Here is a 60,948-nt window from a genome sequence, read left to right on the forward strand (position 1 = left end):
CCTAACTTGTTCCCTGTTGGTGAGGATGTATGTTATTTAAGTCAAGTAAAGCCCTTATAGCAATTCATTTCCTATTTTGAAAATGTGTTATTCATGTAATCTGTTAAATAATTGTCTGATTTGTCCTATTTCCTTATCCTGCAGACAGAGCAGCGGTGCTTTAGTTTAGTTTAGTTTTTAGTGTTAATGACAGTAGTTTAGCTTAGTTTAGTTTAGTGTTAATGACAGTAGTTTAGTTTAGTTTAGTGTTAATGACAGTAGTTTAGTTTAGTTTTTAGAGTTAATGACAGTAGTTTAGCTTAGTTTAGTTTAGTGTTAATGACAGTAGTTTAGTTTAGTTTTTAGTGTTAATGACAGTAGTTTAGTTTAGTTTTTAGAGTTAATGACAGTAGTTTAGTTTAGTTTAGAGTTAATGACAGTAGTTTAGTTTAGTTTTTAGTGTTAATGACAGTAGTTTAGTTTAGTTTTTAGAGTTAATGACAGTAGTTTAGTTTAGTTTTTAGAGTTAATGACAGTAGTTTAGTTTAGTTTTTAGAGTTAATGACAGTAGTTTAGTTTAGTTTTTAGAGTTAATGACAGTAGTTTAGTTTAGTTTAGTGTTAATGACAGTAGTTTAGTTTAGTTTTTAGAGTTAATGACAGTAGTTTAGTTTAGTTTTTAGAGTTAATGACAGTAGTTTAGTTTAGTTTTTAGAGTTAATGACAGTAGTTTAGTTTAGTTTTTAGAGTTAATGACAGTAGTTTAGTTTAGTTTAGTGTTAATGACAGTAGTTTAGTTTAGTTTAGAGTTAATGACAGTAGTTTAGTTTGGTTTAGTGTTAATGACAGTAGTTTAGTTTAGAGTTAATGACAGTAGTTTAGTTTAGTTTAGAGTTAATGACAGTAGTTTAGTTTAGTTTAGTTTAGAGTTACTGACAGTAGTTTAGTTTAGTTTAGTGTTACTGACAGTAGTTTAGTTTAGTTTAGAGTTAATGACAGTAGTTTAGTTTAGTTTAGAGTTAATGACAGTAGTTTAGTTTAGTTTAGTTTAGAGTTAATGACAGTAGTTTAGTTTAGTTTAGAGTTAATGACAGTAGTTTAGTTTAGAGTTAATGACAGTAGTTTAGTTTAGTTTGGTTTAGAGTTAATGACAGTAGTTTAGTTTAGTTTAGTGTTAATGACAGTAGTTTAGGTTAGTTTAGTGTTAATGACAGTAGTTTAGTTTGTTTTAGTGTTAATGACAGTAGTTTAGTTTAGTTTAGAGTTAATGACAGTAGTTTAGTTTAGTTTAGAGTTAATGACAGTAGTTTAGTTTAGTTTAGTTTGGTTTAGAGTTAATGACAGTAGTTTAGTTTAGTTTAGAGTTAATGACAGTAGTTTAGTTTAGTTTAGAGTTAATGACAGTAGTTTAGTTTAGTTTGGTTTAGAGTTAATGACAGTAGTTTAGTTTAGTTTAGAGTTAATGACAGTAGTTTAGTTTAGTTTAGTGTTAATGACAGTAGTTTAGGTTAGTTTAGTGTTAATGACAGTAGTTTAGTTTAGTTTAGTGTTAATGACAGTAGTTTAGTTTGGTTTAGTGTTAATGACAGTAGTTTAGTTTGGTTTAGTGTTAATGACAGTAGTTTAGTTTGGTTTAGTTTAGAGTTAATGACAGTAGTTTAGTTTAGTTTAGTTTAAATGACAGTAGTTTAGTTTAGTTTAGTGTTAATGACAGTAGTTTAGTTTGGTTTAGTGTTAATGACAGTAGTTTAGTTTAGTGTTAATGACAGTAGTTTAGTTTAGTTTAGTGTTAATGACAGTAGTTTAGTTTAGTTTAGAGTTAATGACAGTAGTTTAGTTTAGTTTAGAGTTAATGACAGTAGTTTAGTTTAGTTTAGTGTTAATGACAGTAGTTTAGTTTAGTTTAGAGTTAATGACAGTAGTTTAGTTTAGTTGAGTGTTAATGACAGTAGTTTAGTTTAGTTTAGAGTTAATGACAGTAGTTTAGTTTAGTTTAGTTTAGTTGAGTGTTAATGACAGTAGTTTAGTTTAGTTTAGTTTAAATGACAGTAGTTTAGTTTAGTTTAGAGTTAATGACAGTAGTTTAGTTTAGTTTAGTTTAGAGTTAATGACAGTAGTTTAGTTTAGTTTAGTTTAGAGTTAATGACAGTAGTTTAGTTTAGTTTAGAGTTAATGACAGTAGTTTAGTTTAGTTTAGTGTTACTGACAGTAGTTTGTCTCAGACAGGGAGTTCCCTCAGCTCCTCCTGTTACCTGACGCTGCTGCAGTTTGCATCAGACTCTGACGTCACTGACCCGGATGTGACGCGGTGGTGGTGCAGCAGGAAATGTCTTCCCCAGGAAACCAGAGCAGAGAAAACCTCCCTTCCTTCCCTCTTCAGCTGAAAACACTTTATAGGCCCACACTGTTTTTAAATCAGGATGAGAGCGTTTAAATCAGAATAATAAATCATCTTTGTGACGTTACGTTCACTATTTTGTGAACATTTGTCGTTTCACGGTTATAAAACAACACTGACTTCATGTTTGTGTTGTTGTAAAACAGCTGTTTAACAGCAAAGGTGGAATTAAGTCCTCAATTATTGTTTTAAAGTAGAAACTCCATATCCACTCCAGTATTCTGATACAAAATGAATTATATATTAACAACTTTATAAATGTATAAGACGTGTAGTGAATTCCTCACTGAGAGTCTGTGAAATCTTATCTGATCATAACTGCAAATAATCAGTAAATGTTTGCTTTTGTTCTGCTCATAGAAAATGAACTCTGCTTCTTCACATAGAGAGATCATATTTCATGACTCACTTCTTCTTTTTAATCTTTCTTTGTTTAGTTAAGTAGTTACAGTCCTGGTCTGAAGGGTTTAACTCTCTGTATATTCAACTTTAAACTCAGGATTATATGAATATGTTTACAATCTGAAAGTCATTTCAAAATAAAAGTGGCATCAGGGACTGTATGTTAAGTTACTTGTACCATTTTCTTCCCATTTACGTTTTATCACACAGGGGTACTGTTACTATTCTACTGTCGCTTCTTTTACTTTGTCTATAATCTGACATTTTCTCTTGTATTTTGCTCGAACACACCTGGAAATAAGTGAAAAAAGAGACACGATTCATTTTGAAATGTAATGGTAATGACAACGTGGCTCATACTGGGCCAGAAAAGCATCATTTCATAACACAAGAACATGTGAGTGGCAAAAGTAAAGTTTATTTTCAGAGTATTTCAGCAGGCTTTACAGACCACAGCAGCTCTGTCCAGGTCCAGGTCTGTGTAGAGAATGAAGAATGAAAGAGACCAGGTCCAACGTGACCTCCTCCTCCCCCCGGGGCCGAGCTGGGGGGGCAAACAGAGCCAGAGGTGAGTGATGCTGCGGTGAAACCAGGGCCGGCTCTAGGATGTTGGTGGCCCCCTAAACAAGGTTTTTGTTTGTGGCCCTGCACTCTAAGCACAAACACCAAATCACTGGTTAAAACTGAATACAGACGTGTTTATCCCTCTGAGGTTTGAGGACATTTTCTCAACTTTTACATCTTTTCTTAAAATGATCTTTTTAAGATACTTGCAGATGTAACAATACTCAAGTGTTTTATGTCTAAATATTAGAACCTCCGCTGTAAGCACACTGAGGCCAGTTTGTCCTAGAACACTGTAGAAAGAAATAATTTAGGCCAAATGCTGGAAATTTGAGGTCTGCTTTTTGAAAAATGTCCAATCCCTTGTGAAAACAATCCTTCAGTCATGAGAATGAACTGTTTTGGTGCTTGAAATAGGATATGAATACAGTAATAGATAAGTGTAGAAAACAAGTCTAAAATGACATTTTGTAAGATTGCTTTTTGAGCACAAATGTTGTCATTCTGCCGTTCTATTTTCACCAAATGTCTCAAATGTGAGATAAAAGAAGCTGAATATTGACTTCACATTACATATAAAGCTCATAGCTGCATGTGCAGACCTCAGGATGTTTAAATGACTTGATGAACCCCGGTACCTTTCTGATCATGTGGCCCCCCACCTAACGGCTGTGGCCCTAAACAACCGCGTAGAGGGTTTATACCAGGGGTGAAACTATGGGGGGGGGGGGTTCATCCAGTATCTGTGATGTGTGGGTGACAAACACGTCGCCTGGCTGAGGGAGTCTGGGTGTGAAACAAATGCAGATGATATCCTGACACCAAAAGGAAAGACTGTAGTTTGCAAGTGTGAAGCCGTTTGTTTGCATGTGTGTGTGCAGCAGTGGAGGGGGGAGCTGTGGGGGGGGGGCTGTAGTGTAGACAAGAGGTGTGTTGAGCTGCCTGTGTGTTGCAAATGTGCTTCATTTGCATTAACTGTTCTCCCCCGGCTCAGGTGGCATTTACATGCAGAGCTGCTGACGCTGCAATTTAGATTGAGTTACCTTCACACTGCCTGTATGCACATGAATGCCTGAGCCGCTGTTTTCTCAACTGGAGGCCTTCGGAGCTGTTTCTACCTGCACCCACACACACACACACACACACACACACACACACACACACACACACACACACACACACACACACACACACACACACACCAAACAAGTCGTGTTTCTTAATACTGCCGTATACGAGGTGGTTGATGCTGCTTCCCACCACAAACCAAACCACAGACCTGAAACAGATTCTATCATGTGGTCATGTCGTGTTTTTGAAGTGCGTCCATTTTTATCTCCTCATGTTATATTGTCTAAAGCATGTGGACATTTTTCATTTGCTCCAGTTCTGGTTCATTTTAATGCGACAGTGCAGTTGTACAGAACCTCACTGCCTTTACTCTTTAACCCCTTTAGACCTGAGTCAAATACAAGTGATTTATATTGGTCCATCTGTAGATGTGACATTTCTTAAACGGATTAAGCAAATATGATCATGTTTTAGCAACATTAAGGTTGAATTATCTTTGTTATCCCTAAAGATGCTGCAATCAGAAGGCTAATAAATCAGAAACAGTAGCGTTCAACTACAGTAAAATAATAGTAGCTCAAACAGATCTGATCATCAGTTACATTCATCTCTATATGATTTTGTTAAGGTTTAGAGGTACAATTGCGCAAGAATTTCATTTGTAAATCTCATAAGTAAAACAAAATAAAAGGATTATTGGTGAAATATTGGGAGACGTTCATTATATATTACTGTGTAACAGAAATATCTATCTATCTATCTATCTATCTATCTATCTATCTATCTATCTATCTATCTATCTATCTGTCTGTCTGTCTGTCTGTCTATCTATCTATCTATCTATCTATCTATTTATCTATCTATCTATCTATCTATCCATCCATCCATCCATCTATCATCTATCTATCAATCTATCTATCTATCTAGTATGTATGTAGGTGTATCTATCTATCTATCTATCTATCTATCTATCTATCTATCTATCTATCTATCTATCTATCTATCTATCTATCTATCTATCTATCTATCTATCTATCTATCTATCTATCTAGTATGTATGTAGGTGTATCTATCTATCTATCTATCTATCTATCTATCTATCTATCTATCTATCTATCTATCTATCTCTATCTATCTATCTATCTATCTATCAATTATCTATCTATCTATCTATCTATCTCTATCTATCTCTATCTATCTATCTATCTATCTAGTATGTATGTAGGTGTATGTATGTATGTATGTATGTATGTATGTATGTATGTATGTATGTATGTATGTATGTATGTATGTATGTATGTATGTATCTATCTATCTATCTATCTATCTATCTATCTATCTATCTATCTATCTATCTATCCATCTATCCATCCATCTATCTCTCTATCTCTCTCCAGTATGAGTCTGTCCTATAATGAACATGTTTTCTCTGAGTCAGTTCAGTAGTTAAACGTTCACATCTCTCCCTCTGGTTGCTATAACCACGGCTCGTACAGGATGAGTCACCGCTGCCGCGCTGCCAGCGAGCGACTGCCAGTCTGCAGCCTGTTGAATCACATTCTCCCTTTCACACACTCATACTTCCCCCTCTCTCTCTCCCTCCCTCCCTCCCTCCCTCCCTCTCTCCTGCCCTGTTCTAGCTGCTGTCTGAAAGAAGAGCCCAGCTGTTGGACTTCGCTCTGTTCAAGTCATCACATCATTTAGACGCCGTTTTTCACTTGTTCACCAACATCTGTGTCATGGATGGGCACGACTTAACTAGGGATGTCACCATTATAGATTTTCTTTGTACGATTATTGTCAGAGAAATAATCACGGTATTACTTATTATTATCACGATTATTATGCATTAATTCTGTAGGAGCCGCATTTAAGTTTCCTTAATTTATTTACATTTTTTGTTTGATTTTGTGTTTGTTCATTAACCTGGATTTTTTGTGTGAGCTCCTCCCTCCTCAGGTGGTGAGGGCAGGACCTACCGAGGTTTCAAATGGGCTGGGGGATGGCACAATCATTGGCAAAACTGTCATTGACCGCAGCCAGGCGCAGCATTGTTGATTCATAATTAATTACTTTTTTGTTTATAATAAAACAGTCAACTTCTATAAGCTACTCACTCTCCTGACCTTTTGTTTTTGCGTGCGCTCCTGCGCGTCAAGCACTTTGTCCTTTTTTAGTAGCGGCCACAGAAAAATAGGAAAAATAAAGGAAGGAAGGAAAAAAGTTCTTTTTTTTGCCGCTACAAATTCATTTACATCAATGAATGTGTAAAATATAATTACAATACTAATTATTTATACTAAATATTTGAAGTCTCTGCTATTACTGTAATATATAACCATTAACCAATTATTAATCCTCCAGGGGAAGTGTAATATTCAAGTCATTACAGTAATTCTCATCTATACCAAATGATAAACCAAAAGTTTAAACAATTACTGGCTAACATTTAAATTCCTACCAATCGTATGTTACGTTAGGTAAATGGACCAGTATTTCTTACATTTATCTTCACTTTGACGCCACATCTGCCTCTGTGTTTCCAACATAGTAATTTTTTTTGGAAATCTTTACGATTAATCAATTGTGGCGCTTAATCAGGGCCGTTGTATAGGGGAGAAAGGTGATGACTGATGATGACTGGGGCCCAGCGCCCAGTGGGGCCCATAAAAAACCCCAGTAGTCTAATCTTTGTATGACTGATTTATTCTGCGTAAGACCCTGAATAATACTCATAGTACACTGTAAAAACTCTACATCTTTCCAAGAATATTTGTCTTATTTCTTGTCCAAATGTCTCATTTCTAGTCAAAACTAATCTCTTTCCACTTAAAATAAGACTCATTACCTAAAAATTAACTTGTTTTTAGATCATTTTCACTTAAATTCACAATAAGTAGAAAAATCTGCCAGTGAAAGTAAGTTTTTTGTGCTTGTAATAAGGAAGAAAAACTTGCTCCACTATCAGATTTTTTCTACTTATTTCAAGTGAAAATCTGCTTGAAAGAATTAAAAAGTGTCTAAAAACAAGCTGCTTTTAATGTGATGAGTCTTATTTTAAGTAGAATGAGATTTGTTTTGACTAGAAATGACATTTTGACTAGAAATAAGACAAATGTTCTTGCTAAGATACTTGAGTTTTTGCAGTGTAATGCTGCATTAGCATCAAAACAAAGAAGGCTAAATAAAAAACGATAATACATACGTAGTCTAAGAAAAAAAAGGAAAAGTTAGGGGGAGGGGCCCACTTTAGTATTCTTTAAGGGGGCCCAGAATTCCTAGCAACGGCCCTGGTTCCACCTCTGCTCCACCCGTCTGTCGGCTGGAAAACCATGGCTTCACTTCCTCTCCGTCACCTCTGTCGATCTAATTACACATAATAAACAAAACAACCACAACCACAACACAACAAAATGTCCAACACTTCAATCCAGGTTCAACCAATCACTGCTGAGAACCAGAGAAACTCATATTCACTGTCTGGGTTTATCATGTAGGGAAAGTTAATTACTTAAATAAATGGACTATGGACTGATGTTATTTATGAACTGAAATCTGAAACTCACCAAAGTTACTAATAATAAGTTAATTCACATTTTAAATTGCGTAGTCTTTGGTTAAAGGGACAACAAGGAGTTTTGTTAAAGTGAAGTGTTTCCACACTACATTTATGAGCCTCCGCACCGTGAAATTCTTTGACCGGTGCAAGACAGACTCATGTTTTCATTCATCAAGAATTAAAGTCAGAGGTTGGAAGACGATCACATACCGTCGTAGTTCCCACCATAAACGGAGATTCGGCGGAGACAAAACCATATATTTATCTAAAATGGAGCCATTAACAAGTGGTAACGTAGATTCATCCACATTAATATGAGACTTTTTTATTGTCGCGCAGTTTTTCGTTCTGCCGCTGGTGAAACTCCTCATTGTCCCTTTAAGTTTGTTCTATGCCAAAATATAAGTCATGTGTCGTATATTAAACAGACAGACTATTTTTTGATTTTTATTATTTATACGTTATTACACGGCTCTATTAAATGCTGTATTCTGATTGATCAGTCGCTGCCTTCAGAGTATTAGGGCTGAACGATATGGACAAAATTTCATATCTCGATATCGATACGATGCGATTTGACTACGGGTTCGGTGACATACATACTCTGAAATCAAACTTCACTCTCTACATGTATATCCGTCTATAGACCGAATCTCCTTGTTGTTTACATTCTACTTCCGGGTAGAAAACCTGCACGTAATTTGAATGAGATCAGTAACGAACGAGAGTTTAGCTATATATCATATTTTTCACGCCCTATCACCGTTTAGACAAATCTGAAATGATTGAAGAAACATTACTATTTCTGTGTGTGTGTTTTGTGTTGCTATGTGTTGTATTTATTCAGTTTGGGGGAATCACGGTGTCTAGAAAGCATCAGTGGCTCAGCTGACAGGGACAGCTAACGGCAGCTAAGCTAACGGCAGCCAAGCTAACAGCAGGACGTCAGCTGTTAAAACCCTCCCGTTGTGGGACACGACATGAAACTACTCCAGTTAGCTCAGTCATGTTGGAACTCAGATATCCGCTGGAGAAAATATTTTTTCATGGAGCGTTTATTGAGTCACTGAGTTATTAAAGTTAAACAGGTAGCTAACCGTTAGCCCGGCTAATCTATGATAACCATGACTAATTACAAAAATGTGCACACAGAAATAGTAATGTTTGTCCAATCATTGGTTTTATAAACTTTACAAACATCAGATTAGTCTAAACGGTGATATAGTGACATGAAAAATGAGATAAATATAGAAAAACTCTCGTCCATCACTATTGTTCTCATGCTGGTTTTCTACCCGGAAGTAGTTGTAAACAACAAGGAGATTCGTCCTATTGCTGCTGCTTATTGGTTCTTTGCACACCTGTACAGAGACAGGTGGTGCAAGGAAAACAAGATAAAGATCGGCTCGTGGCCACAGACGTCGACCACGGCTCAGTAAGCACCGTGATCTTTATCAGATTAAAAAACAACAACAAACAGACCTGTATAGACCGAATCGCCTTGTTGTTTACATTCTACTTCCGGGTAGAAAACCAGCACGTAATTTGAATGAGAGCAATAGTAACGAACGAGAGTTTAGCTATATATATCATATTTTTCACGCCCTATCACTGTTTAGACAAATCTGAAATGATGGAAGAAACATTACTATTTCTGTGTGTGTGTTTTGTGTTGCTATGTGTGGTATTTATTCAGTTTTGGGGGAATCACGGTGTGTAGAAAGCATCAGTGGCTGCAGCTGACAGGGACAGCTAACGGTAGCTAAGCTAACGGCGGTAGCTAAGCTAACACCAGGACGTCAGCTGTTAAAACCCTCCCGTTGTGGGACACGACATGAAACTACTCCAGTTTGCACAATCATGTTGTAACTAAAATATCCGCTGGAGAAAATATTTTTTCATGGAGCGTTTATTGAGTCACTGAGTTATTAAAGTTAAGTTAAACAGGTAGCCTAACCGTTAGCCCGGCTAATCTCTGATAACCATGACTAATTACAAGAATGTGCACACAGAAATAGTAATGTTTGTCCAATCATTGGTTTTATAGACTTTACAAACATCAGATTAGTCTAAACGGTGATATAGTAACATGAAAAATTAGATATATATAGAGAAACTCTCGTCCGTCACTATTGTTCTCATGCTGGTTTACTACCCGGAAGTAGTTGTAAACAACAAGGAGATTCGTCCTATTGCTGCTGCTTATTGGTGGAGATTTCTTTGCACACCTGTACAGAGACAGGTGGTGCAAGGAAAACAAGATAAAGATAAGATCGGCTCGTGGCCACAGACGTCGACCACGGCTCAGTAAGCACCGTGATCTTTATCAGATTAAAAAACAACAACAAACAGACCTGTATTCTCTCTTTGTTTTTAAGTGTAGCTATTTTTATCCACACCTCGAGGTTTAAAGGGACAACAAGGAGATTCGGAAAGCGAAGTGTTTTCATACTACATTTCCCATGAGCCTCCGCACCGTGCACTGTGAAATTCTTGGACCGGCGCAAGACGGACGAAAGCGAAAACATTTGCCAAGAATGTTTTCATCGATCAAGAATGAAAGTCAGAGGTTTGAAGACGATCTGATACCGTCGTAGTTCCCACCATAAACAGCGATCCGGTGGCGTTATTCCCATGAAACGCCGGGCAGCGTCCGGGAAACCGCAACTAGGAAATGCTGGGCAAGTCGACCACTAAATAATAATATCAAAATAACTATAAAGACAAAACCATATATTAATCAAAATGGACCATTAACAAGTGGTAACGTAGATTCATCCACATTAATATGAGACTTTTTTATAACCAACAGCAAACTCCTCGGGGTCTCTTTAGATGTCACTTTAAATTTCAGAAAAAATGTAATTGTTTCCAGTCCAGATTCTCTGCAGATCAGGTTGTGTCCATGATGATAAATAATCTTGATCCCTCATCAATTTGATTGTTTGTTAAATGAGACATAGCTGACTCTGTTTGACAGGTTTCTTTCTAACGATGAGTCAGATTTTCTAGCGCAATAAAAAATGAAGTTTAAACAGTTTAAGAAATGTCGTGAGATCCATAAACCACAGAAACAGTTCTATTGATGAACCACAGATAAATCGTAAAACCTAAAAACACTCTCTGATGAAGGAAAGAAAGCTCAACATGTTACCAGAGAAGACTTATATGACACCTGAGGGTCCTCAAGGAGAAACCACAGGGTGATTTGGGGGTGGGTGTCTGGACTTCAGCTGGTTAAACCTGCTGCCACTACAACATCATAAATCAAGGGGCTGATAATGATAAGCAGCAGTAGAAACTTGGGTGGATACCAGCACCCATTAAAAAAATAAAAACCCGTTGTGCTGTAACCGAGTCGTTCTTGTGCTAATTTTAACCGGCTCGGGCCGCATTTCTAAGCCTCTAGTTATGAATGGGTGTTGCGCAACACCACAGCAGCAGCGTGTGTGTGTGTGTGCGTGTTTGGAAAAGTTGTAATTGTACTTTATGCTCAGTCTGGTGTCAGCTGTAGGCGTTGTCACGTACAGGTGTCGCCCCTCCCGGCCTGTCAGACAGGTTACAGTAACTGGAGATTTAAACATGATGGCACAACCTACTATAGAGTCTACTACTGTATATAAGTCAGTTTGAATGGATGTGACGCCATAGTAATGACATTTACGTCTGATTTCTTTATATTACAGTAAAGGGATAGTTCACCCAAAATTCAAATTTCACTCATTATCTCCTCCCCCTCATGTGGACTAAGGGCTGGGAGAAGTTTCAGAGTCCTCCGTGGCTTCTCTGAGTTACAGGGGGGTCAGTGCAGCAGTATTTGTCCATATAACGGTTGTCAATGGATACCAACTTTCTTCGTCCAAAAAGACACACCAAAAAACATCCAAATACCTCCATGCTGCTCGTCTGTAATGTCCCTCTTGTATTGAAGCCCCGACATGAGAAATTGTTCCGAAAAAAATTAAATAAGTCTATATTTTAAGCTTGTTTGTAGCGGAAGCTCCCAGTGTCTCAGTTCACTGCTTTGCCTGTGTCCGTGCAAATCTCACGTGATTTACACGGACCGGCGGAACCATTTCTCATGTCGGGGCTTCAATACCAGAGGGACATTACATACGAGCAGCATGGAGGTATTTGGATGTTTTTTGGTGTGTCTTTTTGGACGAAGAAAGTTGGTATCCATTGACAACCGTTATATGGACAAATACTGCTGCACTGACCCCCCTGTAACTCAGAGAAGCCACGGAGGACTCTGAAACTTCTCACAGCCCTTAGTCCACATGAGGGGGAGTAGATAATGAATGAAATTTGAATTTTGGGTGAACTATCCGTTTGAATGTGCAAATTTTACATTTAAACCACCTGTTCTGTTCCTTCTATTGCAGAAACTTTCATTTCCCAGAAGGAAACTCTTAATTTCACCGTCGCCCTCCTTTTCTGAGACGACTTGACCAAGTTGCCGCTCTCTTTCTGCCTTTATCTTGCCCCCCTCCCCCCCACCCCACACCCCCTCTCACTATATCACCACCACCCCTCCTCCCCCCCGCCACAACTCTCTGGCCCTTCATTCGCTCGGCCTCCCCCACTTGTCTTCTTTGCTTGGAGCTGAGTGAGAGCGGCAGCTGCCAAGTCCAAGTGGCTGTTACCTGAACTCTAGGGAAAGCCAAGCAAGTCGTGAGTGTGTGTGTGTGTGTGTGTGTGTGTGTGTGTGTGTGTGTGTGTGTGTGTGTGTGTGTGTGTGTGTGTGTGTGTGTGTGTGTGCGTGTGTGTGTGTATCAAGGAATGCCAGCTGCCTCTATACTGGGCAACAAGCCATAGTGATGGAGGAAGAGGCTGAATCTGCCCCCCTGACCCCCCCAGCAGCAGCATCCTAATAACAAACAACAGGCCTATTACTTGGTTTATTCCACCTATTTGTTATAATTGTTAACTCTTATCAATAAGGTGCATTGGGCAGCTTGAATATGTGACTATGAGTGGGAGGAGTGTGTGAATCTAAACCAAGTTTGTGGAGAAGATTTCGAGCAGTGAGTCATTCTCTCTCCACAGTGGGTGTGAATATTCCTCCGCCTCGAAGATGGCTGCAGGAGAATCAAATAAAAGGTTGTTGTATATGAGGTTGTAAAGTGGAGAAGCAGCTGACCCTGATCATGGACTCCACCCTGAATAATCACTTTTAATTGTGTTAAAACCTTGTATAGAGGCGTCTGTTGGGAATGTAAACGGCCGACAGATAAGGTGTCTTGAAAACAGCGTGAGTTCATCTTTTCAGGGTCTGGCATCTGTTTGAATGTAAATCTCGTTTGGATTTAGATAATCTTGTCAGGCTGAGCTTTGTACTGCAACAGCCTTGAGTGGAGTGGAGGTAGATCTATGATGAAGCTTCAGTCTAGATATAATAGATTAAAATGAACCGTGTGACTGTAAAACAACATATTCAGGTTTAGTCACATCCCACGATTCATTGTGTTCAAACTGCTGACTTCATTTGCTCTTCAGTCCATTACCTCAACGCTAATTCACTTTAATTATTAAACAACAAAAGGCATCACATCCTTACACCTGAGAGGCTTAGATCCAGAGTGTATTTTAAAAATAAAAAAACAACTGACAGTGAACTGAACAGCGATGAATTGTTCATGCAAACAGTTTCTAATTCATTCTCCGTCAATCATTGCCTCAATAGCTGCTGCTCTAACTGTAATAAATGATTAAAATCCATTTAGCCTACCTGTGTGTGTGCAGAAAAGCAGCTGTCCGTGATGTCTGTGGCGTGATGCCCCTGCAACACACAAAAATCAATGAATTATGAATAAATAAAAGATGAGACACTCTTTGTAGCCTATGTCACGATATTGTGTGCGTTTCTGTTGAAAGTAGCCTACACCTCGTTGTAACATTAGCACATAGATTCTGTATCAATGCGGCATATTAGATAAATAATATAGCCTATTTTTTTTTAATTTGGAGAGCATGGTAATAGTTTTTATTATTTTTTTATTAATTCATTATATTTTTAATGTGTTGTAGCTACCTGACTGAAGCTTATGTGCTCGTTTTGCCTCACATGTTGAAATAATCAATATAGGCTACACTGCTCAAAAAAATAAAGGGAACACATCTCAACACATCTTAGATCTCAATTAATGAAATATTGCAGTTTAAAATCGTTATTCAATATATAGTAGAGTGTGTTGAGAACAAAATAACATAAAAATGATCAATGTAAATCAAAATTATCATCCCAGGTTGATTTCACACAGGTGTGATATACTTGGAGTTACAATGTGTTGTTTAAGTGTTCCCTTTATTTTTTGGAGCAGTGTATGTAAATAATATCACCCTCCAGATAAATCAGTGTGTTCCTGTCAACTATTCATCAATACACTCTAAATACCAAACAGTTAAATGGCCGTAAAACTGTCCACATCCGTCACCTATGTTTCTGACTTATCATTATTATTATTAAATAATAGCAGCATCTCCACAGTTTCTCTAGCCTGGTGTGTTTTTTGTTTTTTGTCAGAGCTGGAGCTGAATTCACTTCACGCTCCCTGGTGAGACATCATCTAGGCTACATGTAGCCTATGTCACGATATTGTGTGCGTTTCTGTTGAAAGTACACCTCGTTGTAACATAAACACATAGATTCTGTATCAATGCTGCATATTAAATAAATCATTAAAAAAAATTGTATTTGGTCAGCATGGATTGTTTTTTAATTAATTATATTTTGAATGTGTTGTAGCTATCTGACTGAAGCTTATGTGCTCGTTTTGCCTCACATGTAAAATGTACATTTTACAATGAATGGCTGAAATAATCAATACTGTATTTGTAAATAATAGGCTATCATCCAGATAAATCAGTGTGTTCCTGTCAACTATTTATCAATAATTTGCACTAAAATCAACGCTGCCAATTTGTTGTTGTAGGCCTATATACTTTTGTACATCACATTTTATTTTATTTGCTATTGCTATTTTATTATGTATAGTTTATATTCTTATTCTTTATACTCTTATACTATATGTTGTTATCGTCACTGTGTGTCTGTGTGTTTGTGTAATGCTGCTGCTGCACTAAAATTTCCCAGCTTGGGATCAATAAAGTATATCTATCTATCTATCTATCTATCTATCTATCTATCTATCTATCTATCTATCTATAATACACTCTCAAACAGTTAAATGGCCGTAAAACTGTTCACATCCGTCACCTATGTTTCTGACTTAGCCTATAATTATTATTATTAACAGCAGCATCTCCACAGTTTCTCCAGCCTGGTGGTGTGTTTCTCGTGTTTCTCGTGTTTTTTGGAGCTGAATTCACTTCACGCTCCCTGGTGAGACACCATCATACATGTTTCAGGCGGTTCATCCGGCGGCGTGCTGACGTTTTTCGCAGGAATGTGTGTGATTTGCGGGGTTTGGTGCGGGGAGGGCGCCGGGCAGCCAGGCCGCCTCCCCTTCGGTATAAAACCTCCCAGTCCGGCCCTGCTCTTCCTCTTTCTGTTACCTGGCGAGGGGCAGCAGCTTTGGTGAAAACCCAGAAACACCGGTAAGTTCAGCTTTGATTCATATGCGAGAGCTTAACGAGCCGGGTTCAGGCCTTTTAATCGTTTTCCCCAATCGTATTAACGTGAAGTTTAAGGATTTTTCTTTGTTTTTTTACTTCGAGTTGGGTGTAAAAATTTTCCACAGGAAACTTTGCCTTTTCGGTTATGTAACTTCATGCTAACCTGTGGCTGTGGATTTTTTTTTTTTTTTTTTTTGGAAGGCGTTTGCCATTTAAAGTTAGATTAGCTATCACCTGCCGGTTGCTAATTTGATTAACGTGAATGTCTTCGGTGTGTTTTGTTTAGTTTTAACGAGGTTATGTGAAGTATTTGAACAAAAAAAGACGGTTTTGAGGGGAGGAGAAAATGTAGGGGGGGAAAGGAACAAAGAGGGGGCTGCTGCTGCTGAGAGAAGCACATCCGAGGATGCTGGAATGGCATTTCTCCCTTCTCTATCCCCCCTCCTCCATTAAACAACTGCACGTATTCCCTAGTGACAGGTGTTGGGAGTCTATCGGGACTAGATAGCTGGGGAATAATTGGCAAATCTTTGTAACTTTATACGACGTGGCCCATGGAGGAGGAGGAACACGTGTCTAGGCTGGCCTGTAGCCGAGCTGAGGCCTAGCAGCAGCGGCGGCGGCAGCCAAGCGTTTACCGCCATGGTTCAATCTGTCACGATGGACGCTTCTTTTCCACCACTTTTGGGTTAATTCAAAGTCACAAACTCACAATAACCCCCCTGTTTTCACACGGATGGACTATCGCCTGGTTGATTTAAGCCCCAGCCCCCCGGCCCTGAGCTATCATGGTTCCGTTAGCTTAGCGTTAGCCCCCGGCTAGCTAGCCGCTGACCGTTACAAGCTGATTACGTACGTTAACCGTTGGTGTTTTGAAATTAAAAAAAAAAAATGGAGGACTAACGGACGTATTCATCTTGCTTTTTTTTCGTGGCAGAAACTACAACAATGGGAAAGGAAAAGACCCACATTAACATCGTGGTCATTGGCCATGTCGACTCTGGCAAGTCCACCTCCACCGGTCACTTGATCTACAAGTGCGGTGGCATCGACAAGAGAACCATCGAGAAGTTCGAGAAGGAGGCCGCCGAGGTGAGTAACCGAACATATTTTAATTTTTTTTTGGTGTCTTTTTGTACAACCGTTATAGTCGGATCCAAGATGGCGGCGGCGGCGTCAGCGTGCCTTCTCTCTGAGCTGAGCCCTGTAGCGGCCGTGAGCGCGCACGCTGGGTGGGGCCTAACGCCAGCAGCTCTGACTGAGTGACTGTGCACTTTATTCAGCCCAGGCCTCAGGCTGTCGAAGGCTTCTGAATACTGAACATGTTCTGAATTACTGAAGTTAAAAATTCAATGTTTTAGCTTGGCTATATTGTGTCTTAATGAATATAGGAGTCTAGATTCAGTTTCTAAGCTAAAATAACCTGGTTTCCCATTGGTGTTAACAGTATTAAGTGTCAGCTGTAGTTCATTATATAGTGTATGTTAATAGAAGTTAAAGTGTGGCCCCATATGCCCAGTTTCAACAAGCAAACATACCATTTTAGAGCTCTAGTGTGTCATTTAGCTTAGCTATATTGTGTATTATTGAATATAGGAGTCTGGGTTCAGTTTCTAAGCTAAAATAACCTGGTTTCCCATTGGTGTTAACATTATTGAGTGTCAGCTGTAGTTCATAGTGTATGTAAATAGAAGTTAAAGTGTGGCCCCATATGCCCAGTTTCAACAAGCAAACATACCATTTTCTATCCACATAGATTAGGCATGTCCAAACTACTCCACAAACGGCTGTGTAGCTGCTGGTTTTTGTTCCAACCAACCAAGAGCACAGTTTGACCATCAAGCCTCTGAAGACTGAGAACAGTTGATAAAATGAGTAAAATCTGTTGTGGTGCTGCTTGATTGGTTGACACTAAAACCTGCAGCCATACTGGCCCCTAATGTAATTGTTTGGACATGCCTGACACACATTTGATCTACAGACTGGTTAGTGTGTGTGTATATAGTTCAAAGATGAATGATAACGTGTCTTGTCTGTGTCAGATTCATGACAACAAAAGCTAATTGACCATTTTGTTGTTCCTCAGATGGGCAAGGGCTCCTTCAAGTACGCCTGGGTGCTGGACAAACTGAAGGCCGAGCGTGAGCGTGGTATCACCATCGACATCGCTCTGTGGAAGTTCGAGACCGGCAGGTACTGCGTGACCATCATTGATGCCCCCGGACACAGGGACTTCATCAAGAACATGATCACCGGTACCTCTCAGGTAATTATCAGTTATCGTTAAATGGCAGTGCAGGACCAAAACTGCTGAAAATGATCTTGGTTTGGTGAGTAAAGACTGTGTATTAAATATTTGCCCTTTTTGCTTTAAGGCTGACTGCGCCGTGCTGATCGTTGCTGCCGGTGTCGGTGAGTTCGAGGCCGGTATCTCCAAGAACGGCCAGACCCGTGAGCACGCTCTGCTGGCCTTCACCCTGGGCGTGAAGCAGCTCATCGTTGGCGTCAACAAGATGGACTCCACCGAGCCCCCTTACAGCCAGGCCCGTTTTGAGGAAATCACCAAGGAAGTGAGCACCTACATCAAGAAGATCGGCTACAACCCCGCCGCCGTCGCCTTCGTCCCCATCTCCGGATGGCACGGAGACAACATGCTGGAGACCAGTAGCAAGGTGAGGAAGAGAAAACGAGCCAAAGTGGTGAAATTGATTTAAAAAACGTATTTCTCGGCAACAACTAACTTGTTTGTGTTCCCTCTTGTGCAGATGAGCTGGTTCAAGGGCTGGAAGGTCGAGCGCAAGGAGGGTAACGGCAGCGGAACCACCCTGCTGGAGGCTCTGGATGCCATCCTGCCCCCATCCCGTCCCACCGAGAAGGCCCTCCGTCTGCCCCTCCAGGACGTCTACAAAATCGGCGGTAAGAATAGAGCAACATTTACTCACTAAAGATGTTATGATTTATGAATGAGAACGACTCGGCTATTGAAAATACTAAAATATGGTCGACTTTTTTTCTCTCAGGTATTGGAACTGTACCCGTCGGTCGTGTTGAGACCGGCGTCCTGAAGCCCGGCATGGTCGTCACCTTCGCTCCCCCCAACCTGACCACTGAGGTCAAGTCGGTGGAGATGCACCACGAGTCTCTGCCCGAGGCCGTGCCCGGCGACAACGTCGGCTTCAACGTCAAGAACGTGTCCGTCAAGGAAATCCGTCGTGGATACGTCGCTGGTGACAGCAAGAACGACCCACCCAAGGCTGCCGACAGCTTCAACGCCCAGGTCGGTGTCGGAGAATCTGATGAACAAACTTATTTTAATAGGTTTTGGTTATAAAGTTGCAGGTTTTCTAACTTTTTTTAATAATGTGTCCACCACAGGTCATCATCCTGAACCACCCCGGCCAGATCAACGAGGGTTACGCCCCAGTTCTGGACTGCCACACCGCTCACATCGCCTGCAAGTTCAAGGAGCTGATCGAGAAGATCGACCGTCGTTCCGGCAAGAAGCTGGAGGACCACCCCAAGTTCGTCAAGTCTGGAGATGCTGCCATCGTCAAACTCATTCCACAGAAGCCCATGGTTGTCGAGCCCTTCTCCAGCTACGCTCCCCTTGGTACGTTTTATATCCCATCATGTACACAACAATAACAATGTAGAAATGCCAAGTCATGCTCGCACAATTTAAAGCATTAAAACACGATACTCACTCAGTACATCGCTTCTATCTTCCAGGTCGTTTCGCCGTGCGTGACATGAGGCAGACAGTGGCTGTCGGTGTCATCAAGGCCGTCTCTACCAAGGATATCTCCGGAAAGACAACCAAGGCTGCGGAGAAGGCCCAGAAGAAGAAATGAATGGTCGTGCAGGACATCCAGCAACAAGATGTGTGCCGGCAGCAGCGGGCCACTCCTAACCCCCACCCTGGATCATCATCTTCTCTGAGGCAGAGCTCTCTACTCAAGGACTGGCTTATGCTGATTAAAACCCATCGCAAAAGTTTTCGCAGGAAAAAAGAACTCTGTGGCATTGTCACTTACCTGAATCACATGACGGTGCCTCTTCTCAGTTAAGTTTAAGTTCAAAATGGTTTAGAACTGTATCTTGATGTTAAATGCCACAAAATTTAATTGGAAAGAAAGCTGCTGGTAACTAATAAAAATAAATGTTTGAAAAAATTGAAATTGGCCTGTCTTGTCTTCATCCTGTAGTGGTGCAGTTGGGTGTAGTTTTCCCCATCTCAGAGAGCCTCTGCCCCGTGCTGCAGCTGTTTTTGACCATGCTATCTGTGTCCGGTGATGCACTTGTCAGCCAATCGCCTTGATAGGAGTTATGCAGCCCCAGCCAATGGCACCCCTTAATTTTTAGTCTGACAGCAACAAGAGCATGCACAGCCCTCCCTCTCCTCTGCCTCAGTATAAAAACTCAGGACGGCTCACATTCTGTCCTTTTTTCCCTCCGCTCGAAATCAGGGGACGTCTTTATTTGCTGTGCACAGGTTGGTAAAATCTATTTCTTCGACTCGAGGATAAAAATGCTTATTCATTCAGGAGCTGAGGCAGTTTTTTTTTTCGTTTTTTTTTTAAAGGATAGGGCACTTGGAATCGGCTGATTTTGACATGAGCTAGAAAATGACTGAATGTAGACTCCTAGACCAGATGCTGCTGGGTTATTTTCACCTTTTTTAAATGGTATAATATTTAAGGTAAAAACATGCAAGCTCACCTTTTTGGATTTCTGAGCCAAACTTTGATGTGGAATGTCGTGATATTTTCATCTTTGGTCTCAGGAGGCTGGATTGGTCAAAAAAACCTGCTAATTAGGAACAGTAATTGTGAACTTGACTGTAGGTAAATGAGTTGCCAGATTTTTCCTCTTTCTGCCAGTCATGGTAGTCCGTCCTTTTCTACTCTCGTGAACGCGCAGCAGCCTTTTCCACCCCAGCGCTGTGGCTGGCTGCAATGCAAAGCAAGGTGGTCGGGGCCGGGCGCGCGCACTTGCATCAGTTGGTATTAACAACATGGCGGCTCTGCGCTCGCGGCGCAACATGGAGGAACAACCGGCATCGAGCACATGGTGCATGACTCACCAGGCTGAGGCTTTTTTCCGGGCGGCGTGAACGAGCACAGACAGAAAATGCGTTTCATCAGAGAGAGAGAGAAGGAGAGTTTGTGTTTTCATTTTTTTGTTTTTTGTGTAGCTTCGACTCTCCAGTTCCCGTTAAATCAAATCACAAACGCCACAGAAACGATTATTATATTTGCATATTATATTATGTTCCACGCAGCTACAGTGACATGTAATGCTGCGTTCAGGCAATGTCAGCAGAATGGGAAACACAATCACCATTTTGCTTGGCAGTGTTCATTGTGTTAAAACAGCCTACACTATAGCTGTTGTTCTTACCTTTTGTTGTGTCAGTTTCTACCTCAAAACAGTGCTTTTTTGTTGTAAATATTAGGTTTAGTTTTAACCAGGCTACCGACCGACAGGGGGCTATTTAAGTGAACGCTTTCCCCCGTGATGTCGGTGTGAACGATGCGACATGAACGTGGCACTGAGCCAGTTACTAAACGGTTGATGCACCAAACGACATATTAGCTTAATGATTAATATTATGTGTTGTGTGTCAGCTGGTTTTCGTTTTAAAGGGCATCTTATGTTGAAGCTCAGGCTGTGTATTGATGTATTTAACCCTGAAATGTTCCATTTAAATCCAACCTAACTTCCTTCCTTCACCAACCAGCCGCAGTGTTTATTATTAACTTGATTATCTTGACAACAAACAACTCCCTTTTTCTTTTTTTTAATATGAACGTCATCATGGCAGCCCCTCAGAACCAATAAGATGAATGTAAAAACCTGTTATACCGAGTCTTCTTGAAGCCAATATTATATCTGATTATTACCAATGTTGTTTTAATACAGCCAGTAAATCAAAATGGGAAAGGAAAAGATCCACATCAACATCGTGGTCATTGGCCATGTCGACTCCGGCAAGTCCACCACCACCGGTCACCTGATCTACAAATGCGGAGGAATCGACAAGAGAACCATCGAGAAGTTCGAGAAAGAGGCCGCCGAGGTTTGTGATTAACTACAGACAGACAGTCGGTCATTGTGTTGGGACATGAAGGTGAAAGCTCAGACAGTGACCAGGCTGAAGCGATAGGAAACGGGTGTGGTGGCTGCTGCTGCTGCTGCTGCTGCTGCTGCACTGTGATATTATCTGGTTAAAGCTGCCATCTGCTGTTCAAACATGTGCACTGTCTTCAGCACTACAGCACAAAATATACTTGTTTAAACCCCTTTAAACTGTAAAACATGTGTTAATTGTATCTTAAACTCAAATTTAATCAGGGTTCTTAAAAAGTCTTAAAAGGCATTGAATTCATTAATCTAAAAACAAGGCCTTAATTGGCATTAAAATGTCTTAAATCAATTTGTCCAAAGTCTTAAAAATGTTAACACATGGTAAGTGGTATTTTATGGTTGTAATTAGTCTAAAATCTCAAAATAATTGGTAACATTTCGACATAGAGAAGTTAGTGGCGGCCGTCACCAGCTCCAGAGTCTTTTTTTTTTTTTTTCAGACTTTTTATGCATTTATTTTGAAAGGACAGCTGGAAAGAGACACAATCCAATGTTCATGTAGCAGTCACTTTACCTTGGATCACATAGGAAAGTGGGTAAAATTGTCCCTATAACCCTATGTAATTGATGTGGGGTTTTTCTTTCTTTTTTCTGCATTTGTGTTTATTGTGAAGTCGGTCTTAAATTTAATTTCAAGTGGCTTTAAAAAAAGTCTTAAATTTAACTTGGCTTAAGCTGTAGGAACCCTGTTAATGTCATCATATGCTCATAAAAATAGTCAAAGTCAAATGTATTTGTATAGCACATTTAAAAACAACCATAGCTGACCAAAGTGCTGTACATGCCTGATCAGACAATGCAATTTAAACAGAATTAAAACAGTTCAGACATACTCAAATACATATTCATGCTCCAATTCCATACACAAACTTAATTGAAATGCAATGCCCAATTTCAAGGAGAAGAGGTGCATCTTTAGCAGTGACCTGGGAGCTGCCACTGCAAAGACTCAGTCACCTTTGCTTGAAGGTTTAAGAGGTCACACAGTGTAAATGAGGTGGCGCTGGTCCATTTAAATTCTTAAAAACAAACAATTAAATCTTAAAATAAATCCTAAATCGGACAGGAAGCCAGAACTGGTGGGATGTGATCAGGTTTCCTCTTTCCAGTCATAAAACGAGCACTAGTAGTTGAAGCCGATTGGATGGAGAGATGACGCAGCACCAATCAGCATCCAAAACATCCATATTACATGTGGCCACAACCATTATACCACTGGATATATGATTTCATAAATATATAACAGTATATGAGCTGAAGCAACTAGTCAGTTGATTAGGCAACTATTTTGATGATTGATTAATAAAACTAGTCTAACAGGAAATCAAATCCTATCAGGTTCAGTCTCTCAAACTTCCTGCTTTTCTTTATCACATATCATTATAAACTAAATATTCTTCTAGTATTTGGCCTTATACGGTCAAACTAAACATGACATTTGAAGATTTCATGTTTGCTTCTGTAAAGCTGTGATTGGATCTTCGTGACTGAACAATCAATTGATTAATCAGATATGAAAGTACAGATAATTGTTAACTGTTGTCCCAGATGACATGAAATAGTAGACAAATTATATGCGTACGCTCAACTGAAGCCAATAAGAAGCTTTTAAATGATTTTATACCTCAAGCATTTGAAGAAACTACAAATTAAAACCACCAAGAACAAATGATGTTTTATATATTTTATAATAGTAAAGTGTATTTGTATCGACCCAGATGAGCATACAGCAAACTTAATGTCATGTGATGTCATGTCCACTGCCTCTGTGCTATTTACAGTGAGCATCCAGAGCATTTAGAAACTATACTTAGACGGCAGAGAGGAGAGGGGTTGACACCTGTCACCTGATAGTTCTATACGTTTCAAAGCAACGACACTGATGTGTTTCATTAAACCAGTCCTGTTACATATCAAATAATCAATGATAATAACTTGAAACTTGACTTGATTGATGCATCTCCTGTTTGTTTATTTAACCACACCAGATGGGCAAGGGCTCCTTCAAGTACGCCTGGGTGCTGGACAAGCTGAAGGCCGAGCGTGAGCGTGGTATCACCATCGACATCGCTCTGTGGAAGTTCGAGACCCAGAGGTACTACGTGACCATCATTGATGCCCCCGGACACAGGGACTTCATCAAGAACATGATCACCGGTACCTCTCAGGTAAAGACACATGCTTGAATCTTATTATTATTAGTACAGATTATTGTTAAAGGGATAGTAGCATTTTTTTTTTTAAAGTGGGGTTGTATGATCTCCAAATAGCCCCTAAGTACTTTAATTGCAGTAGAAGACTCTCTGCACTCCTCCCGTTAGCAACGCCAGCCCATAATAGCCCTGCCCAGAGATTTACAACATACAGTGTTGTGAACAGACCCAAAGAACTAACCAACTGCTGATCGGCGGGCGCTAACCCTGGGCGGAGGGATACGTGAGTTGGTTAGGTCCAAATAAAAACTGTGTTTTTCCTGAACTTTGAAGGGCTGGAAAAAATTATATTATAGTGAACAATGGAACTGTGTATTATTTTTCAGGTAAAACCTCTTTTAGGCCGTGAAAATAGGCCGTTTCTTTGGGTCTGTTCACAACAATGTATGTTGTAAATCTCTGGGCAGGGCTATTATGGGCTGGCGTTGCTAACGGGAGGAGTGCAGAGAGTCTTCTACTGCAATTGACCTCTGGCTAAGCCCCGCCCCCTCCACTCACTGGGACAAACAGTCAACATTCGGTGACAGTTGCTATGGCAACAGCTGTCACAGTAGAGACATTTCACAGGAGACAGAAAGATTAAATATCATGTTGAAGTCACCAGAACTTCACTTAGCTTTACTGTTATGGCTGTCGGTTGCCGCGAAACGCCGATAGCGACGGGCTAACTTCTGTTAGCCTGTCTATGGAGTTTTACATTATACGTTAGCATTAAGCTAGCGGACTTTATGCTTAGTTGTGATGCTGGCTAACATCTAAACATCTCTGACAATATGTTGCCTCAAATACGTTGTTGACTTAACTTAGAACAGATGTAGACATCCTTGTTAAGTTTATCCAGGTTTAGTTGGTGTTGTGGTCTACTGCATAACTTTATCCAGAGCAGACACTTCTCTCGGTTGAGATGTGGCTTGGGAAAAGGTAAAAAAAAATCCCCCCCGTGGCCTCTCAGGATACCTAGTGTAGGAGTTTGACCATTTTAAACTTAAAATGTCAAGAAAAAACATATAAAAACGAATGAAAACTGACTAACTGCAATGCATTTCAATGGATGTGGAAGCAGAGAATGTCCGAGTGTATGGGCTAGCTATGCGCACTGTGATTGGCTCATCGTGTTTGGGGGCGTGGCTTAGGTCAATTAAAGTACTTAGGGGCTATTTGTGGATCATACAACCCCACTTTAAAAAAAATGCTACTATCCCATTAAATCTGTGTGTGTGTGTGTGTGTTTAACTGAGTCGTTCCTGTCCAGGCTGACTGCGCCGTGCTGATCGTTGCTGCCGGTGTTGGAGAGTTCGAGGCCGGTATCTCCAAGAACGGGCAGACCCGTGAGCACGCCCTGCTGGCCTACACTCTGGGCGTGAAGCAGCTCATCGTTGGCGTCAACAAGATGGACTCCACCGAGCCCCCGTACAGCCAGAAGCGCTTCGAGGAAATCACCAAGGAAGTGAGCGCCTACATCAAGAAGATCGGCTACAACCCCGCCACCGTCGCCTTCGTCCCCATCTCCGGTTGGCACGGAGACAACATGCTGGAGGCCAGCGACAAGGTGAGACACCGATGACGGGACGACAGAAGTAAAACATCTGGTGCAGCGTAGGGGCGTTGCCAAGGACCTCACGATACGATACGCATCGCGATACTTGAGTCACGATACGATACAATATGATATTGCGATATCCAAATTTTGCGATATATTGCGATATTCTACGTAGTTCACTGAAAAATGTAAAAGGCATTAATATGCATCTTAAAATCCGAGTTGTATGTACATCAGATGATAGTGATAATTCATGGGACAAACTGAGTCAAAACAATGTAATTCAAGTTATCCATGCCATTTTATTGTAACTATCCACCACTTTCCGGAGAATGACGCTGGGTGTTACTGTATTGTTGATAGCATAGACTGGTTGATAGACATCGGCTGTGATGACTTTAATTATAACCATCGTGTCATTTTAATGAGAACAATACAGACGAGGTTTTAGCTTTATGTCACATTTTCACGTCACTATATCACCGTTGCGACTACTCTGATGTTTATGAAGTCTATAAAACGAATTGTTGAACAAACATTTTAGATTAGCTGGGCTAACCGTTAGCTGTTAGCCGTTAGCAATGTCAATAAACAATAACTCAATAAACGGCCCATGAAAAAAATATTTTCTCCAGCGGATATCTGAGTTCCAACATGACTGAGCTAACTGGAGTAGTTTCATGTCGTGTCCCACAACGGGAGGGTTTTAACAGCTGACGTCCTGATGTTAGCTTAGCTGCTGTTAGCTGTCAGCAGCAGCGAAGCTAACAACTACGATAACCATGACTAATTACAAAAACGTGCACACAGAAATAGTAATGTTTGTTCAATAATTCAATAATTCATTTTAGACTTAACAAACATCAGATTTAGTCAAAACGGTTTTGGCAGCCCGGAGCCCCCACATTTGGTACCTACACCGGTGGCTAACGCTACCAGTTAGCCGCTAACGCTACCAGTTAGCCGCTCGCTAGAACTGGTGGCTAACGCTACCAGTTAGCCGCTAATGCTACCAGTTAGCCGCTCGCTAGAACTGGTGGCTAACGCTACCAGTTAGCCGCTCGCTAGAATGCTACTAAAACCGACTTCCGTTGTGGTGTGACGCAATGGATCATGGGAAAATAAAGTGGTGGATACAAGCGCAGGTTACAACAACATATTTGCATGAACAACACACTGTCTGAGGCAGCAGTACAGTGACACCTCGCGGAGCAGAGGTGCGGAAGTTGTACTGGATTAACGTCTGAAACATGATTTATTATTTGAAAAAAATCGATATATCAAAATACCGCGATATATTGCCGTATCGATATGTTTGCCCACCCCTAGTACAGCGACTCCCTCTCACTCGCCTCCTGTGTTCTGTGTTGCTGTGCAGATGGGCTGGTTCAAGGGCTGGAAGATTGAGCGTAAAGAAGGCGGCGCCACTGGCGTCACGCTGCTGGAGGCTCTGGACTCCATCCTGCCCCCCAGCCGCCCCACCGACAAGCCGCTCCGCCTGCCGCTGCAGGACGTCTACAAGATTGGTGGTAAGTAGTGAGACATTCCAGTTCCTATCTTAAAGGATAATTTCCATTTTTTACATTCTGGACCTTATTTCTATCATAAAATCCGATCATCTCCTCCCCCAGATAACTTTGGTGTCATTACAAGTGGTTGTGATGAAATGAGCTCCAGCCGAGAGGCGCGTATATCCGTATAATGGAGTCTACAGGGCAGCAGAATGCAGCCTCTAAATAACACATTATCTGCAGAGAAACTCCTTCATTTCACCAATATTTAGTTGTGATAGGCTAGTGCTATTCCCCTCTGAGTCCGGGGTTAGCTGTTATCAACATCCGGGGTCTGTAGGTTGACCTACTGACCTCTCACCTGGATGATGTCATCTCTGAGCGCCGCACCGCGCGGCTTGTTGCTACGGCTAATGCTACGGTTGGTTTCTGTGTGTTTCTGACTTGTCAGAACAAAATGAGCAGCTGGATGAAGTTCAGCTTCCACAGGCTTCCTCTCCTCAACCTGGACTCACTAAAGCTCCGGCTAGTTGAGATAAAAATGGACCCGAATGCAAAAGCAGAATAATTATTATCAGAATGAGCCGCGCGGCGCTCAGAGATGACATCATCCAGGTCAGAGGGTCAGTATGTCAACCTACAGAAATAAGGTCCAGGTTGTAAAAAATCCTAAATTATCCTTTAACCCTCAATCTCAAAACTGCGCATTACCATGAAGTGCTACTGCTGTCCCGATCGTCAGGATCTTAAGTTGAGGGACAAGTTTAAAGGGACTACGAGGAGCTTCGGAAAGCGAAGTGTTTTCACACTACATTTCCCATGAGCCTTCGCACGCAAAACTTGGAAATGCTGGGCGAGTCGACCACTAAATAATAATAACAAAATAACCATCAAGACAAAACGATATATTTATCGAAAATGGAGCCATTAACAAGTGGTAACGTACATTCATCCACATTAAGAACATTAATTATTAGACTCCTTTATAACCTAAAGCCAACTCAAGCAAAGTCTCTTTATGGTCTGTATCGCCCTCAATATTGAGATTCTCTGACACCACCCTTGGGAGCAAAGGCTACCCAGAATGCAGCATTTTCTTTGTTAATACAGATATACATTTTACGAAAACCATTGAATTATCTTAGTTTAGCCCCATTTTATGGATTTTTTTTACCTCATTGTTGCATAACATTTATTTTTTCATTTATTTATAGCCGGGCAGTGCAGACAAGCCGTGTTGCTATCGTTTAGTTACAAAATGCTCATTTTTCTCTGTGGTAATGTGGTTGTTAAGTTGTTTTATCAAGATAACAGCCAACGACGTAAAATGTTTGAGCTGATAATGTTACAAGACGACCGGGCTGATGTCAGAGTTATCTAACCATAGTTACAGCTGGTGTTTACCTTTCAATAAGCTGTGATATGAGGTGACTTTCAGCAGAATGTGTCCGTGGTTGTGGTATTTATACAGAATATTTGTTTGAATATCAACTTCTTTAATTTATAGGCTACGAAAAAAACTAATAACCGAAGTAATAACTGACAGATCGTCCACAACAATTTCAAAAACATGGACCTGATGGACCTGTCAATGATTGAGCTGCGTTTGTGGCTTATGATTAAACTAAACGTATCTGCATTTAAGGGGCGTCCCATTGCTAAGTCACAAAATTTTGAGGGGATACTAAGATTAAGGCCCTGTCCCATTTCTCCCCCTTAAAACTTCCACTTGGTTTTGAGTTCCCTCAACCGTAAATTTGTTGAGGGAAAGTGGATGAAAATCTTTCCCTATGGAAATGGGACACCACTAGTGTAGTGAACGTAGCGAACGTGATAACATATGTCACATGTTTGCAATTATACCGGAAAAATGCCGGCGGTTCCAGCTGTTGTGTTGCCTGTTGCATTGGCTGTGTTTGTTTATCTCAGTCTAAACAATTTTTGTAACTAGTCATGGTTATCATAGATTAGCTGGGCTAACGGTTAGCTACCTGTTTAACTTTAATAACTCAGTGACTCAATAAACGCTCCATGAACAAATATTTTCTCCAGTGGATATCTGAGTTCCAACATGACTGAGCTAACTGGAGTAGTTTCATGTCGTGTCCCACAACGGGAGGGTTTTAACAGCTGACGTCCTGCTGTTAGCTTAGCTACCGCCGTTAGCTTAGCTACCGCCGTTAGCTTAGCTACCGTTAGCTTAGCTGCTGTTAGCTTAGCTACCGCCGTTAGCTTAGCTACCGTTAGCGGTCCCTGTCAGCTGAGCCACTGATGCTTTCTAGACACTGTGATTCCCCCAAACTGAATAAATACAACACACAGCAACACAAAACACACACACAGAAATAGTAATGTTTCTTCAATCATCTCAGATTTGTCTAAACGGTGATAGGGCGTGAAAAATATGATCTATAGCTAAACTCTCGTTCGTTACTATTGATCTCATTCAAATTACAGCTGGTTTTCTACCAGGAAGTAGAATGTAAACAACAAGGAGATTCGGTCTATAGCCCTTAACACTTGGTTTTGAGGGGATACTCAGATTAAGGGTTTGGTGAGTTTGAGGGTTAAGGAACTGGAATTCACTCATAACGTCCTGAAAAAACCTCTGGTCAACCTTTAAAGGGATAGTTCACCCTAGAATGATATTTCGCTCATTATCTACTCACCCTCATGTTGACTAAGGGCTGGAAGAATTATCAGAGTCCACCGTCCCTTCTCTTAGTTACAGGGGGTCTCGGCGTAGCAGTGAATTTCAATGCAACGGTTGCAAAGGGATACCAGAGCTCTTCGTAAAAAAACACACACAAAAAAACATCCAAATACCTCCATGATGCTCGTATGTAATGTCCGTCTTGTGCTGAAGCCCCAAATTGCGTAATTGTCCCGAAAAAAATTAAATAAGTCTGTATTTTAAGCTTGTTTGTAGCGGAAGCTTCTCGTCTTCTTCTTCTTCTCCTCTTCCTGGTCCGTCCAAATATCGCGTGATTTGCGCCGGCGTCATTGCGGTTACTGCGAATCACGCGATATTTGGACGGACCAAGCACAAGACGGACATTACATACGAGCATCATGGAGGTATTTGGATGTTTTTTTGTGTGTGTTTTTTTACGAAGAGCTCTGGTATCCCTTTGCAACCGTTGCATTGAAATTCACTGCTACGCCGAGACCCCCTGTAACTCAGAGAAGGGACGGTGGACTCTGATAATTCTTCCAGCCCTTAGTCAACATGAGGGTGAGTAGATAATGAGCGAAATATCATTCTAGGGTGAACTATCCCTTTAAACTGAAGTTCTCTCTGGACTCACCTCTCCTCCCGCTCTCCCTCAGGTATCGGCACCGTCCCCGTCGGTCGTGTTGAGACCGGCGTCCTGAAGCCCGGCATGGTCGTCACCTTCGCCCCCCCCAACCTGACCACTGAGGTCAAGTCCGTGGAGATGCACCACGAGTCTCTGCCCGAGGCCGTGCCCGGCGACAACGTCGGCTTCAACGTCAAGAACGTGTCCGTCAAGGAAATCCGTCGTGGAAACGTGGCCGGCGACAGCAAGAACGACCCACCCATGGCCGCCGACAACTTCACCGCTCAGGTGAGGAAATACAGACGAGGAAAGAAGGAGCTTTTCTTTTTTTTTTAAAGGGATAGTTCAACATTTTGTCAAATTGGCCCATTGCCATAATCCCTATTCATAGCAGTTAGATTCATTACCTTTATTTGTCAGTGCAAGCTATTTTTAGAAGCGAGCTGCTCAGAGCTACGCTACGGAGGCTCATTATGGGATTTCTTGGTTTCCCTCATCAAACTCATCAAATACACAATCCAACAACTCCAAAACACTTTCATGGACAAATTGTGACCTGCACATTCACCACGCTATGAGATAATAACGGAACGGGTCAGGTTTTCAGCAAGCAGTCTCTGTATTTACCTCTAAAACAACTCTGTGTGGTAACGTTGTGTTATTATCTCATAGCGTGGTGAATGTGCAGCTCACAACTTGTCCACCAGAGCGTTGTGGAGTGGTTGGATTGTGTATTTGATGAGTTTGATGAGGGAAACCAAGAAATCCCATTAGACTCCGTAGTTTATCAGCTTGCCGCTTGGCTCGGCCGTTCTAAAAGAAAGCTTGCACCGACAATTAAAGGTAACGAACCTACTGATATGACTATAGGGATTATGGCAATGGGCCAATTTGCCAAAATGTTGAACTATCCCTTTAAGTATATTTTTTGGCTTTTCATGCCTTTATTGATAGGACAGTGGAGAGAGACAGGAAATGGGGAGGCAGAGAGAGGTGCATTTTATTGACCTCGATTTATATTTGAGAAAAGTGAAAGTATAGAAAACAGTTGTTTAAGATAGTATGTGGTGTTTTTAATCATAATTTTAAGAGGAAGAATAATTAGTTAAAAAAAATATTTTTAGCATTATTTTTTTTTATCAGGCGACCCCATTTGAATTCTGGGCGACCCCACGTGGGGTCCCGACCCCAAGGTTGAAAAACTCTGCATTGTGGGATCAGTTCTGGTGTTTTTAAATCCTGACCCACAGAGGATTAAACATCAAATATCAACTTCAAAATCAGTTTTTTGTGAGTCCCAAAGATTCATACAAGTTGAATAATAAATAGCTGAATTCCATCTTTATTTGAAGGAAGGAGATTTTTCTCACTTTTACGACCCTGTAGAGCAGTGGTTCTTAACGTGGGGTCAGATTTGAAGGGGGTCCCCGATTCTTTTCTTGAAATTTTACCACTTTACTATTAGTTTTTTTTTCTTCTAATTTTACCACTTTTTCTAGATTTTTTTTTCTAGAAAATTTTTACTTTTTTCTATTTTTTAACATTTTTTACAAGAAATGTTACCACTTTTGAGAAAATGTTTTACTTTTTTCTTTTTTTTTTTTACTTTTTTTTTGAGAATTTTTACCACTTTTTCCTAGAATTGTGTAAATGTTTTTGGAGAAATTGGAGCACTTTTTTCCAGAAATGTCTCTATAATATTTCCAAAAATTCACGCCATTGGCCCTAATTTAAATGTATTAAAAAAAGGAAGGTTCTTAAGTCTCAGAACAAATATTTGTGTTTAGTTTAGTTTCTTCGTTTGATAAGGGACAATGTGCAATTACATTAATAATTTAAAAGAAAAAATGAAAAGATGGTTGCACCAGATTTAGCTCCCAGCTATCACAGCTATCCCAGCTACTACAGATTTCCATCTGTAGTCCCTACACATAACATAAAAGTAATAAAATACACAGAATACTAGCTACTATACAAAGATGAGGCATAAACAGATACAGAATGACAATGGACAACATTTAGACAACAACATGTATGAGGTAGGCAAAGTGCAAAGTGCTCATAGCAGCAAGATGTTGATTGTTATATACTGTATGTGTGGTGGACACATACAGTATCAGTACAGTAGCTGTATGTGTGGTGGACAAAGTGCTCATAGCAGCATGATTATTCACAGTATTGATAATAATAAATAAAGTAATAATAAGTAAAACATGAAAGTGGCAACAGTGGCAGATGTAATACCAACGATGGTAGTTCTCAGTTACAAAAAATAAAAAGTTACCAGCTATGGTGATGTGACAGATCTATGGATATCAGATGAAAACAGAGACAAGAAGAGCTAACGACAAAGAGAAACAGCCTAATGAGTCGGACAGAGAGCCTGACAGCTCCATCTAGTGTTGGCAGCTTTGATGACTAAGGAGCCATTTCTATATGTATCTATCTGTATTTCTGGTGTTTACTTCTAAATTTGGTCCAATGGGGGTCCGTGGTCTAATTTGTGTCAATTTAGTACAAAAGGTTGAGAACCACTGCTCTAGAGGATTTTACTTCTGTTGTTCACTGTGAAGCATCGGCACAAACAGTAACAGAGCTGATCTCAGGCCAGTTGTGATCTGACTGCCTCTGCTACCACATCCAGATGTTGATGAGCAGCTGTTCCCTCCTCCTCCTCCTCCTCCTCCTCAGGTCATCATCCTGAACCACCCCGGCCAGATCTCCCAGGGTTACGCCCCGGTGCTGGACTGCCACACCGCCCACATCGCCTGCAAGTTCAGCGAGCTGAAGGAGAAGATCGACCGTCGCTCCGGTAAGAAGCTGGAGGACAACCCCAAGGCCCTGAAGTCTGGGGACGCCGCCATCATCAACATGGTGCCGGGAAAACCCATGTGTGTGGAGAGCTTCTCCCAGTACCCCCCTCTGGGTGAGTAGCACTGTCTTCACTTCACCCAGGGCCGGCCCAAGCCTCCATGGGGCCCTAAGCTAAATCTTTATTTTGGCCCCCCCTCTATTACTGCCAATAATACTATTTCATTTTTTACTCTGTCATTACGAATCATCACATCCTAGCAGGTTTTTACCCATCTATGGTTTTTATTCTGAAGGCACCAAATTTAACTAAAAGTAGCAGCCCGGGGTTGATTTACATTTAATCTTCAAATTGATGTAGTACTGGGATACTGAATGTCACCTATAGGTCGACTAAAAGTAACAAAATAAACCAACAGACAATGCATTTACTGTAAACACATCATCTGCTTATTAAAATGTTTGGTTTTAAATATACTGCAACAGAAAAGTGCAACAACAATTTGAAATGCAACAATAATCAAAGTTTTTTGTATTTACGCAGTGTTTCTCTAAGGAACGACAAAAGTTACTCACTACAATTTAAAAAAGTGACATGCCTTTTGGGGCCCCCCAATAGGCACAGGGTCCCAAGCAGGTGCTTAGTTCGCTTATGCCTTGGGCCGGCTCTGATTTCACTCTGTTTTGACACAATATTTAAAAATGTATCATATAAATAGCACATTACTTATATATACACAGTATATTTATACTTTGACTTGGTGAAAATATCTCATGTCGGTTGTTACATCACATCCTCATATTAAAGCTCAGACAGGGGGAAACATATTTTGTGTTTCAAAAAGCTTGCAAAAAACTTTAACCAAATACAAAATACTCACTTTTCACATGATTTATTCTGGCTGACATCATGTAAAAACACGGTGACGCGTTTCAGCTACACAGCCTTCACCATACGCTCTCACTGGAGCTAAATCATGTGAAAATTTACTATTTTGTCCTCAAATGTACTAATTTAGACGTGCTACCACTGCAAGTTTTGGTAACACTTTACAATAAGGGTTCCTTAATTAACGTTAGTTAGTACATTATTAAGCATTAATTAACTGTTAACAGATATATTAACAATCATTATTATGTATTACTTAGGATTAGGAAACACATTGATTAATGTAGCCTATTAGTAAGCAGTTAATTAATCTTTAATACTTAAAGTTAGTTAATAAATGATTAAGTAATAATAAAAGTTGAATAATGTTATTAGTTATCATTATGTATGCATTACTCAGCATTAATTAACACATGTTCATGCTTAATAATGTACTAACGTTAATTAAGGGACCCTTATTGTAAAGTGTTACCATCATATTAAGCATTTTGATTTGAATGAGCATTTTTGTTGAAGCACAACCTCTTTTTGTGATCATATTTTGTGTTTCATTAGATTTTAAAGGTTAATAATCAGCCACAGACGATTAATAATAACGACACTGATTCATAAAGGAAACAGTTACAAATCTCTGTAGGATTCGTGGGGTGCGATTCATTGTTAAATACATTTTGTATAATGTATCATTTATGTCCACTATTCAATTGTAAACACTGACACCATCTCTTTATTTTTTTATTGTAATGTGTTAACAACAAATTCCACTTTTACATTTCAAGTTTTTCATGTGTTTCTTTTACTTGTTGACCTGGATGTTGATTTATTTATTTATTTCAAAGGGACAATACACATTAATGAACATTCGTACGTGTGCATGTAAATGCGTCAGAGTTAGCAACTTGCTAATGTGCATCCGTAGTCCCTTGGCAGGTAACACACAAACAGACAGAAATGCACAAGAATTCTACAGTGGTTCACAATCATATACACATTCATACCTATATAGTCTACTTGGCAGCCCATAGGGCCCCATTGTGAACCCGGAAATGTTGAGTACCCCAAAGTTTTATGTTAGAAATAGATAGTATGGGTCCCCAGTATTCAGAAACTGCCGGATGCTAACTTATATATATTGGACAATTAGCATAACATACATCATTAGCATAAATTAGCATAATTGCATATATGGGCAATATTTCAACAACATTGACTTGGCTGATCTGGGCAATATTGGAGTGGTTTTAGGGGTTATTGATGATGCTGAATCCATTTCTGACCAGATTTTAACCGCCAGTGGGCCGATTTTGATGTATTTCAAAATCTGGTCACTTCCGGTTTAGACAGCCATTTTGAATTTTGAAAATGTCAGAAATGGATTCAGCATCATCAATAACCCCTAAAACCACTCCAATATTGCCCAGATCAGCCAAGCAGTTGTTGAAATATTGCCCATAGCAATTATGCTAATGTATGCTAATTGTGTCAATTATGCTAATTGTTCACTATATACAAGTTAGCATCCGGCAGTTTCTGAATGCTGGGGACCCATACTATATATTACTTCAAATACATGAGTTATATGTCCAACCAGCATCCTCTAAAACTTAAGATTTGGCTTAAAATCCATCAAAATCGGCCCACTGCCAATTAAAATCTGGTCCCTTCCGGTTTAGACAGCCATTTTAAATTTTGAAAATGTCAGAAATGGATTCAGCATCATCAATAACCCCTAAAACCACTCCAATATTGCCCAGATCAGCCAAGCAGTTGTTGAAATATTGCCCATATAGGCAATTATGCTAATGTATGCTAATTATGTCAGTTATGCTAATTGCCCAATATATATAAGTTAGCATCCGGCAGTTTCTGAATACTGGGGACCCATACTATCTATTTCTAACATAAAACTTTGGGGTACTCAACATTTCCGGTTACTCATTGTTGGCAAGTAGACTAATACATAAAGTGCATGTGATCTGTAAAGTGCCTGGTATAAAGGGCCAGTTTCTAAAGTGCAAGTGCAAGTTTAAATAGGTAAAGTGCAAGTCTAAATGGATGGATCCAGAATGTGATGGCCCGCACCAAGACATTGGAGACTACAGTAGCAGCAGTTATATTAGTGCCATTCACACTCATACTTACAGAGATAAATTGCAATATAGAAAAATAAGATAATGATTGTTTGAGGTTGTCCTCAAATCCTTATTTTTTTTGTTTTAGACATGAACTTATCCCACATTACTTAGAGTTTCTTGTCCCGTCTCATCCCTCAGGTCGCTTCGCGGTGCGGGACATGCGGCAGACCGTGGCCGTCGGCGTCATCAAGTCGGTGGAGAAGAAGAACCCGTCCGGGGGAAAGGTCACCAAGTCTGCACAGAAGGCCGAGAAGAAGAAATGAATTGCGCTGCGGGACGTGGAACCGACAGTCCCGTCTCAGCAGCAGCAGCAGCGGGCCGACGCCTCCCCCCTCCCCCCCCCCCGCTCCCCGGCACCGCTCTCTCCTCAAGGACTGGCTTATGCTGATTAAAACCCACCGCAAGAGTTTCCGCAGGAAAGGAAGGGAAGGCACGTTGAGCCTCGGAGGGGAAACTGTGATCATGATTAAGTTGAAGCCAAAACAATAAAAATCATAAACATTGCCAAATTAAAAACGTTTCTTTTTGTGTTTTAATGTTTCAACACGTGTTAATTAACTGGAAACAGACACACACACACACACACACACACACACACACACACACAAACACACACACACACACACACTTAGTTATTAGGTCTGATTAGAGGTTTTCAGCCTGACGGTGTGTTTTATTGTTGTTTAACCCTCCTGTTCCCTTCCTCCTTCCTTCCTTCTTTCCTTCCCTTCTCCCTTCCTTCTTCCCACAATCCCTTTTCCTTTCCTTCTTTCCTCCCTTCTTTCCCTTCTTCCTTCCTTCTTCTTCCTTCCTTGAACGAATCTGTTCCCTCCCTCCATCTTTCTTTCATTCCCTTTTCCATTCCTTCTTTCCACAATCCCTTTTCTCTTCCTTCCTTCCTTCCTTCCTTCCTTCCTTCCTTCCTTCCTTCCTTCCTTCCTTCCTTCCTTACTTCTTCCTTCCTTTTTGACCCAACTGACCCAATCTGTTCCCTCCCTCCATCTATCTTTCCTCCCATCTTTCCCTTTGTCCTTCCTTCCTTCCCTCCTTCCATCTTTCCCTTCATCCTTCCTTCCTTCTTTCCTTCCTTTCTCCCTTCCTTCTTTCCACAATCCCTTTTCCCTTCCTTCTTTCCTCCCTTCTTTCCCTTCATCCATCCTTCTTCTTCCTTCCTTGAACGAATCTGTTCCCTCCCTCCATCTTTCTTTCCTTCCCTTTTCCATTCCTTCTTTCCACAATCCTTTTCCCCTTCTTTCCTTCCTTCCTTCCTTACTTCTTCCTTCCTTTTTGACCCAATCTGTTCCCTCCATCTATCTTTCATTCCTTTTTCCCTTCCTTCTTTCCTCCCATCTCTCCCTTCCTTCCTTCCTTCCTTCCTTCCTTCCTTCCTTCCTTCCTTCCTTCCTTCCTTCCTTCCTTCCTTCCTTCCTTCCTTCCTTCCCTTCATCCTTCCTTCCTTCCTTCCTTCCTTCCTTCCTTCCTTCCTTCCTTCCTTCCTTCCCTTCATCCTTCCTTCCTTCCTTCCTTCCTTCCTTCCTTCCTTCCTTCCTTGACCCAGGAGGACAACAGAAAGGGATTTCAGTCTGTAATGTTGTGTATGATGTTTCTGCAGTGACACATGAAATCCTCCTGTGTGGTCGTTCCACATTCTAACAGTGTTGTTCATTTTGTTTTTGTCATTGTGGCCATTAAAGCATTTATGGAGCAGCTACAGAGTCCAAGACAAATTTCCCTGAACAGGACAATAAAGTTTATCGTATTATATCGTATTGTATCATACATGTAGAGTCTGAAACACCAGAAAACACCGGTGAAACTATTAGATGAATAAATCTGACAGGTCAAACAGCAGCAGTGTAATTATCCACCGCTCAAGACATTTTATAAAATCACTGTGAGGACGAGGAGGCGACGGCATCAACACACTCTGAGATACAAAGCAGCGAGGTGAGTTCAATGACTCTGACATGAAGATATTAAAGTAAAGCTTTGGTCATTTGGCAATTATGAAACATGATATCAATAATCAGCTGCAGCTATGGTCACTGTGTTTTTGTTGCGTTGTCTTGTTTCTACTGTAGCCTTGAAGGGACAAACCAAACACTGGCTCTATAAAGGGGATTCTGCATGTAGGTCACCTGAAGGCCAGATGGATTAGATGAAGTTAATCACCACTAGATGTCACTGAAGCCCACACACTGGTCCTTAAACTCTGCTGTCTCTACTCTGGCTCTTTATAAGACGTCTAAGAGGTTGTTTTTGTGTGTTTTTCTTGTGGTTTGTGTCTTTTTTCAGTTGTTTTGCTTTGTTTATAGTTGTTTGATTTGGTGTTAGGAGGCAAACCAGGAAGTAAAGAGGCAAAGAAGCTGGAAACCTGAAGGTAAATGGAGGATTGAGAGTGAAGGTTTAAAGCCTGAGGTGAACAGGTGAACGTTGTGCAGGACCACGCCCAAACTGAGACAAACAGACTTAAAGCAACACAGACACACAAAGAGGGAAGTCATTGCTGCGTGTTAATTAACAGCCTGTTTGTGATCATGTCACATTAACTTTCACATCTAAGGAAAGGTGGAGGAGGAGAGAAGCTGTATAATAATAATAAACCAGTTTTCTTCGTCCTATCTGTCTTGTTTCTCCTTTTCACTTTCTTAAACAGACTTTTCATTGTTATGCCATATCTGTGACATTTGAATATGTTTGTAAAGAAAATCTGAATGACAAAAAAATAAAACGTAATAATAAATCATAGAGAAAGAGAAGAGAAACTCATCATCATCCTGGTTGATTTCATGGGAACTGAAAGTGAAAGTAAAGATGTTGGAGAGAAGCAGCAGCAGCAGCTGACAGACTCAGCTCAACACAACAGAGAACAACTCACTGCAGACAGACACTCCTCCACCAGGTCAGTTCATCATCTATCTATCTATCTATCTATCTATCTATCTATCTATCTATCTATCTATCTATCTATCTATCTATCTATCTATCTATCTATCTATCTATCTATCTATCTATCTATCTATTATCTATCTATATATCTATCTATCTATCTATTATCTATCTATCTATCTATCTATCTATCTATCTATTATCTATCTATATATCTATCTATCTATCTATCTATCTATTATCTATCTATCTATTATCTATCTATATATATATATATATATATATATATATATATATATCTATCTATCTATCTATCTATCTATCTATTATCTATCTATATATCTATTATCTATCTATCTATTATCTATCGTTCTATCTATCTATCTATCTATCTATTATCTATCTATCTATCTATCTATCTATCTACAGTATATCTATCTATCTATCTATCTATCTATCTATCTATCTATCGTTCTATCTATCGTTCTATCTATATTATCTATCTATCTATCTATCTATCTATCTATCTATCTATCTATCTATCTATCTATCTATCTATCTATCTATCTATCTATCGTTCTATCTATATTATCTATCTATCTATCTATCTATCTATCTATCTATCTATCTATCTATCTATCTATCTATCTATCTATCTATCTATCGTTCTATCTATCTACCTATCTACCTAATGGTTTCATTTACAGTATAATTCATTATATTTTACACAGTTTTCAGCGGCAGATGTTGCAGATGTGTGAAAGCATCAAAACAATTCACTTATTTTGTTATTTTCTTACTCAAAACTTGTTGAAAATGCTTTTGAATGAGACACAGGTGTCATGTTTGATCACCTGAGCTCTCACCTGTCTCTCTTTACAGTAAACAGAACAACAGGACCCGGATACACACACACACACACACACACACACGCACGCACGCACACACACACACACACCTCGCCTTGTTTGCATTTTCCACGTAGCTCATAGCTTATAAATCAGTCGACTTCCTCCACTCATTCATTCTGTTTGTTCCCTCTTATCTTCCTTCAGGCTTTTACTGTAATTTATTGTAACATCATCGTTTCCTCTCATGAATTTCTCTGTCTGAACGTTTCTTCCTTCTTCCTGTCGTCTCGTAACTGTGATGCTGCTGCTGCTGCTGCTGCTGCTGCTGCCGCTGCAGGATACAGCAGGGCCGTTGCTAGGAATTCTGGGCCCCCTTAAAGAATACTAAAGTGGGCCCCTCCCTCTAACCTTTCCAGTTTTTTTTTTCTTAGACTACGTATGTATTATCGTTTTTTATTTAGCCTTCTTTGTTTTGATGCTAATGCAGCATTACACTGCAAAAACTCAAGTATCTTAGCAAGAATATTTGTCTTATTTCTAGTCAAAATGTCATTTCTAGTCAAAACAAATCTCATTCTACTTAAAGCAGATATCAGTGGAATGTTTTTGTTAATATAAGTCCTAAATAGTCCTATTTTCCGTCAGCAATCACTTACATGAAGTATTTCAGCCTAAACACGAGTCTCTCCGTCACTCTGCTCTGCTGTAACCCGAGGAGAAAATTTTCCTTGTGGGATACAAGTGTTATCCAATGAGGAGAGAGAACGGCATGAAGGGCTGTGTGTGCAGCCAAGGGATGCGCGTGAATGTGGTGACGTAGCACGAGGACCAATTGATGCCTGACAAGGGCGGGGGCTGCTAACTCATGGTGCGTTCAAAGAAACTCGTACTTTGTGTTTTTCCTTCCTGTGAAGTCATACCAGTTCGATCTGGTACGAGTTCACGGGTCGGAAGTTACGAGTGGCCGTTATAGGGAACTTTCACAGACAACAGGATGGTAAAAACACGAGCTACGGGTTACCTGGAACGCTACCAAGTCGTAGTTGTGACTTGAAGCTGTAACTTACGGTTTCAAAAGCCTGCCTTGAACGCAGCATTAGCCGAAACGGCCGTGAAGCTGATATCTGCTTTAAAGGAGCATTATCGCAAATACAGCAGTAATAGCATAAAATAAGCTGACATATGCAAAAGATGGGTCGGGGGGAGCCATAACTAAATTTACAAAAAAAATCGCCAACAGTATAGTGTCCATGGGGCAAATGCAGCATTTGTCTTTGTTATGATCCAAGCCGGCCCGGCGCTTGCTGCGTTAAAATGCACTCGGAACTCGCAAATCCGACCTCCGAACCGGACAAATATGCAACAGTAAATAGTAATGTAGCAGTGTTAGGCTGCTCACAGTCACTGAATCGCTGGTAGAACACTTTGTCTCCACGTCCCCGTGTCTTTCTTCAGCTGTCCTCTCAGCGTTATTAAGGAGGAGGACGTTTCAGTTGTTGTCGTTGTTGTGGTTGTGCGCGACGTAGAGCTGCCGCTTCCACTAGCGAGTTTTCTTTTTCCCGCGATTGCACGTTCATTCGGCCTGGTGAGGGAGGAGGAGGGGGGAGGGAGAAGGAGGGGGGGCGGGGGGGACTAAACGAGGCTGCTCTCTCTCTCTGACAGCTGCCCACTTGTTTATCTGATAAGCTCCGCCTGGCTCCATCTAGTGGCCGAATTTTGCGATAATACTCCTTTAAAATAAGACTCATCATATTAAAAGCAGCTTGTTTTTAGACACTTTTTACTTCTTTCAAGCAGATTTTCACTTGAAATAAGTAGAAAAATCTGATAGTTTTTCTTCCTTATTACAAGCACAAAAAACTTACTTTCACTGGCAGATTTTTATTGTGAATTTAAGTGAAAATGATCTAAAAACAAGTTAATTTTTAGGTAATGAGTCTTATTTTAAGTGGAAAGAGATTAGTTTTGACTAGAAATGAGACATTTGGACAAGAAATAAGACAAATATTCTTGGAAAGATGTCAGGGTCTTATGCAGAATAAATCAGTCATACAAAGATTAGACTACTGGGGTTTTTTATGGGCCCCACTGGGCGCTGGGCCCCTAGAGTTATCATCACCTTTCTCCCCTATACAACGGCCCTGGACACAGGATAGAGGATCGATCTTCTCCAGGGAGACGACCGGACCGGGAATGTCTTTAGATTTTAGACCAAACAAGTCGTTGCCTGTTTTATTCTAATATCTACGGATCATGACACAGTTTATCCTCCGTTGTTCAAAGAAAGTGAATGATTTGTCTTCATTTTTACTCACTGGTGTAAAGTTTCCTATGCTCTTACTGTAAGTCTGTATCAGCATTAATTAATTATGTAATAAATATTAAATGACTGTCCATAATGCCAGCTGAGTGTTTTTGCTGCTGATACTCAGTATTTATTATTTATTATTACTTCAGTACTTTCTCTCAGACTCACACTGATGTTGATGTTTTTACTTTTAGATCCTGATCCGTCCACCAACACTGACTGTTCATGAAAAAGCATTTATGTACAATATGTTATTTATCATCTAATAATTAATTCAGAACACAACCATGTTAATCATGTTAAATAACCACTGTTTTTTATTTTATTTCTTCTTTTTTGGCAAAATAATCACTTAAATACCTTTGATTTTCCTCCAGTAAGTGAAAACCATGTGATGTTTCCTCTCTGTGTGTTACAGGCTGAGACGACGACGTGGTCATGAAGGACAGAGAGATGAAACTCAGAGAGGACGAGTCGACTCCTCGGAGGCTCAGAGTTCAGCCACAACAACCACCGACACCAGGTTGAAGAACCTTCCTCCTCCTCCTTCAGCTCCTTAAAGGGATAGTTCACCCAAAATTGCACTCATTATCTCCTCCCCCTCATGTGGACTAAGGGCTGGGAGAAGTTTCAGAGTCCTCCGTGGCTTCTCTGAGTTACAGGGGGTCTCGGCGTAGCAGTGCATGTCCATATGACGGTTGAGAACGGAGCTCACTTTTCTTCATCCAAAAAGACACACCAAAAAACATCCAAATACCTCCATGCTGCTCGTCTGTAATGTCCGTCTTGTGTTGAAGCCCCGACATGAGAAATTGTTCCGAAAAAAATTAAATAAGTCTATATTTCAAGCTTGTTTGTAGCAGAAGCTCCCAGTGTCTCAGTTCACTGCTCTTCCTGTGTCTGTGCAATTTCTCATGTCGGGGCTTCAATACAAGAGGGACATTACATACGAGCAGCATGGAGGTATTTGGATGTTTTTTGGTGTGTCTTTTTGTTACGAAGACAGTTGGTATCCATTGACAACCATTATATGGACAAATACTGCTGCGCAGACCCCCTGTAACTCAGAGAAGCCACGGAGGACTCTGAAACTTCTCCCAGCCCTTAGTCCACATGAGGTGAAATTTGAATTTTGGGTGAACTATCCCTTTAAAGGATCATTTCCGTTTTTTACAACCTGGACCTTATTTCTAGCATAAAATATGATCATTTCCTCCCCCAGATAACTTTGGTGTCATTACAAGTGGTTGTGATGAAATGAGCTCCAGCCGAGAGGCGCGTATATCCGTATAATGGAGTCTACAGGGCAGCAGAATGCAGCCTCTAAATAACACATTATCTGCAGAGAAACTCCTTCATTTCACCAATATTTAGTTCTGATAGGCTAGTGCTATTCCCCTCTGAGTCCGGGGTTAGCTGTTATCAACATCCGGGGTCTGTAGGTTGACCTACTGACCTCTGACCTGGGTGATGTCATCTCTGAGCGCCGCCCGGCTCATTCTGATAATAATCATTCTGCTTCGGCATTCGGGTCCATTTTTATCTCAACTAGCCGGAGCTTTAGTGAGTCCAGGTTGAGGAGAGGAAGCCTGTGGAAGCTGAACTTCATCCAGCTGCTCATTTTGTTCTGACAAGTCAGAAACACGCAGAAACAAACCGTAGCATTAGCGGTAGCAACAAGCCGCGCCGCACCGCGCTCAGGGATGACATCATCCAGGTCAGAGGTCAGTAGGTCAACCTACAGACCCCGGATGTTGATAACAGCTAACCCCGGACTCAGAGGGGAATAGCACTAGTCTATCAGAACTAAATATTGGTGAAATGAAGGAGTTTCTCTGCAGATAATGTGTTATTTAGAGGCTGCATTCTGCTGCCCTGTAGACTCCATTATACAGATATACGCGCCGCTCCACTGGGGCTAATTTCGTCAAAACGACTCCAAATGACACCAAAGTTATCTGGGGGAGGAAATGATCATATTTTATGCTAGAAATAAGGTCCAGGTTGTAAAAAATGGAAATTATCCTCTAAAGCTTCTGTCTCTTCACCTCTGACGTGTCCTCGTCCTGTGTCTCTTCTTCACAGGGGAGGACGGTGGGTCTCCGGGGGTGGAGGACTCGCCCCCCGTCCCCCCCCAGCTGACCAGGTGGATCAGAGAAGCCGCGGAGGATCTGAGGATCGGTCAGAGGGACCGCAGCTGGGCCGCAGCCGTCGTTAACGACTTCAGAGAAAAGCTGCTGAAGTTCCTGAGGAGCAGCAGCCAGCAGCCGTTCTTCCAGAGCGCCGAGTTCCTCACCACCGGCAGCTACTTCGAGAAAGTCAAGGTCAGGGTCTGACTCTTTTCTTTTCTTAAACTTTCTTTTGTTTTGTTTTTTAAACTCTTTATTTAGAAATAGGCTATTTTTCATCTTCTGGTACAAAAGGTACAACAAAGGACAAATTCAAAAACACTGAACAATCACACATAGGCCTACACTGCAAAAACTCAAAATCTTACCAAGAATATTTGTCTTATTTCTAGTCAAAACTAATCTCATTACCTACTTAAACCAACACTAAGGAACTTTTCAACCTTCATATAATATTTTCATAACTTTTGTGATGGTACATCGACTTACAACAGGTTGAATGACACCTCTGTCATGGCCTGAGGGGGTCTGTGTTGCCTTCACTGGCACTAAGCAGCTTTGAGGAGCATAGGAACCCGGCTCTCACTTTCACTTTAGCGAGTCACGACGAGGAGGGAGCAGCAATGCAGCACCTTTCTGTCGGATTGTGTATGTGTGTTTACTGAGAAATGATCCGCTGGTAACAGAAACTTAGTTTGGACGTCTTCTGTTCATTTCCATGCACCAGGAGATCAGGATGTTTACAGCGCTATTCGCTAGTGCTCATGGGAAATGGAGTCTTCCTTCAGGCAAAACACTACCGCTTTGGGCCACTGGCGCCGCCAAACTCAACCAAAACTGAAAGTTCTTTAGTACTGCTTTAAATTAAGACTCATCACGTTGAAAAGTAACTTCTTCTTTTTTTTTACGTCTTTCAAGCAGATTTTCACTTCAAATTAGTAGAAAAATCTGATAGTGGAGCAAGTTTTTCTTTCTTATTACAAACACAAAAAACTTGCTTTCACTGGCAGATTTTTCTACTTATTTCAAGTGAAAATTAGTTTGAAACAAGTGAAAATGATCTAAAAACAAGTTAATTTTTAGGTAATGAGTCTTGTCTTAGTGGAAAGAGTTTAGTTTTGACTAGAAATGAGACATTTTGACAAGAAATAAGACAAATATTCTTGGAAAGATTTTGAGTTTTTGCAGTGTATTCAAGGTCTGGGGGTTATCTGTATCCAGAAGACAAAATATCACACACAACATGGGCAAACAGTCAGTCTCACTCATTGGCCAAATAAACAGAACATGCCTTTTTTTCCCACCCAAATCTTTTTGGAGTCGGATTGAATAAGTCATTTGCTCCAGGACATGGAGTTGTTTGTTTTACAATATTAACAAACGTATCTGTAGTGGGGAGATTTTTCTGGAGCCAGCGTTTTGTGATAAGAAGATAAATATCAGCTTTACTCGATCCATCCGGCATATTTCTAAGATAGAGAGTTGTAATACATTGATATTGAAATGAAACTTTTGTTTTATTTAAAGCAGAAGTAAGCGATCCGGTGGTTTTGGCTAATGCTGCGTTCCAGGCAGGCTTTTGAAACCGTAAATTACAGCTTCAAGTCACAACTTACGACTTTGTAGCGTTCCAGGCAACCCACTCGCGTTTTTCCGAACTGTTTTACCGGTGAAAGTCACTATAACGGCCACTCGTAACTTCTGACCCGTGAACTCGTACCAGATCGAACTGGTACGAGTTCACAGGTCGGAAAAACACGAGTTACGAGTTTCCTTGAACGCACCATAACAGTCCTCGTCCCTACGTCACCACATTCAGGCGCATCCCTTGGCTGCACACACAGAGAGGACTGCCCCTTTATGCCGTTCTCTCTCCTCATTGGATAAAGGTTGTAGGATACGAGGAAAGTTTTCTCCTGGGCTCAGAGCAGAGCAGAGTGACTGACAGACCCGTGTTTCAGACCAAACACTCTATAGAAGTGATTGCTGTCGGAAGATACAACTATTTAAGACTTATATTAACACAAAAATATCACTTACTTCTGCTTTAAGTTTTTCTTCCGACAACAAACAAAAAAGGAAAGAAACAGAGAAAGAACAAAAAACAGACAGAAAATAAGTGAACAGAGGTTGACAAGGCCATATTAGTGCAAAATGGTGAGTAATGGTGAGTTACATCTCAAAAAATATGAATTCCGCGTCCCACCTACTTTATGTATTGATCAGCCTGCAGTAGTCTTACAGGGAGAAGGTCAGTTTTTCCATGTGTTGTATTTGGTCTGCGCTCCCTGTTCTGATGTGTTTTCTCCTCCAGATCCACAGCCCTGATGAGTTCGACATGATGCTGAGGCTTCAGGCCCCGGCTCGTCTCATCATGACGCCGCTGGACGACGGCCTCTTCTACCGGCTCGACCTGGTCCGCGCCACGCGCTCGCCCATACAGGCCTTCCTGCTGGACAACGAGAGGACGCTGTCGTCCAGCAAAGTCCTGACTGAGATGTACCGGCTGGTCCGCACCTTCCTCAAGAACTACACAGGTTTCATGATGATCCATTACTATTACCATTATGTTTCATACTGCTTTTTACTTCTGTGCAGATACAGACACAGTGAAAGTCGCCCACAGTGAAACTTTATAAGCAACTGGATCATAAAACAAAAGGCTCTTTCTGCAGAGAAAACAAGATTTACAAAAACAGTTATAACCTAGAAGCTGAAAAACAGGATTGTTTTTACTCTTCCTGTCATTGATCTGACTCCTTCCATTCGTGGCGACACATTTACTCTAATATTCTTACACACAACATTTCAGGTACTAGGTTCGACATAGAAAACATATGAATAAACTTCTCTGATAGCAGATTAATTGGTTTACATTGCTTTCCTGCACTAACAGGTCATTGATGCAGCTACGGTGGCTGTGAAGGCTAAAACACACACAGAGAGACAAACATGCTATACATTCAGAAAACAATTGTATCAATTTGACAGAAACTCACAACACAACAGAATTGTGTTAGCTAAAGGGCTAATGCAAAGCTAAATATATGTGAATCATGTGATACTGACCAATTCTGCATTCTGCACCGGTACTAACGCCTTATTTGGTCAATGTGTAGCCTACCATCCTTCTCTCCTCGACATGCCTCAGCCTCATTCCAGTTCCTCACACCTTGACCTTTGCCCTCTCTCTCCTACTTGCTCTTTAACAGGTTACAGCGATTATTTCATCAGATCTCAACACAGCAGAGAACACATCAGTCTCTCATCCTTAACCTACCATTAGATACAACTGCAAATCACATACGACCATCTTTCCTTGTCTTCAACACTGGTCATATTAAAGCAAAAATATGTTTTCTGATCATAAATAATATCATGAGATAGCAAAAAGCACATGACCTCTGAAGGCTGAGCCCGGGACCTTCAACTGTCCTTGACAATTTACAATAATCCAAACAAATACATCTTATTTTCTGCACAAATTGTAAAGTCAAGCAGCTTTGAACTAAGGCGCGCTGCAGCCTGCTGCCTCACTTTACTGTGTATAACAGGATATATTATATCATATATTTTCCTCTTTGTATTCTATTTATTTTCCTTTTAACTAATTTATTTTCCTCTGGAGCGGCCTGGCTGAATAATTTCAATATCTATCTATCTATCGTTCTATCTATCTATCTATCTATCTATCTATCTATCTATCTATCTATCTATCTATCTATCTATCTATCTATCTATCTATCTATCTATCTATCTATCTATCTCTCTATCTATCTATCTATCGTTCTATCTATCGTTCTATCTATCGTTCTATCTATCTATCTATCTATCTATCTATCTATCTATCTATCTATCTATCTATCTATCGTTCTATCGTTCTATCGTTCTATCTATCGTTCTATCTATCTATCTATCTATCGTTCTATCTATCGTTCTATCTATCGTTCTATCTATCGTTCTATCTATCGTTCTATCGTTCTATCGTTCTATCTATCGTTCTATCTATCTATCTATCTATCTATCGTTCTATCTATCTATCTATCTATCTATCTATCTATCTATCTATCTATCTATCTATCGTTCTATCTATCTATCTATCTATCTATCTATCTATCTATCTATCGTTCTATCGTTCTATCGTTCTATCGTTCTATCTATCGTTCTATCTATCTATCTATCTATCTATCTATCTATCTATCTATCTATCTATCTATCTATCTATCTATCTATCTATCGTTCTATCTATCTATCTATCTATCTATCTATCGTTCTATCTATCGTTCTATCTATCTATCTATCTATCTATCTATCTATCTATCTATCTATCTATCTATCTATCTATCTATCTATCTATCTATCTATCTATCTATCTATCTATCTATCTATCGTTCTATCTATCGTTCTATCTATCTATCTATCTATCTATTTGTGTTATTGACTGAATTATGTGAATTCAGACCTCATTGTTAGACTTCATTCTGATGCACTGAACCAGGATTTGAAGCTGTTTGTCTCCCTGTCTCCTTGTCTCCTTGTCTCCTTGTCTCCTTGTCTCCTTGTCTCCTTGCCTCCTTGTCTCCTTGTCTCCTTGTCTCCTTGTCTCCTTGCCTCCTTGTCTCCTTGTCTCCTTGTCTCCTCCAGTCCCAGGCGGTGAACACCGGTGGGAGGTGAACAGGAAGCGGCTCAGCTCTCCGGCCGTGACGTTGTCCCTGTGCAGGACTGAGAGGGACAGAGAGGAGCTGATCTCTGTGGACCTGGTTCCTGCTCTGGAGGTAAAACACTCATTCATTCATAAAACACCACTCATTCATCTGAAACTACGTCTACTACTACTACTACTACTACTACTAAACCACTTATTCATCTGAGTCACCGCTGATAGAACAGGGTATCCGTGGGGTCTTGAAAAGTATTAAAAGGTGATGAATCAAATTTGTGAAAATTAAGACCCTTTAAAAGTATTAAAAAGTATTTTTACAACTTTATAAAGTCTTAAATTTAAAATAAAATAAGTTGTTTTTTTCTGAATTAGCTGTCCAAGAGTTTGAGTCCTAAAAAACATTGTAAAAGTGTGTTAATTTATTCATTTCATTAAAAAACAAAGATGAACCGGTACATAAAAAAACAAAAGACGATTTTTTTTGCCTTTGATTTCTTATCCTATCCTATTTTGAATTCTGTTGTATCATGGTCCAGTCTTTATCACAAACTAAAACTGTTAAGTTAAAAGTGTCACTGATGTAAATGGTTACAGCTTGAAGTGGCGGTGAGGTATTAAAAAATATTGAGAAGGTCTTGAAAAAGTCTTAAAAAGGTTTTAGAATTAACTTCAAGATTCCTGTATATAGCCTGTAGAAACTCACACGTCCTCGGTGTTGGACGTCTTGTTTGGATTATTAAAAAAGACACAATGAGGGAATTGTGGACAAAAGCAGTTCAAGAGCAGTCTGCAGCGTCACGATGCTACAAGAGAACAAACTGGTCCCTGCAGGGCCGTTGCTAGGAATTCTGGGCCCCCTGAAAGAATACTAAAGTGGGCCCCTGACTTTTCCACTTTTTTTCTTAGACTACGTATGTATTATTATCATTTTTTTATTCAGCTATACTTTGTTTTGATGCTAATGCAGCATTACTATGAGTATTAGTCAGGGTCTTATGCAGAATAATTCAGTCATACAAAGATTAGACTACTGGGGGTTTTTTGTGGGGCCCTAGAATTATCATCACCTTTCTCCCCTATACAACGGCCCTGGGTCCCTGTAAACGTACCTGTGTTATTGATTGTTTTACAGTAACATGTGTACCCATGATGCATTGGGACACAGCGCTGATAGGAAGCAGTGAAAACAGAGATATTGATATTGGATGAGCTGCAATGTGGCTAAAGAACAACGACATTCATGGTGTTAGTAACAGCAGCTACTGACAGTAATACTGTGCTTGTGTGTCGACCTAACGTGACCTGTGTGGACACTTTTAAAAAAGGGCCTAAAACTTTTTTGTTCAGCCAGGCATTCTTAGGTTGTCCCTAGATGTTTTAGATGTTTTTACTATTGTCTCTGCACTTTAATCTCCTCCTTTAGCTGTTTTCTTTAATGTACTTTATTACCTGTTATCTTCTGCTGATTTTTCTCTTAGTCTTTTGTTTATTTTGTTTCTGGTTTCTGTAGCACTTTGAGATGACTTATTATTACAAATAAAATGTATTATTATTGACCTCCCTCCCTCCTGTGTCAGGTGCACCCGTCTCAGGGCTGGCCGGTCGCCGTGCGCAACGGTCCAGATGTGGACAACTGGCTGGGGAAGAAGGCTCGTCAGGAGATCAAGAGTTTCCCCTGTTACTTTGTACCGAAGAGACTCAAAGCACGAAACCTAGAGAACAGAGAGGAGGCCAAAGGTGAGAGAAACACAAACCAATAGCTTCAACCAGTAAATAAATGTAGGGGAGAGTGGGGTAAGTTGAGCCACTTTTTGTATTCAGGATCACTACATCAAGACAATTATAGTTTTGTTGCTAACTAACACATCTGCAGATATTTCAGGATGTTTTGCATCCCTACAAATTAACAGAATGAGTGTAAATATAACTGTTTTTAAAATATAGCATGTTCAAAAAAAGTGGTCTTGACCATAGGAGTGGGGTAAATTGATCAACCCCCCCTTCTTTCCTTCCATCCATCTCCTCCCTCCCCCTTTACTTAATATTTCATCTGTCCAGGTTACAGGTGAACACAAACTGCAGGGACTTCCTGCTGAGCCACCAACTCACTGAGATTTGGGGAGTTTTGTAATTACGTGGCATCTTGGGAAGAATCCCAGATGTTTTTCTTTGAAAGTAAAGTTTGGCCTCACTATAAACAACTTTTCCTGTTTATAGCAACATACTTACTGTAATCACAAACATACAGAATCTTGATTTAATCATTTGGACATATACAGCCAAAATATGTTCATTAAGTGTATAGGATAGGTGGCTCAACTTACCCCACAGCTACCTTAGCTTGGGTTTATTGCTCTCACAGCTAAAATGGTGCAGTTTCATGCTAGGTTTACTACCTCATGTTGTAGCTCATAGATACCACAACCCAGGTATAAAACACATTTACAATCATCTCTTTTGGTCTAAACACAATTCTCATAAAACTTATGATCGACAAAATTCACTTGCGAGAGTGAAAAATGATTTTTTTGGTCATAAATGTTAAACCACTTTACTCACGTGGTTCTAATCTTCACAGACTCCATGAAATGATGCCTGCCTCCCTAATATTTGGTCACATGCTAACTTTTTCCTATAGTTTCCTAGAAACAAGGGGTGGGTCAACTTACCCACTGGCTCATCTTACCCCACTCTCCCCTATCTGTAGCTTCACTCTGACTCCTGGTTTATCAAACTATAGATTCACACGATGCGTCACAGAGCTGATTATTGATTAAATAAGGAACTCGTTCTGTCATTTTTATACAGTCAGTTTATACAACAGGTATAAAAAAAATCAATATGTCAAATATTGGAATAACAGGATGATTTGTTGCAGCTATGAATCATGAAGCAGAAGCTGAAATCCTGTTGGAGTTGAGGGTGAACTGACTGATTCATTCATTCATTCATTCATGTTGGTTGTGTTTGTGTGTCAGAGAGCTGGAGGATTTCCTTTTCTCTCATCGAGAAGAAGATCATCACGTCTCACGGCAACACGAAGACCTGCTGCGAGAGCAACGCCACCAAGTGCTGCCGGTGAGACAAACCTCCTTCAGCAACTGATAAACATGCAAAAAAAATCCCATTTACCTTAAAGGGATAGTTCAACATTTAGTCAAATTGGCCCATTGCCATAATCCCTATAGTCATAGCAGTAGGTTCGTTACCTTTAATTGTCGGTGCAAGCTGTTTTTAGAACGGCGGAGCAGAGCCGTGAGCTGCTCAGAGCTACGCTACGGAGGCTCATTATGGGATTTCTTGGTTTCTCTCATCAAACTCATCAAATACACAATCCAACAACTCCACAACGCTCTGGTGGACAAGTTGTGAGCTGCACATTCACCACGCTATGAGATAATAACACAACGTTACCACACAGAGTTGTTTTAGAGGGAAATTCATGCAAAACCGCTGATGCACGTTGCCTTCAGGGACAGTTTTTCATCATCAGTCTCTGTATTTCCCTCTAAAACAACTCTGTGTGGTAACGTTGTGTTATTATCTCATAGCGTGGTGAATGTGCAGGTCACAACTTGTCCACCAGAGCGTTGTGGAGTTGTTGGATTTTGTATTTGATGAGTTTGATGAGGGAAACCAAGAAATCCCATAATGAGCCTCCGTAGCGTAGCTCTGAGCAGCTCACGGCTCTGCTCCACCGTTCTAAAAATAGCTTGCACCGACAATTAAAGGTAACGAACCTACTGCTATGACTATAGGGATTATGACAATGGGCCAATTTGCCAAAATGTTGAACTATCCCTTTAATAAAGTCTTTAGTTACAATATACAATTTCAATTATAACAGTTCCACAGTAGTTATTATGCTATAGACATTTATAAATATCATAATTTTTTTAAACTGAAGACCAAACCAGTTGTGTTTTCTTGTAAATAACCCCCCCCCCCCCCGTCAGTAAACAGTGTCTGATGCTCCTTAAATCTCTGATCGAGGGGCTGAAGCGACGATTTCCCAAAGAGCTCGACGACCTCTGCTCGTACCACGGGAAGACGGTTTTCCTCCACACGCTGTCCGCCAGGTACTCTGATGATCTGTGTTACCATCTATATGTGATGTGATTATTATTATCATTAATTAAAGTTTGTTCAATATCATTCTGCATCAGTTTTAGGAACAAAAACAACTTCTCATGTTTCTCCTCAGTCACTTGTCTGTAATTATTATCATTAATTATCAATTATAAGTGATTTCACCACAGATTTAGGCTACATCAAAAATATAACGAGACAAGAGTTTCTAATAGCTGTAGTTGTATTATTGTATTGTCGATTTTACTAAAACAATCTTAATTTGGCTATAATCAATAATTGCATTGCTACAAAATCAAATGACAAAAGAAAAACAATGTGTCAATGTGAAAGGTGTCCCTCAGTGATATAGAGTTATCACCTGATTGATTGATAACACCGATAATCAGCTGTTGCAGCTCTATTGATCCATTATTGGTGTAATACGGTTAAAGTTACAGTTTTTTCATGGATTAGTTTTAGTATATAACAGAAATCTCTTGGTCCTTCAGATTCTTATTTGACCTCTATCAAATCAGAAATATAATGAGACATGAACAAGTGGCTGCACATATTCATTTCATGGTTAACAATGTGAATAGTAGCACTACAGGCTCTAAGAGTTGTAGTTGTATTATTGAACTGTCAGTTTTACTAAAAAACAATCTTAACCTGGCTATAATCAATAATTTCATTGCTACAAAATCAAATGACAATAGAACATTTTTAAAATGTGAAAGGTGTCATAAACCTACAGAGTTATCACCTGAACCTGCAGCTCACCTCAGTTTAAATCATTAGATGTTAGTTGTTGCAGCTCTATTGATCTATTATTGGTGTAATACAGTTAAAGTTACAGTTTTTTTTATTTTTTTTATTTTAATGTTTATTTAACAGGGACGATACATACAACATTGCCACAAAGAATGAAAAATGTGATGCATACAAGACGTCTAGCTGCAGCTAATTTGCAGTCTTTGTCCCTGGTGGTCAGGCTAAAGAAGGATAAAAGATACTGAATACCGTTACAATAAGTGCAATTATACAAATACAATGAATAGATATCATAAACACAGCTACAACATTTAGATTAAGAAATTGCACAGATTAAATACATTAAACATTAGTAAAATGCTGTATTGACAGTGACTTGAGAGAAGTTAATGTTCACATTTCTGCTGCTGCTTAAGCCAATGTTTAGCTTTAGCACTAAACATCTTTAATTCTGTTTGGGATTTGATTTCTGGTGGTAAAGAACTCCATAGGTGTGTACCCAGCACTGAAAGGGATGACTGACCGAATGTTGTCCTGCATCTTCAAATTTTGCAGTTTTGCTTGCTCATGCTCCTTGTCGTTGTCCCACAGTTGTCTGACTTAGTAAAAATCTGTGACATCGCTTGTGGGGCCAGTCCATTGACACACTTAAAAACAACATTTAAAAAAAAAATGTTAAAGCTTGTTTGTGGAGTGAGAATAAAGGTCTAGTTGCTGTGTCAGTGGCCTGGCCCCAGGCAGTGATGCAGTAGGACAAATGTTTTAGTATATAACAGCAATCTCTCAGTCCTTCAGATTCTCTGCCTCTGTTACTTGACTTCTATATCTGTTATTTGCCCTGTGTCTTGTCTCTCAGGTTCAGTGACTCCCTGTGTCTTGTCTGTCAGGTTCAGTGACTCCCTGTGTCTTGTCTGTCAGGTTCAGTGACTCCCTGTGGGCTCCTCGGCGGCTCTCCTCCTGCTTCCTGCACCTCCTCACCTGTCTGGAGAGCCACGCTCAGACAGGCTCCCTCCCTCACTTCTTCGTGCCCCAGTGCAACCTGTTCTCCTCTACAGTCTTCCCCCGCAGGGCGCTGGCCTTCCTGGTGGGGGCGCTGCAGGAGCAGAGGAGTCTGAACCTCCCGCTGCTCCGGCCCCCGGCCCCCGCCTCACCACCGACACCACCGACACCACCGACCCCGACCGGTCTGAACCAGTCGTCTGTGCTGAACGCTGGTCGCTGTCTGGACACGGCCAGCAGGAATAAACTGGTCGTGGTGTTTGCTGTTCCTCTGTTTGCTGCAGTTTTTGTCTGTTTTCTGTTTCTTGTGTAAATTAAAGCAGAAGTAAGGTGAATGTTTGTAACCCTAACCCTTAAAGCAGAAGTAAGTGATATATTTGTGTTAATATAAGTCTTAAATAGTTGTATCTTCCGACAGCAATCACTTCTATAGAGTGTTTGGTCTGAAACACGGGTCTGTCAGTCACTCTGCTCTGCTCTGAGCCCAGGAGAAAACTTTCCTTGTATCCTACAACCTTTATCCAATGAGGAGAGAGAACGGCATAAAGGGGCAGTCCTCTCTGTGTGTGCAGCCAAGGGATGCGCCTGAATGTGGTGACGTAGGGACGAGGGCGGGGACTGCTAACTCCATCTGCTGACAGGAAGTTAGACAAAACCACTTACTTCTGCTTTAACGCTCAGTCTAATGTATAAAGAGGGTGAAACGCATTAAAACATGCGTTATGTAGATGAAAGTAGAAAAGTAGAAAAGTAGAAAGTAGATAGAAAGTAGATTAGTATTTATTTATACAATTGAGATGTGTCAATGAAGAAGCTAAAGCTAAAGCAGAGTTTTATAAATAGCCATAATACTTTGCATAGACAGGAAAAAAGAACCAAAGTAATTTTGTTCTATTTTATTTATTCTATTTAATTTTATTGAGACATCATGCATAATCAAACTAGATCAGATATATATTCTATGATGAGAGAGACAGACAATCTTAATCATGTGTAATGTAATGCCTTTATGTAAAGAATTCTTATGTAAAATAATGCAGCAACAGTTTTTACATTGCAGTTTTGCAGTTAGTTTGTTCCTTATGTTCAACAAACATCTATTTATCATCAATTTCTTGAATGCTTTTATTTTTATTTTTTGTAATTCATCATTTTATTTGAAAAATATCAATGTCTATTTCCCTGAATAAATCACATTACAACTGATAACTGGTCTACAGTTTATTATTATTATGAAGAACCAACACAGTAGTGATTTTTATGTCTTAACGTGTTTTCTATACATTTTTATCAATAAACCAATAAACACTGTGTTATATTTAGATACAATAGTTTATTTAGTCTGTTTTTAAAGTAATATTTTTGCTTTTAAAATGAGTAAACGCAAACTCGTTGGTAAAACAGAACCGTCTTCCTGGCTAACTTTATGTCTTTACCTGTTTTCTATACATTTCTATATGTAAACTAATGAACACTGTGATAAATTTAGATACAATAGTTTATTTAGTCGGTTTTTAGAGTAATTGTTTATTTAGTCTGTTTTTAAGATGATATTTTTTGCTTTTAAAATAAGTAAACGTGAATAAGTTGGTAAAACAGAACCGTCTTCCTTTCGCCGTCGCTTGTTTCCCCTCGGCGCTATTTGCGGGGAGCACCGCCCTATAAAGGTTTCCCGCCGGAAACGTAACGTCCTCTTCTAGTGATCCAACATGGCGGTGAGTAGCGTCCCACATCGTACGATATGAAGTTACGGTCTAAATCCACCATCATCGGCACCGCGGCGCGTTTCTAACGGCTGATTTCTGTTCAGATGTTTAGACACCAACATGAGACATCGACCATGAGTCTTATTTCTCCAATAAATGTCACAGATTAGTGTTAAAGTTGACAAACGGAGCGATGCTAACATGCTAACAGGGCTAGCCGCTGGGAAACACCGAGCCGAGCGTTCAGTTGTGGTGAAATTCCGCTGTTAAAACCCAGATGAACGACTCGTTATTGAACCAGAGCAGCTCAGCAAACACGAGCTTTGTGTAAATATGAACTTTTTAATTGTTGTGAGGTTGTGTTGATTATTTTCCAGTCGTGTCAGTTGAGGTAACTTGATGCTAACAGCAGTTAGCCGGGTTATGTACGGACATGTCCGGCCGGCATGTGACAGGCAGAGAGACAAACACATCAAGACCTGCTTCTGTCTTTAGAGAAAATACTAAAATGAAACCTTTAAACAAACCGGAGTTAATAGTTAAACTGTGGATCTGAGGAGTGTGTTCAACGTGGCTGTAGGTGACACGGTGCCTGTGGTCGGTTCCCACGTTGTAACACTGTGTTTGATTGATTTTATCAAGATCCCCATTACCTGCTATACACCTGGTAGCAGCTACTCTTCCTGGGGTCCATTAATTAAAAGCCACATAAAACAATCAAACACACATGAAATGGAACTAAACTTCTAAATACTGTATTGTGAAAAGCTGCAGAGTACAAATGGGTGTTTGATTTTGTGTTGTTCTCCTCCTCCTTTAGGACCAGGGTGAGAAGAAGGAGAACCCCATGCGAGAGCTCCGCATCCGCAAGCTCTGTCTGAACATCTGCGTCGGCGAGAGCGGAGACAGGCTGACCAGAGCTGCCAAGGTGCTGGAGCAGCTCACAGGCCAGACCCCCGTCTTCTCCAAGGGTGAGTGGTGCAGCTGGAGCCTCTGATATGTCTGTGTGTTTTAATTTAATTCATCTATACATACAGTTGTTTAAGTTGTTTATTATCAGCAGGATATACATACAAACAGTACAGTACAGGCCAAACGTTTGGACACACCTTCTCATTCAATGTGTTTCCTTTATTCTCACTGAAGGCACCAAAACTATGAATGAACACATGTGGAATTAACAAAAAAAGTGTGAAATAACTGAAAACACGTCTTTTCTTCTTTGTCTTCTCTTTCTTCTTTTCTTCTTCCTCTCCTTCTTCCTCCTCCTCCTCTATCTCTGCCTCTACCAGTTCTAGTTTCTTCAGAGTAGCCCCCCTTTGCTCTGATTACTGCTTTGCACACTCTGGGCATTCTCTTGATGAGCTTCAAGAGGTGAACCTGACCTGAACATGGTTTTCACTTCACAGGTGTCATGTGCCTTGTCAGGGTTCATTAGTGGAATTTCACTGAGAATCTACAATGTAAATAGTCATGAAAATAAAGGAAATGCATTGAGTGTGTCCAAACTTTTGGCCTGTACTGTAGAGGTAAACTAGAGGCTGTTATGTGATGAAGTGGGGGATATTATGCAGCTGTGGGGTAAAGGTGTGTTTGCAGGTGTCATGATGACGTGTTGCTGTGTGGTTGTAGTTAACTTTGTCCCTTGTTTCTCCTCCTGCAGCCCGCTACACTGTGAGATCCTTCGGTATCCGCAGAAATGAAAAGATTGCTGTCCACTGCACCGTCCGTGGAGCCAAAGCCGAGGAAATCCTGGAGAAGGGACTCAAGGTGAGAAACACACGACGTCCACACCTGAAGAGTCATGGACATGGTCCTTATCTGGAAACTTAACTTGTGGTTTTTAGACGAACTAAGTGTTTTGGAGGGAAAATAATAAGATTTCTCTCCTGGCGAATCAATCACTGTGTGGCTCATTCATCTGTTCCTTGTGGTGTCATGACCTTCTACATTATGTTAGTAGATGTTTTATGGTTTGATAATAAATAACTGACAATAGTTCAGGTCTCTCAGGTGTTAAACAGACTTTGTTCATGTGTTTCTTTAAGTTGACAACATTGAATGAATGTTAATGTTGAGTCTCGATGTGTTTATGTGAAACTTGTGTCTCAAATTGAAGTAGAGGATGAAAATGGATAAATATTATGATTATTATATTTTATCATTGTGTGATAAGTGAATTATTCTAAAAACCAGGCGGCTCTGATGTTTCCAGTGTTTTGACTTAAAAACCAAAATACACAGAACAGAAACTCAACTGATTTTTATTGGATCATTGGATACATTTATGAAATATCACATATAAACAGTCGATGTTTGATGAACCTGTATGATGTCATAATAATAATAATAATAATAATAATAAACCCCTCCTCTTCCTCCTCTTCTTCCTCCTCCTCTTCCTCCAGGTGCGTGAGTACGAGTTGAGGAAGAACAACTTCTCCGACACCGGGAACTTCGGCTTCGGCATCCAGGAGCACATTGATCTGGGCATCAAGTACGACCCCAGCATCGGCATCTACGGACTGGACTTCTACGTGGTGAGTGATGACGCTGTAGAAACTGAAGTTTAACAGTTTATGTGAAAGACGTTTAACTTAAAGACGTCGCTGGGTTTTGTGGCTTTTTAATAAGTTGTTCTGTGTCTGTTGTTGAACTGAAGCTGCAGCTGAGTGGATGTAGATTCATTCACTTTTAGTGGAACTGGAGCTTTTTGTTGCTCTTAGTTGCATCTAGTTGTGTTGATTCGACAAAAATCAACACTTGAAAAGTTAAAGTTACACTTTTTTTTACTTAAAGAGCAGAGCTTAATGAAGTTTTGGTTTGGTGTTTTTAAATTCCTCAACTCCTGATGCTCAACAGACATGAGTGGATAAATAAATCAATGCTGTTTTTACATTATTCTGTGTGGAGGAGTTTGGTTAAAGCAGTAAATCATGTCGGTTTATCTGACATGAAGCTGTGACTCACTGTAACAGACCTTTATGAAGAGTTAATTTGCAAAAGCAGATAACTCTAAAAAAAAATTCTAGAATCTTCATTTTTTTATTTACATAAGGTGATATCAGTCAAACCAAAGTAGAGTGACTTTGAGATGTAAAAAAAACAGACATATCTCAAAAAAATAAAGTTTTATTGAAAACAAAACTATGCAAAGAATAATTACAAAGCCTCAGCTCATTGTTTTCAAAATGGCACTTATCTGCTTTTGCAAATGAGCTCTTCATATGTAGTTTTGTCTTCTAGTGTTTTTAACATTTAGAATATGAAGTAAAAGTTCTGTTAATTTTTCTTTTGATAATTTAAATCCTTGACGTTTGGAGCAACAGTAAAATCTTCCAGAGATGAGATGAGGAGCTCAGCGCTTCAGCTGTTTGTGAAACGTTGTTGAGCAGAGAACCAGTTTGTGTGTTGAGTCTCGGTGTCTGAGCAGCTCTCTCCTCCTCCTCCTCCTCTGTGTCCAGGTTCTGGGCCGACCCGGCTTCAGCATCGCCGACAAGAAGCGGAAACGAGGCCGCATCGGCTTCAAGCACCGCATCCGCAAAGAGGAGGCCATGCGCTGGTTCCAGCAGAAAGTGAGTCACACGACAGAACAGACAGCTTTTTATGTGTTTTCATTTGGCTCGTTTCCTGATAAATTTAGTCGATATGAAACTTTAAAATGTTTCATCAGCTGAGGTTGAATTAGGAAAACGTTTTAAAGCTGTTTGTACAGGTCAAAACTGGATCTAAACTCCTTAACTCTTCTGAGCTGAATCATTAGAGCTGCACAGGAAGTGGATTTTTACCCTGACTGTTTCTGAGTTTGTGGCCTCAGGCTGCAAAAGGAAACGAGTCAAGTTCATGTCAGTTCTGATTTTAAAGTAACTTTGAGTTTAGTCGTAGTCCAAAAGAGTTAAAATAAAGTTTTTTTTTTTAGATTTTAATTTGTCACAATGGCTGATAACAGAAGTGTAATGTTTTCCCTTCTCTTCTCTTCTTCCAGTATGACGGTATCATCCTCCCCGGGAAGTAAAGGACCACCTTTTCATCTTGTTTGTATGAAAGTAATAAAATGGAAAAAATGACATTTGGTCTCATGTTGTTTCTCTTCAGTTTAGATTCACTACAAAGATTTCAATATACATCGACATAAAACAAGAAAATAAAAATCAACAAACATTCTGACATTTAGTCTGTCTAAAAACTAAATAATAACATGTTAAGATTATAACGACTGATACAGAACCTTTTATAAACGTATTTTTCAACACAATAACAAAATCAAATCATATAAAATACTCAAGTTAAAGTCTTTACATCCATGTCACTGAAAATCTCCTGAACAAAGTTATAAAGTTAGTATCAGGTTCATTTCCTCATTTTTAAGAAACTTAAATTTGTTGTGTCCATATAATTGTTTTAAATCTAGACAGTTAATGGATTAAAATGATTTATTTTCAGAGGTTTAATGTTTTGACCTTTTT

The 60,948-nt window shown here is 40.2% G+C and overlaps 4 protein-coding genes across 4 annotated transcripts; all 4 read left to right on the forward strand.

Moving 5' to 3' along the window:
- The first annotated feature begins 15,446 nt into the window (after positions 1–15,446).
- On the forward strand, positions 15,447–19,728 carry LOC310993988 (elongation factor 1-alpha). The gene is made up of 8 exons (XM_083982485.1): positions 15,447–15,532; positions 16,488–16,642; positions 17,637–17,816; positions 17,926–18,222; positions 18,316–18,466; positions 18,571–18,827; positions 18,926–19,160; positions 19,280–19,728. The coding sequence occupies exons 2-8, from the start codon at positions 16,499–16,501 to the stop codon at positions 19,399–19,401; spliced, it is 1,386 nt and encodes a 461-aa protein (XP_083838611.1). The 5' UTR covers positions 15,447–15,532; positions 16,488–16,498; the 3' UTR covers positions 19,402–19,728.
- A 195-nt stretch (positions 19,729–19,923) lies between these two features.
- Positions 19,924–36,602, forward strand: LOC310993987 (elongation factor 1-alpha). Its single transcript, XM_083982484.1, has 8 exons — positions 19,924–20,042; positions 21,473–21,629; positions 23,686–23,865; positions 25,163–25,459; positions 26,829–26,979; positions 30,292–30,548; positions 32,952–33,186; positions 36,234–36,602. Exons 2-8 carry the CDS (start codon positions 21,486–21,488, stop codon positions 36,356–36,358), a joined length of 1,389 nt encoding a protein of 462 aa, XP_083838610.1. The 5' UTR covers positions 19,924–20,042; positions 21,473–21,485; the 3' UTR covers positions 36,359–36,602.
- A 5,979-nt stretch (positions 36,603–42,581) lies between these two features.
- On the forward strand, positions 42,582–56,198 carry LOC310993822 (cyclic GMP-AMP synthase; the record flags this gene model as incomplete). The annotated part of the gene is made up of 9 exons (XM_083982301.1): positions 42,582–42,666; positions 44,229–44,467; positions 46,587–46,809; positions 48,917–49,047; positions 50,513–50,672; positions 51,914–52,013; positions 52,892–53,014; positions 54,696–55,065; positions 56,181–56,198. 9 exons carry the CDS (start codon positions 42,582–42,584, stop codon positions 56,196–56,198), a joined length of 1,449 nt encoding a protein of 482 aa, XP_083838427.1.
- Positions 56,199–56,440: 242 nt separating this feature from the next.
- Positions 56,441–60,549, forward strand: rpl11 (ribosomal protein L11). Its single transcript, XM_083981818.1, has 6 exons — positions 56,441–56,491; positions 57,303–57,453; positions 58,146–58,252; positions 58,891–59,022; positions 59,947–60,057; positions 60,468–60,549. Exons 1-6 carry the CDS (start codon positions 56,486–56,488, stop codon positions 60,495–60,497), a joined length of 537 nt encoding a protein of 178 aa, XP_083837944.1. The 5' UTR covers positions 56,441–56,485; the 3' UTR covers positions 60,498–60,549.
- The last annotated feature ends 399 nt before the right edge of the window (positions 60,550–60,948 follow it).

Source organism: Trachurus trachurus (genome assembly GCF_905171665.1).
Source record: "Trachurus trachurus genome assembly, chromosome: 11".
Taxonomy (NCBI): domain Eukaryota; kingdom Metazoa; phylum Chordata; class Actinopteri; order Carangiformes; family Carangidae; genus Trachurus; species Trachurus trachurus.

Bases quoted from the DNA above. Each gene is read 5' to 3' on its own strand.
- LOC310993987 (XM_083982484.1), top strand. From the start codon at position 21,486: ATGGGAAAGGAAAAGATCCACATCAACATCGTGGTCATTGGCCATGTC. The intron at 25,460-26,828 runs GTGAGACACCGA...GTTGCTGTGCAG, and splicing joins TGCTGGAGGCCAGCGACAAG to ATGGGCTGGTTCAAGGGCTG. The intron at 30,549-32,951 runs GTGAGGAAATAC...CCTCCTCCTCAG, and splicing joins CCGACAACTTCACCGCTCAG to GTCATCATCCTGAACCACCC.
- rpl11 (XM_083981818.1), top strand. The intron at 57,454-58,145 runs GTGAGTGGTGCA...CTCCTCCTGCAG, and splicing joins GACCCCCGTCTTCTCCAAGG to CCCGCTACACTGTGAGATCC. The intron at 60,058-60,467 runs GTGAGTCACACG...CTCTTCTTCCAG, and splicing joins TGCGCTGGTTCCAGCAGAAA to TATGACGGTATCATCCTCCC.
- LOC310993988 (XM_083982485.1), top strand. From the start codon at position 16,499: ATGGGAAAGGAAAAGACCCACATTAACATCGTGGTCATTGGCCATGTC. The intron at 16,643-17,636 runs GTGAGTAACCGA...GTTGTTCCTCAG, and splicing joins TCGAGAAGGAGGCCGCCGAG to ATGGGCAAGGGCTCCTTCAA. The intron at 19,161-19,279 runs GTACGTTTTATA...TCTATCTTCCAG, and splicing joins CTCCAGCTACGCTCCCCTTG to GTCGTTTCGCCGTGCGTGAC.